This window comes from Capricornis sumatraensis, chromosome X, assembly GCF_032405125.1.
Source record: "Capricornis sumatraensis isolate serow.1 chromosome X, serow.2, whole genome shotgun sequence".
Classification (NCBI taxonomy): Eukaryota; Metazoa; Chordata; class Mammalia; order Artiodactyla; family Bovidae; genus Capricornis; species Capricornis sumatraensis.
The window spans coordinates 17037826-17109914 of record NC_091092.1 but is presented as its reverse complement, the minus strand read 5'-3'; positions in this window follow the sequence as shown (position 1 = coordinate 17109914).

Sequence of the window (72089 nt, the reverse complement as noted above, 5' to 3'; positions counted from 1 at the left end):
TTTATGCCCTGCTGCCATTCCTAACAGAAGCTTAGCTGCCCTGCCTGTCCTTGTTGCTGCTCTGTGGACACAAGGGGGCAGCCAACTACATAAATTGAATCATCCCTTGGACCCGCATGGGAGGATCTGCTGTGCCCAGGAGATGTGGGACAGCCTTCTAACAGTTCAGGTAGAATCTGTTAGCTCCCAAGGGCTCCCAGCCTCAGCTGATCTAGGCAATTCATTGCATATTGATCTTTTGAGACCTTGAAGAATTGGGTTGCCGGTTCATTCTGCTCTGACTGCAGCCCCTGTTGCTTCAGGAAGCAAAACTAACCTGGTTTCCTACAGACTTGATTATACCTTAGCAGGTGGAGCCATAGAATGTTTCTTAAAGCAGTTTGGAAATCTGGAAAATTCTAGCATAGGCCACATCATTCCAACAAAATTCCAATATATTCCTGTTTGCAAAAACATGGTCCCACTGTATGGGCTTTCTGCCAACAAGGAAACAAGAAATATGATTTATGCAGCATTCCCTCAGGACTCTTAAAGCCAGTGTTTCCAGTCATAACTGTGTCTGCCACCTCAGAGATTAACCCTTGTTAACCCACCCTTGCTGGAGTAGCAGCACCAATGGTGGTGAGGGGGCAGGTCAACTAGATTGTGAGAAGAGTGCCACAATCCCCTTGATTGACACTGAAGCACAAGGCACCACAGTAATGCTCTTGAGTGGGTAATAGGTGGTTTCTGGTATCCCCAGCCTGAGGGAGCAGGTCAACCCAGTCTAAAGGGATGGGCAGAAGGTGAGTGTGTGAGGCTGTGGGGAAACTAACAGAATTTGAAGAGAGCTTGTTGAGATCCAGATTTAAGAACTCTTGAAAATGGGGCATAGGAACAGACAGAGACTGAGGGGGAGTATCAGGAGTCAGCATGCTGAGTCAGTTAGGTTCCAGAGAACCAAGATGCTTGTAAATAAGACTGCTGAAGTGGAGCTGAAAGAGCAAATAAGAACATGGGCACCCAATGTTGCTGGGCTATTACACACCTGGATTCCTCTGGACAGACTGAGCATAGTTAATGGGGCCAGGATGGGAAAAATAGAAATGATGCACCCTGTACTTCTCCTCCAGGCTGTAACAGGACTCTCTGTCCTGTGTAGAGGGGGTAACGGACCTGCTCTGCCTTGGGGCTCTGCATGTCCTCCTCTCGGGATGAATGCGTTTCAGTTGGTAACCTGGCACTCTGAATTGTTCTTAAGAACATGTGTCATGGGCTTCAAACCATTAACCCACAAAGGTTTTCTAGAAGCCACATATGGCTGTGCAGCCTCTGAGGAGGCAGAATTTTCCGATAGAGGGCAGCATCCGCTGGTCATATTTCTCCATCCTGGAAAGTCTAGCGACAGCTTTAGAGAAATTAAGGGCGTGGAGGTTGTGGTCTGGAAAATGGGAAGGAGGGTGGATTTCCTCTTGTGTCATCTCCTCGTACAGCATCATGGTATATCTGGGGACTCAGTTATGCTTATTGAATATTTCTTCTCTCTACTGAGTATGTGCAAAGCCATAGAGGGACCCAAAAGATTGAAGGGGACTTAGGTTTTCTTTCCAAAGAAGCTTGGATAAAGAGTGATCCACTTCTGCAGGAAAAATAGCTACCAGCGTTGCTTGCGGTGTGGGTTTGTTTCCTGCAGCTTGTGAAAATACTGATTTTATCTAGTTTTACTCTCCCCCAAAACGATCTATCTCAATATGAACTCATCTTCCTTCCCCTTTCCAAGGAGGCCCTTCTCAAGTTCCCGTATCAGTAGCTGTCTCACTTCCCTATAAAAGTTCCCATCCAGTCGTGGTCACATTTCACTTTGGTGAAAGGAATAAGGAAGACTGGGTAAACTGGCTCAAACTTTAATTACCTTCCTCGTAGGGGCTCAAAGCTGACTGAATCCCCCTCTCCTCAAGGTCAGTCAGCAGCATAACAGGAGACTTGTCTGTCTATAACTGCTGGGAACCGTTGGTGAGGGGGTTGCCCAGAACTTGGTTCCCCTTTCTGCTCGAGAACCCAGACTTAGTCACTCGCTGATAACACAATGAGTAAGAAGCAGATGTGGTTTTGAACAGAGGTCTTTTAACTGAAAATCTAGTGCTTGTTCTATGACATTGGAGGGCCTTATGAACAATAGGCACTGAATTAATGTTCATCGAGAGGCAGTATATTTAACACAGTGTTTAAAAGCCTAGCTTCTGACAGCTGTTTTTTTTTTTTTTAATGTGTGGTAAAATATGCCTTGAAATTAAAAGATACTTGCTCCTTAGAAGAAAAGCTATGACAAACCTGGAAGCAAACCTATGACAAAGTTAAAAAGCAGAGACATTACTTTGCTGACAAAGGTCCATCTAGTCAAAGCTATGGTTTTTCCAGTAGTCATGTATGGATGAGAGATAAAGAAGGCTGAGTGCTGAAGAACTGATGCTTTTGAACTGTGGTGTTGAGGAAGACTCTTGAGAGTGTCTTGGACTGCACGGAGATCAAACCAGTCCATCCTAAAGGAAATAAATCCTGAATATTCATTGGAAGGACCGATGCTGAAGCTGAAACTCCAATCCTTTGGTCACCTGATGTAAAGAACTGACTCATTGGAAAAGACCCTGATGCTGGGAAAGATTGAAGGTGGGAGGAGAAGGGGATGACAGAGGATAAGATGGTTAGATGGCATCACCGACTTAATGGACATGAGTTTGAGAAACCGCCGGGAGTTGGTGATGGACAGGGAAGCCTAGCATGCTGCAGTCCATGGGGTCGCAAAGAGTCAGATACAACTGAGCAACTGAAAAAAAAAATGCACATAAAATAAAATTTACCATTTTTACCATTTGTAAGTGTAGAATTCAGTATGTTAAACATAGTCACAATGCTGCGTAACCATCACTACTATCCCTTTTCATAACTTTCTCATCACCCCAACAGAAACTCTTTACTGACAATTGGTTTTGAATTTAGGTTCTGCCACTTGGTAGCTGTGTAAACTTGCACGAATTTCTTACGGGACCTCAATTTCCTCATTAATAAGATGAAGATAATAATATGTCTTCATAGCACTATGTGTGTGAACACGAATATACATTGTGATATTAATAAATATGAATTAGTAATATAAGTGGACTGGCTAATTGATTCATATTTATTTCATATGCATTCATGTTTATTACTCTGTGTCAAGCACTGTGCTGGAGCGACAAAGTGGCAAGGCTAAGTCTTAAACTCAGGTTGGTTTGACTTCAGGGCTTGTATCTATAGTGCTTGTACTGTGAGGATTAAAAGAGATAAGGAAGGTTCAGTACTGGCCATGTAGCATTTCCTCCACAAATGCTAGCTATTTTATTGCTATCAGTACTATTACCAAATTTAAAATCTTCCCTGGTGGCTTAGAGGTTAAACCATCTGCCTCCAATGTGGGAGATCCAGGTTTGATCCCTGGGTCGGGAAGATCCCCTGGAGAAGGAAATGGTAACCCACTCCAGTATTCCTGCCTGGAGAAGGAAATGGTAACCCACTCCAGTATTCCTGCCTGGAGAATCCCATGGACGGAGAAGCCTGGTAGGCTACAGTCCACAGGGTCGCAAAGAGTCGGACACGACTGAGCGACTTCACTTACTTACTTACTTACTTACTATTACCAAATTTAGTTTGAAACTCATGCCTCCTTTGTGTCTAGGGTGATAGTAGGCTACTCTCTTTTACTGCACAGGGAATGTCCCAAACTTAGCATTCTTTACATATAAGTAGAAGAGAGAGGCAGGGAGCTTCTTTGAGGTGTGTGTATAACTAACCGCAAATGCCTGCCGCCTAGGAACTGCCACCATGGAGGAGGCCCACTTCCCCCTCTATTTGTCCCTCATGGCAGTCCCGGGGCCTAGAGCCTGGCCCCAGCAGTGACCAAGACCATCTTTCAACAGGCGAAGAAGAAGAATGAAAAACCACGTGGGTTTATTTATCAACCCCTGCCTCCTAGAGCTGCTCACCTCTCCCCTCACCTCCCAACCCCTCCCAGTAGTGGATGGCAGTGTCAAGGGGCAGAAAGGGAGGAAAAAGAACCCTATCCTACTCTGCCAGTGCTGCTACCACTGAAGTTTCCCCCTTTACCTTCTGGCTGTTGCAGTGCCAGTCCTATGGGCTGGACAAGGCTTAAGGAGAGGACAAAGGGGAAGGGAGGCAGATTGGGAGAAAGTGGGGCACCTCTGGCCTCAGTGTCCTACTTCTTGCTCATGTCCCAGCCCTCACCCAGGTTTTTAATTCTTCTTTATGGATTTGGAGGGGATGACAATGGGGGCTCTACCACTGTGTGAAATGTGCCTTTTGTTTATAGGAAAATGCACGCAAGTTATAAACAGCAGATTTCAACATGAACACTGTGTTTATAAATTGCATATGGCCTCAATTAATAGCAGGAAAAGAATGCTTTAACTTGTCAGCCAAAAGCTGAATCTTCCACCAGTTGGGGGCAGCATCCAAACTGAAACAACTGTGAATCCAAGCTCCTTTCCCTGTGTGGTTTTCCTTTTTATCAGTGGGGGAGACAGGGAATTCTCTGGCAACAGGCAATGGAACCCCCTATGTGGAAATTCAGAGTTGAGCTGGGGGGTATCTGCAGAAGGAAAAGGCCAGAATTGGGCCCCTGTACATTAAATTTCCTCTCATTGGATCTTTAGGAGAGGAGAATCTGTCACTCCCAAATATGTCTCTTTGGCATAAGGATTATTTTTAAGAAACAGCAGACATGGGAGAAGCTCTGAAAACCGAGAACTTTCCCTTTGTGAAAGATATTTACAATCATCAGGGAAATCTCTACATATCGATCTCTACAATCATCAGGGAAATTCCCTAGACATTTGTAAATGTGTATCCCTGGTATACTAGGAAGAAGGGGATGGCAAGTCTCTCGAAACCCTTATTGTTGTTGTTCAGTCACTAAGTCATGTCCGACTCTTTGTGACCCCATGAACTGCAGCACGCCAGGCTTCCCTGTCCTTCACCATCTCCCAGAATTTACCTAAACTCACACCCATTGAATCGGTGATGCCATCCAACCATCTCATCCTCTGTCGTCCCTTTCTCCTCCTGCCTTCAATCTTGCCCAGCATCAGGGTCTTTTCAAATGAGTCAGCTCTTTGCATCAGGTGGACAAAATATTGGAGCTTCAGCTTTAGCATCAGTCCTTCCAATGAATATTCAGGATTGATTTCCTTTAGGATGGACTGGTTGGATCTCCTTACAGTCCAAGGGACTCTCAAGAATCTTCTCCAACACCACAGTTCAAAAGCATCAATTCTTCGGCACTTAGCCTTCTTCATGGTCCAACTCTCACATCCATACATGACCACTGGAAAAACCATAGCTTTGACTATATGGACCTTTGTTGGCAAAATAATGTCTCTGTTTTTGTGCTGTCTAGGTTTGTCATAGCTTTTTTCCTAAGGAGCAAGTGTCTTTTAATTTCATGGCTGAGGTCACCATCTGCAGTGATTTGGGAGCCCTTAAAAATAAAGTCTCTGTTTCCACTGTTTCCCCATCTATTTGCCATGAAGTGATGGGACCAGATGCCATGATCTTAGTTTTCTGAATGTTGAGTTTTAAGCCAGCTTCTATCGTTGTATAGAAGGCAACAACTCAGATTTGCATAACAGCCTTACACTTGTTTACTGCATTGTGCTTTTCCTGGTAACTGCCCATAATCAACTCCGTATTTCTAATATCTTCTTTGATCTTTTCCTGAAGATGGGATGTAAGGCGATGGTTTCTCCCACTTCTGAGAGTTACTCAGTTTTCCTGAGTCTCCTCTGTATACATGTTCCAAAACTTTTGTTTTTCTCCTATTAGTCTGCTGCTGCTGCTAAGTCGCTTCAGTCGTGTCTGACTCTGTGTGACCCCAGAGACGGCAGCCCACCAGGCTCCCCCGTCCCTGGGATTCTCCAGGAAAGAACATTGGAGTGGGTTGCCATTTCCTTCTCCAATGCATGAAAGTGAAAAGTGAAAGTGAAGTTGCTCAGTCGTGTCCAACCCTCAGCAACCCCATGGACTGCAGCCTATCAGGCTCCTCAGTCCATGGGATTTTCCAGGCAAGAGAAATGGAGTGGGGTGCCATTGCCTTCTCCACCTACTAGTCTATCTTATGCCAATTTAATTATTAGGCCGGCCAAAGAACCTAGAAGAGGAGAAGGAAAAATTTTCCTCTGCTACAGTTGGCATAGCTGGCAGGATATTTCACTGGAAGAACTCTACCCACTCCAAAGCTGACAAAATGTTTGCAGAAGATAGGATTCCCCACCACATCAGTCTCCCAGATCTCTGCATGCAGAGTCTAATGGAAGTGAGAGTGATAAGAATCCTTTCGCCTCCCTCAAATTTAGGTAAGAGAAAAATACTTGTAGAACTAGTTTCTTAGACACAGTGACTCTGGTAAAAATTTGGTAAATGAAGGAGTCTTGGTTTTTATTGATCTTTTTCCTCTCAGAGGAGATTACTGTTTTTCTTTGTCTCGCTCTCTCTCTGTTGTACCATTTGTCTAGTTCTATGTCTTGAGGATTTGGCTTTATGACCAGTAAGAATATTGTTTCTGGTCTCTGCCAACCAGGGGATGCATGTACCACTGTGTATTTGGCAGGCACCCCAATAAGCTGTAGTTCTGATAAGCCCTGTTCCTTGTCCAAATGTGCTAGCTCTCAGGGGAATTTGTTATATGGGATCCCTGTCCATAAGAGGACTTTGTCTTCTCAATCTTTGTCTCTTTAGTTCTGGAGAAGTCCCAGTCCAGAAGCAGCTGGCTGGTGTCATAGACTAGTGGGTCGATGACTGGAGGTGTCTCATGTTCTCATGGGAAACCAGAGACGCTGTTTTGTACTACATCATTCTTACTGCCTGTGATAATGCAACGTCTTTGCTTTCAGTTATTGCCTTCTTGTTTGTGTCATTTTTTGTCCTAAGAACTTGTCTTGGCAGCCATCAGGTGGGAGCTCCTAGATTTGACCAGACAGAAACATGAGTTGCATCCCATTTGCAGCTAGATAAGTCTTTCTTTCTTTAGGTTTTCTTTGGGAGCGGAGACAAAAACACCTTTGTCTTATGAGTCTTACATATACTAATTAAAATATTAGGCATATTAATAAGAGAATGGGGAGAGACTAAGGAGAGGGTCAGAGGACTCTTGCCAGTGGGTAATCTTTCAGTTCAGTTCAGTTGCTCTGTCATGTCCAACTCTTTGAGACCCCATGGACAGCAGCACGCCAGGTCTCCCTGTCCAGCACCACCTCCTGGAGTTTGCTCAAACTCATGTCCACTGAGTCAGTGATGACATCCAACCATCTCACCCGCTCTCGTCCTTCTCCTCCTGCCTTCAATCTTTCCCAGCATCAGGGTCTTTTCAAATGAGTCCGTTCTTTGCATCAGGTGGCCAAAGGATTGGAGTTTCAGCTTCAGCATCAGTCCTTCCAATGAATATTCAGGACTGATTTCCTTTAGGATGGACTGGTTGGATCTCCTTGCAGTCCAAGGGACTCTCAAGAGTCTTCTCCAATACCACAGATCAAAAGCATCAATTCTTCGGTGCTCAATTTTTCAGGGAATCTTTAGATGGTTATTTAAAAATGGGATGAATGAGACAGACATTGATGAGGTTGGAACAAAGGTTTTAATACAGCACTATCAGTACCAAAGAGATCTTATGTTTGTCCTGCAATGTTAAAGGGCTGCAAACAAGTCTACTTTATTTATCTTTATTTGGAAAAATTTTAAAAGCCAGGAAGGGAATTTAGCAAAAAGCACCCGAAATGAGTGATAAGGTTTTGTTTTCTCTTATAACTCCTCCTACATTCCAGGACTCTGTAATCAGGCTGTCAAATTCAGGCCCTTATTATGCAATGCCCTTTGCGCATTTGTCCTGGACCTCCACCCAAAGAATTCAAGTCCTCTGGAGAGCAGCAGATTTTTTACGGGTGGGTCGGCTCTTAGATATGCAGACTGCAACCAATTCTTTGAGGAATTGGAAGCAAAGGCTCTTAGATATGCAGAGTGCAACCAATTCTTCGAGGAATTGGAAGCAAATGTCTTTGTCTTGCAAATCTCTGCAAGGCTAGAGGTAAAGCCCTAAAGACAATTAAAACCAAGCCCCAAACCTCCCCTATTCATCTCAGAATGCTTTTAGGTACTGGGATATTGGAAACAAAATTGTCTTACACTTAATTTAAAAAAAAAAAAAAAAAAAAAAACTATCCCAAATAGTAGTTATCCTAGATCTCCAATAACAGGCAAATACATCCCAAGACTTCATCTTGAAGAAAACTTAGAGACTTTCTCTGTGCCTTTGTGATGTAGATTTCCTACCTATCCATTTTTTCTAAGACTTATGAGCCATTCTGTGACCTGCAATCTTTAGAGAGATTCAGTTCATTTTAGTCGCTCAGTCATGTCCGACTCTTTGCAACCCCATGAATTGCAGCACGCCAGGCCTCCCTGTCCATCACCATCTCCCGGAGTTCACTCAAACTCACATCCATCGAGTCCGTGATGCCATCCAGCCATCTCATCCTCTGTTGTCCCTTTCTCCTCCTGCCCCCAATCCCTCCCAGCATCAGAGTCTTTTCCAATGAGTCAACTCTTCGCATGAGGTGGCCAAAGGACTGGAGTTTCAGCTTCAGCATCATTCCTTCCAAAGAAATCCCAGGGTTGATCTCCTTCAGAATGGACTGGTTGGATCGCCTTGCCGTCCAAGGGACTCTCAAGAGTCTTCTCCAACATCACAGTTCAAAAGCATCAATTCTTCGGCGCTCAGCCTTCTTCACAGTCCAACTCTCACATCCATAGGGATGACTCCTATCAAAAGAAAGAAAAAGTTCTGGGAAAATGGGCAACTGAAAAATCTTAAGTGCTTGTCTGTACATTTGTGTGTATCTATATATTGACTCTGTAGGTTTTTTATGTTTTTTTCTACCTCTGAATGGTGTTACCAAAATTAATTTGTAAGAGAACTCTAGTTAGCTTGATGGGGCAAATTCTTGTAATGATCAGGTATTCTGAAACTCCCAGAAATATAAAAATTATCCTTATCCCTTTCCATGTTCATGTGATCTAGGATACTTTGGTAAATAAAAGCTAGTTTAATTTTGTTGGTTTAATTAAAATATATATGTCTTTAGAATTACCAACACAGAATGTAATGCAGACATGCAACTTTTATTCCAACTGTGTTTATTCATCAAATAAGTTCATATTATCTATACAAACTTCGTCAGCAAGAGAATTAGTTTGAGATGACTGCTGACTTTGTCTAATATCTCGTTAAGTTTTCGTGAGTAGTCTAAACATAATTGCTGGGAGCAAATTATTTATTTAGTTGTAACCGGGATAAGAGCTTTTAGGCATATATAACATAAAAATTATGTTTTATAGTGTGTACTTAAAAATGAGCTTTAAAATCAGTAGTGTAATTATATAAAGCTAAATCTTAATTTTCTTTCATCTACTTACTAAAAAGATAACATTTTTCTGTACTATTGGTCAGCTCTTGATAATAAAATATTATGGAAGGTTTTTTTCTTTTCCTTTTAAGTAATATCTGCCTAAAAAGCAAATATTTTGTGTTTTATGAAAATAATTTCCTGTGCTTTATGAAGTCTTTGATTGATTTTGCTCACCACTATGTAACCTTATTTATTTGTCTTTGAAATCTTTTATTGTCACTTTGGTTAAATAGATAACTGAGTGTTGTTTCATAGGACTTTCCTTGTAGCTCAGCCGGTAAAGACTGCCTGAAATGCAAGAGACCTGGGTTCGATCTCTGGGTCAGGATGATCCCCTGGAGAAGGAAATGGCAACCCACTCCAGTATTCTTGCCTGGAGAATCCCATGGACAGAGGGGCCTGGCAGGCTACAGTCCATAGGGTCACGAGTCATATATGACTTAGTGACTAAACCACCACCACCATTATTTCATAATCTATGATCCCATTTAGTCAACTGTCCAAACTTTTTGATATCTTTGTCAAACTTCCTAAAATCAAATTCTAAACGAAGTGCCTTTGACCTTTCAGTTCAGTTCAGTCGCTCAGTTGTGTCCGACTCTTTGTGACCCCATGAATCGCAGCACACCAGGCCTCCCTGTCCATCACCATCTCCCGGAGTTCACTCAACTCACGTCCATTGAGTCAGTGATGCCATCCAGCCATCTCATCCTCTGTCGTCCCTTTCTCCTCCTGCCCCCAATCCCTCCCACCATCAGAGTCTTTTCCAATGAGTCAACTCTTTGAATGAGATGGCCAAAGTACTGGAGCTTCAGCTTTAGCATCATTCTTTCCAAAGACATCCCAGGGCTGATCTCCTTCAGAATGGACTGGTTGGATCGCCTTGCAGTCCAAGGGACTCTCAAGAGTCTTCTCCAACACCACAGTTCAAAAGCATCAATTCTTCGGCGCTCAGCCTTCTTCACAGTCCAACTCTCACATCCATACATGACCACAGGAAAAACCATAGCCTTGACTAGATGGACCTTAGTCGGCAAAGTAATATCTCTGCTTTTGAATACGCTATCTAGGTTGGTCATAACTTTTCTTCCAAGAAGTAAGTGTCTTTTAATTTCATGGCTGCAATCACCACCTGCAGTGATTTTGGAGCACAAAAAAATAAAGTCTGACACTGTTTCCACTGTTTCCCCATCTATTTCCCATGAAGTGATAGGACTGGATGCCATGATCTTCGTTTTCTGAATGTTGAGCTTTAAGCCAACTTTTTCACTCTCCTCTTTCACTTTCATCAAGAGGCTTTTTAGTTCCTCTTCACTTTCTGCCTTTGACCTTTGCTGCTAAGTCTGCTAAGTCACTTTAGTCATGGCCAACTCTGTGCGACGCCATGGACTGCAGCCACCCAGGTTCCTCCATCCATGGGATTTTCCAGGCAAGAGTACTGGAGTGGGTTGCCATTGCCTTCTCCTGTAACTGCATAGTGACACAGCAATTCAACTTACTGTTATGTGGGAAAAACACCATTTAATGAGACATGAAGACAAAGCACAAACCAGACTAAGGGCACACGCGCTGTGGACCACAGCATGGCTATGACCAGAGCAAGTGGGGGGACAGGGGAGGGGAGATGGATGGGTAAACTGAAGCCTCTGGGGCGGGGGGGCGGGGTCTGGATTGACAACGACTAAGCAGACAACAGGATGAGACAGGAAATCAAAACCAACGATGAAAGCAGACACACCATCAGAGAACTCCAACAACAAGGAAAACATACAGAACTGTTCTTTAACAAATATTCGGAAAACAAGCATGAAACCACAGAGAAATTGTCAAAGAATTTTAAATATCTACTAATTAGCCAATGATGCAAATTATAAAAACAGTGTCTCAAAAGACCATCAAATAGACTAGTTACCGCTTCACAGGCCGCTAAAATGATTCACGGTTAATTCAATTATAAGCTGACAAACAATGCTGCTAACATGAAATGGGTGGTAACAGAAAAAAGTGATAATACAAGTCCAGTTACAAAGCAGAGTGTTGTACACGCGATTTCATGGGGTAAATAGCAATGCACTCACAAAACCCGACTTTTAGCTAACCATGAATTTTTCAGGGGGCCCCTTAAATGTCTGAAAGAGAGATATTTAAATAATTAAGCTTAGTTGCCATGTTAAATTGCATGGGAAGCACAGTCACATAAGAGATGCTAAATGTTCCTTTATTATATTTGTGTCAGTATATGTTATTGGCTCAGGCTTCCCTAGTGGCTCAGACAATAAAGAATCTGCCTGCAATGTGGAAGACCCGGATTTGATCCCTAGGTTGGGAAGATCCACTGAAGAAGGAAATGGCAACCCACTCCAGTATTCTTGCCTGGAAAATTCCATGAGCAGAGGAGCTTGGCAGGCTATAGTCCATGGCATCACAGAGTGTTGGACATGACTGAGTGACCAACACTTTACTATGTTATTGCCTTGGTGGTAAAGAATCCTCCTGCCAATACAAGAAATGCAGGTTCAGTCCCTGGGTTGGGAAGATATCCTGGATAAGGAAATGGCAACACACTGCAGTATTCTTGCCTGGAAAATCCCATGGATGGAGGAACCTAGCGGGTTTGGTTGCATGCCTAGCATGAGATTGCAAAGAGTAGGACATGACTGAGCAACTAAGTACAGATATATGTTATTAATAGAAATGTTCTGGAAATTGTATGAAATTCCTAAAATTTAATTTTAATATGTCCTGGTATATACAATGTTACCGTTCGTAATTCTAGTTATCATCTTAATTATATATTATGGAAATAACCAAATTTTCTTTTCAATTGCTTTGTAACAAAGTCTAATCAGATCTTTAACCACTGTCATTTTTAAGTCTTTTGGCATTTATGGTTATTGTTTTACTCTGATGCTTTTATAAAAGTGCTCCATCTTGAACAAGACTCGTAGAAAAAATTCTGAACACAGATTTCTGATAAATGTTCCAAGAATTTACATAACTATAATGGAGAAATTGATGGCTTCATAAAACTTAAAGAACTATAATGGAGAAATTGATGGCTTCATAAAACTTCTAACAAAAGATCAAGATCAACAAGAATTGATTATGTGGACTGAATAAACTGAGGAGGATGAGGATAATTTTTAATGACTTTTTGTTTGAAATATTGGTGGTTCTTTAAGCTGTTGTTTTCCAGATATAAGGAAACCTTTCCTCTTAAGATAACTATGTGTGTGTGTGTGTGTGTGTGCACGCTTAGTTATGTCCAACACTTTGTGATCCCATGGACTGTAACCTTCCTGGCTCCTCTGTCCATGGAATTCTCCAGGAAAGAATACTGGAGTGGTTGCCATTTCCTACTCCAGGGGAACTTCCTGACCCAGGGATTGAACCTGCATCTCCTATGTCTCCTGCATTGCCTGCAGATTCTTTACTCACTGAGCCATCAGGGAAGCTTAAGATAACTATGATTTACAGCAATTTGGTAAATGATACCTCTGTAAGCAGAATTAAAACATTTATCTTTTTCTCCTTACCTGATCCATCCAGAATTCAGGAACTCATAGTGACTATTCTTATTTTCATGGACTATATTTATTTGTGTAAATTCAATAGGGCTTCCCTGATATCTCAGTTAGTAAAGAATCCTCCTGCAATGCAGGAGGTCCTGGTTCAAATCCTGGGTCCAGAAGATCCTCTAGAGAAGGGATAGGCTACCCAGTCCAGTATTCTTGGGCTTCCCTTGTAGCTCAGCTGGTAAAGAATCCACCTGCAATGCAGGAGACCTGGGTTCAATCCCTGGGTTAGGAAGATCCCCTGGAGAAGGGAAAGGCTGAACTCACTCCAGTATTCTGGTCTGGAGAATCTCATGGAATCTATAGTCCATGGGGTTGCAAAACTAGGACATGACTGTGACTTTCACTTTCAAATTCAATAGGCAGGAATCTGCCAGGAAGCAACCTTCTTTACTCATATGGTTAGACTATTGGGAACCCTGTAAGCAAGGTACCAGACCAATATCTCCAAGGGGCTTTATTAGCTTCATAAAGTCAATTTTTGTTTCCTTACGCTGTCTGGTCATATCTGAATCTATGTCTGTCTGTCTCAAATATGATTTTAAAGTCAAGCTTTGGTAATATAACCAGCTTCCAACTGTGTCCTGTTACAAGGAGATTAATTCTTATTGCTCTGGTTGGTCTAAGAATTAAACTGACATGGGGACTTCTCTGGTGGTACAGTGGTTAAGAGTCTACCTTGCAATGCAGGAGACTCAGGTTTGATCCCTGGTTGGGGAATTAAGATTCCTCATGCTGCAGGGCAGCTAAGCCTGAGCACCACAAATACTGAGCCCTTGCACTCTGGAGTCTACATGCTACAACTGGAGAGAGAAGCCCATGTGTCACAACTAAGACATGATGCAGCCAAAAATAAATAAATATTTTTTAAAAAAGAATTAAATTGGCATGAGACAGACTAACACAAGAAAATCAAACCAAAGTTGAGTAACATGTACAAAAAGGGAGAGACCCAGGAAAACTGAGAAATACATGAAAATGGCTGAAACTCTCACCTTAAATATGCTCTTCAGTTAAAAACAGAAGAGGATGTTGAGGGTAGGGGTTGGGGACTTCAAAGGGGAAGAAGGAATTTGACATGGAGATGGAAAAACAAATATTTGGTAAAAAAAAAAAAAAATGTTTGCTTGACCATGCAAAGACAATGGGACACAAAGTGGATCCTAATCTCTAGGACCACCATCTCTAGCCCATATTCTTTGCAGATATCTCTGGTGATAGCTCTATTCCAAGAACATGACTTTTACTTAAAGTTTTTAGGCAGCTAAGGGAGAGGTAAAAAGAAAGACGTCCTGAGTCTTCTGTTTCTTAAAAATAATCTGCCTAAATTATCCTCATGCCAAAGAGAAATATTTTGAGATGGCAAATTTTGCTCCCTACAGATACTTTGAGACTAATGCTAGAAATCTTGACTAGCAACTCTTAGGATTCAAGGACTAGGTTCATGATTTTCTCCAACCATTAATTTTGGTTTTCTTTTGTTTTCACAGAAATGCCTTATTAAATACATGATTTCTTGTACAATATAGGGCTAACTTTAGGAGCTCAGCTACAACAGCCACTTTCTGAAATGACACAACTGTTTAGTTGAATTGACCTGAAACAGGAGAGAAGGGAGCAGGGCACAACCTTTAAAAGAATGACATAACTGTTGGGTTCACAACATAAATGGTTAGAATTAAGTAGATCCAAGATGGTGGAAGATTCAACTTCTGGTGGACCTTGAACCTCATTATATGTTCATTGTAATATATTAGCATGTAAATGACACACCCACCAGTGCCATGACAGTTCTGAGACTAACCATGAAAGGCCAAAAAATGGGCAGTGGCCCAATTCCTGGAAATCCCTCCCTCCTCCCCCAAATAGTTGGAATAACCCTCCATGCATTAGCCTGTGAAATGATCCAGAGCGTAAAAAACAACATCCCCAAATTTCAGGGTATTTTGCCTTCTGAGATCAGCTCACACTGTCTGTGGAGTGTGTTTGTCTATAAATAAATCTGCTTCTTACCTATCACTATGTCTCTCACTGAATTCTTTCTGCCATGTGACATAAAGAACCTGAACATTGTTAATTCTTAAGCTAGGTGTATGATCCCAATTAAAAGACTGTGGATTCAGCTGATTCTGTCTGACAGCTCCAGGCTGTTATCCCCCTCCCTCTTTTGAGGTCTACACATCAGGGAAGTGATCCTAGAAGAAACGGAAACTCTAGCAGTTCGAATGTCTAGAGTCACCTATGTGATTCATTTGTGGAAGAAGAGGGAATAATGATCACAGAATGTAAACACTGAGAAACTGAGGTAAAGAACCACAGAGTGACTTCTTAGCAAACCACGTGTGGAATCTTCATTCCTGAACAGAGATCAAGCCTTGAGCCTTTGGAGTGGGAGCACTGACTCCAAGACTCTAAACTACCAGAGAACTAGCCCTAGAGAGTATCAAATAGTGAGAACTCACAGAAAGGAAACCACTTAAACACAAGACCCAGCATCACCCAACCATCAGTAGCACCCTGTGCAGGACACTTCATCTAAAAGAAACAAAACAAAAATACAAACCAAATCATCAGCAGACAGAATCACCACCTCACTCAGCCTTGCCCATCAGAGGAACAATAAACGAACAAAAACTCAGCACAAATATCATTCTATATGAAGCTTACACAAATCACTGGACCAACCTGAGGAGGGCAGAAGCCAAAAGGAAGAAAGAATTCAACCTTGAGGCCTGGGGAAAGGAGACCTCAAACACAATAAATTTTAAAAAAATGAACAGGCAGAGAAATACTACACAAATGAAGGAACAAACTAGAAACACAGAAGTCCAAATAAATGATGAGGAAATAGGCAAACTATCTGAAAAATAATTCATAATAATGACAGTAAAGATGATCAAAACTCTTGAAAACAAAATGGAGAAAATGCAAGAATCAATTAACAAAGACCTAGAAGAATTAAAGAACAAACATACAGGGGCAAACAACACAATTACTGAACTTAAAAATACTCTAGAAGGAATCAATAGCAGAATATCTGAAGCAGAAGAATAAATCAGTGAGCTGGAAGATAAAATGGTGGAAATAACTTCTGAAGAGCAGAATAAAATAAAAAGAATGAAAAGAACTGAGGACAGTCTCAGAGACCTCTGGGACAATATCAAATGCACCAACATTTGAATTATAGGGGTCCCCGAAGAAGAAGAGAAAAAGAAAAGGTATGAGAAAATTTTTGAAGAGATTATAGTTGAAAATTTCCCCAACATGGAAAAGGAAATAGTCAATCAAGTCCAAGAGGCAAAAAGAGTCCCATACAGGATAAAACCAAGGAGAAACACACCAAGACAGGTACTAATCAAACTAACAAAGACCAAAACAAGGAAAGAATATTAAAAGCAGCAAGGGAGAAGCAACAAGTAACATACAAGGAAACCCCATACACTTAACAGGATAAACCCAAGAACACACCAAGACACATACTAACCAAACTAAAAAGACTAAATACAAAGAAAAAATACTAAAAGCAGTAAGGGAGAAGCAATAAGTAACATACAAGGGAAACCCTATATGCTCAACAGCTGATCTTTCAGCAGAAGCTCTACAGGCCAGAAGGGAATGGCAGGATATATTTAAAATACTGAAAGGGAAAAATCTACAACGAAGATTACTGTACCTGGCAGGGATTCCATTCAAAATTAGTGGAGAAATAAAAAGCTTTTCAGACAAGCAAAAGTTAAGAGAATTCAGTACCACCAAACCAGCTTTACAACAAATGTTAAAGCGACTTACATAGTCAAGAAATACAAGAGAAGAAAAAAGATCTACAAAATCTACCCCAAACAATTTAGAAAATGGCAATAGGAATGTATATATCAATAATTACCTTAAATGTAAATGGATTAAATGCTCCAACCAAAAGATAGAGACTGGCTGAATGGATACAAAAACATGACCAATATATATATGCTGTCTACAAGAAACTCACTTCAGACCTAAAGACACATATGGACTGAAAATGAGAGGATGGAAAAATACATTCCATGCAAATGGGAAGCAAAAGAAAGCCAGAGTAGCAAACCTCAAATCAGACAAAATAGACCTTAAAATAAAGAAGATTACAAGAGATAAGGAAGGACACTACAAAATGATCAAGGGATCAATCCAAGAGGAAGACAAAACAATTGTAAATATCTATGCAACCAACATAGAAGCACCTTAATACATAAGACAAACACTAGCAGACGTAAAAGGAGAAATTAACAGTAACAGAATAATAGTAGGAGACTTTAACACCCCACTTACACCAATGGACAGATCATCAAAACAGAAAATTAATAAGGAAACACAAGTCTTAAGTGATACATTAGATGAGATGGATCTCACTGATATCTTCAGGATATTCCATCCAAATGCAGAAGAATACATCTTCTTCTCAAGTGCACATGGAACATTCTCCAGGATACAGCACATCTTGGGTCACAAAACAAACCTCAGTAAATCTAAGAAAATTGAAATTGTATCAAGCATCTTCTCTGACCACATCACTATGAGACTAGATATCAATTACAAGAAAAAACTGTAAGAAACACAAACATATGGAGATTAAACAACACATTTCTAAAATAACCAACAGGTTACTGAAGAAATGAAAAGGGAAAGAAAAAAATTTCCAGAAACAAATGACAATGAAAACACAACAACTCAAACCTATGGGAAGCAGCAAAAGCAGTTCTAAGAGGGAAATTTATAGCAATAAAATCCTACCTCAAGAAACAAGGAAAATATCAAACAGACAACGTAACTTTACACCTAAAACAGCTGAAAAAAGAACAAAAATCCCCCAAAATTAGTAGAAGGAAGAAATCATAAAGATCTGAGCAGAAATAAATGAAAAATAAATAAAAGAAACAATAGTAAAGATTAATAAAACTAAAAGCTGGTTCATTGAGAAGGTAAACAAAATGGACAAGCCTTTAGCCAGACTCAAGAAAAAAAGAAGGGTCAAATCAACAAAATTACGAATTGAAAAGGAGAGGTTACAACAGACAATGCAGAAATACAAAGGATTATAGGAGACTATGATGAACAACTATATGGCAATAAAATGGATAACCTGGGAGAAATGGACAGATTTTTCAAAAAGTTCAGTCTTCCAAGACTGAATCAGGAAGAAATAGAAATTATGAACAACCCTATTACCAGCACTGAAATTGAAGCTGTGATAAAAAAAATCTGACAAAAAACAAAAGCTCAGCACCAGATGGCTTCACAGAATTCTATCAAACATTTAGAGAAGAGCTAATGCCTATCCTTCTAAACATCTTTCAAAAAATTGCAGAGGAAGGAACACTTCCCAACTCATTCTATGAGGCCACCATCACCCTGATACTAAAACCAGACAAAGACAACACAGAAAAAGAAAACTACAGGCTGATATCACTGATGAACATAGATGCAAAAATGCTCAACAAAATTTTAGCAAACAGAATTCAGCTACACATCAAAAAACTCATACACCATGATCAAGTTGGGTTTATTCCAGGTCTGCAAAGATTCTTCAATATATGCAAATCAATCAATGTGATACACTGTATTAACAAATTGAAAGATAAAAATCATATGATCATCTCAATAGATGCAGAAAAAGCCTTTGACAAAATTCAGCTCCCATTTATGATTTAAATTCTTCACAAAATGGGCATAGAAGGAACCTAACTCAACATAGTAAAGGCCGTATATGATAAACCTACAGCAAACATTATTCTCAATGGTGAAAAACTGAAAGCATTCCTCCTAAGATCAGGAACAAGACAAGGGTGTCCACTTTCACCACTATTATTCAACATAGTTTTGGAAGTCCTAGCTACAGCAATCAGAGAAAAAAAAGAAATAAAAGAAATCCAGATCAGAAAAGAAGAAATAAAGCTCTCACTGTTTGCAGATGACATGATACTGTACATAGAAAACCCTAAGAATAGTATCAGAAAATTACTAGAGCTAATCAGTGAGTTTAGCAAAGTTGCACGATACAAAATCAATACCCAGAATTCACATGCACTTCTATATACTAACAATGAAAAATCAGAGAGAGAAATTAAGTCATCAATCCCATTCACCATTGCAACAAAAATAATCAAATATCTAGGAACAAATTTACCTAAGGAGACAAAAGGACTGTACACAGAAAATTATAAGACACTGATGAAAGAAATCAAAGACAACATAAACAGATGAAGAGATATTACAGATGGAGAGATATTCCATGTTCCTGAGTAAGAATGATCAATACTGTGAAAATGACTATACTACCAAATGCAATCTACAGATTCAATGTGATCCCTATCAAATTACCAATGGCATTTTTGACAGAACTAGAACAAAAACTTTCACAATTCATATGGAAACACAAAAGACTCTGAATAGCCAAAGCAGTCCTGAGAAAGAAGAATGGAGCTGGAGGAATCAACCTTCCTGATGTCAGATTATACTACAAAGCTACAGTCATCAAGACAGTATGGTACTGGCACAAAAACAGAAATATAGACCAATGGAAAAAGATAGAAAGTTCAGAAATAAACCCATGCACCTATGGGTACCTTATTTTTGACAAAGTAGGCAAGAATATACAATGGGGCAAATACAGCCTCTTCAGTCAATGGTGCTGGGAAAACTAGACAGCTACATGTAAAAGAATGAAATTAGAAAACTTCCTAACACCATACACCAAGATAAACTCGAAACAGATTAAAGACCTAAGTGTAAGACCAGAAACTATAAAACTCTTAGAGGAAAACATAGGCAGAACACTCGATGACATAAATCAAAGCAAGATCTTCTATGACCCACCTTCTAGAGTAATGGAAATAAAAACAAAAGTAAACAAGTGGGACCTGAGTAAACGTAAAAGCTTTTGTGCAGCAAAGAAAACTATAAGCAAGGTGAAAAGAGAACCCTGAGAATGGGAGAAAATAATAGCAAATGAAACAAATGACAAAGGATTAATTTCCAGAATATACAAGCGGGTCATACAACTCAATGCCAGAAAAACAAACAACCCAATCAAAAAGTGGGAAAAAGGCCTAAACAGACATTTCTCCAAAGAAGACATACAGATGGCTAACAAACACATGAAAAGACGCTCAACATCACTCATTATTAAAGAAATGGAAGTCAAAATTATAATGACATATCACCTCACACTGGTCAGAATGGCCATCATTAAAAAGTCTACAAACAATAAATGATGGCAAGGGTGTGGAGAAAAGGGAATGCTCTTGCACTGTTGATGCGAATGTAAATTGATACAGACACTATGGAAGACGTTATGGAGATTCCTTAAAATACTAGCAATTAAACCACCATTATTTCCGTTCAGTTCAGTCACTCAGTAATGTCTGACTCTTTGCAACCCCATGGACTGAAGCACCCCAGGTCTTCCTGTTCATCACCAACTCCCAGAGTTACTCAAACTCATGTCCATTGATTCGGTGATGCCATCCAAGCATCTCATCCTCTGTCTTCCCCTTCTCCTCCTGCCTTCAATCTTTCCCAGCATCAGGGTCTTTTCAAATGAGTCAGTTCTTCACATCAGGTGGCCAAAGTATTGGAGTTTCAGCTTCAGCATCAGTCCTGCCGATGAATATTCAGGACTGATTTCCTTTAGGATGGACCAACACCACAGTTTAAAAGCATCAATTCTTTGGTGCTCAGCTTTCTATATAGTCCAATTCTCACATCCATACATGACTACTGGAAAAACCATAACTTTGACAAGACAGACCTTTGTTGGCAAAGTAATGTCTCTGCTTTTTAATATGCTGTCTAGGTTGGTCATAGCTTTTCTTCCAAGGAGCAAGTATCTTTTAATTTCATGGCTGCAGTCACCATCTGCAGTGATTTGGGAGCCCAAAAAAATAAAGTCTCTCATTGTTTCCGTTGTTTCCCCATCTATTTGCCGTGAAGTGATGGGACCAGATGCCATGATCTTCACTTTCTGAATGTTGAGTTTTAAGCCAACTTTTTCACTCTCCTCTTTGACTTTCATCTAGAGGCTCTTTCCTTCTTCTTTGCTTTCTGCCATGATGGTGGTGTCATCTTCATATCTGAGGTTATTGATATTTCTCCTGGCAATCTTGATTTCAGCCTTGTGCTTCATCTAGCCCAGTGTTTCTCATGATATAATCTGCATATATGTTAAATATGCAGCATGACAATATACAGACTTGATGTACTGCTTTCTCAATTTGGAACCAGTCTGTTGTTCCATGTTCAGTTGTAACTGTTGCTTCTTGACCCCTATACAGACCTCAGGAGCCAGGTCAGGTGGTCTGGTATTCCCATTTCTTTCAGAATTTTCCACAGCTTGTTGTGATCCGCACAGTCAAAGGCTTTAGCATAGTCAATAAAGCAGAAGTAGATATTTTTCTGGAACTTACTTGCTTTTTCTATGATCCAACAGATGTTGGCAATTTGATCTCTGGTTCCTCTGCCTTTTCTAAATCCAGCTTGAGCATCTGGAACTTCCCTGTTCATGTACTGTTGAAGCCTGCCTTTGAGAATTTTGAGCATTACTTTGCTAGCATGTGAGATGGGTGCAATTGTGTGGTAGTTTGAGCATTCTGTGGCATTGCCTTTCTTATGGATTGGAATGAAAACTGACCTTTACCAGTCCTGTGGCCACTGCTGAGTTTTCCAAATTTGCTGGCATATTGAGTGCAGCACTTTAACAGCATCTTTTAGGATTTGAAATAGCTCAACTGGAATTCCATCACCTCCACTAGCTTTGTTCGTTGCGATGCTTCCTAAGGCTCACTTGACTTCATATTCCAAGATGTCTGGCTCTAGGTGAGTGATCACACCATCGTGATTATCCGGGTCATGAAGATCCTTTTTGTACAGTTCTTCTATGTATTCTTGCCACCTCTTAATATCTTCTGCTTCTGTTATGTCCGTACCATTTCTGTCCTTTATCGAGCCCATCTTTGCATGAAATATTCCCTTGGTATCTCTAATTTTTTTGAAGAGATCTCTAGTCTTTCCCATTCTATTGTTTTCCTCTATTTCTTTGCATTGATCACTGAGGAAGGCGTCTTATCTCTCCCTGCTATTCTTTGGAACTCTGCATTCAAATGGGTATACATTTCCTTTTCTCCTTTTCCTTTAGCTTCTCTTCTTTTCACAGCTATTTGTAAGGCCTCCTCAGACAATCATTTTGCCTTTTTGCATTTCTTTTCCTTGGGGATGGTCTTGATCCCTGCCACCATATGACCCAGCAATCCCACTCCTAGGCCTATACCCTGAGGAAACCAAAATTGAAAAAGACATATGTATCCCATTATTTATATCAGTACTATTTACAATAGCTAGAACTTGGAAGCAACCTAGATGTCCATTGACAGATGAATGGATAAAGAAGTTGTGGTAAATATGCACAGTGGAATAAAAAGGAACACATTTGAGTCAGTTCTGATGAGGTGGATGAACCTAGAACGTATTACACAGAGTGAAGTGAGTCAGAAAGAGAAAGATAAATATTGTATTCTAACACACACATATATATATATATATAGAATCTAGAAGAATGGTACTGAAGAACTTATATACAGGACAGAAATGGAGAAACAGACATAGAGAATAGACTTATGGACATAGGGAGAGGGGAGGAGAGGGTGAAATGTTTGTAAAGAGTAACATGGAAACTTACATTACTATATGTAAAATAGATAGCCAGGGAATTTGCTCAGGAAACCCAAACAAGGGCTCTGTATCAACCTAGAGGTGTAGGATGGGAAGGGAGATGGGAGGGAGGTTCAGAAAGGAGGGGATATATGTACACCTATGGCTGATTCGTGTTGAGGTTTGACAGAAAATACCAAAATTCTGTAAAGCAATTATCTTTCAATAAAAAAGTAAATTAAAAAGGAAAAAAAGAAAGACTGTGGGTTCAAGTTCCATCTGAGTTTTGCAGTTTCAGACCTGAATTCTGAATTCTCAGATGTAAGAGATTGGTTCAGTGAGATGGAGCAATTTAACTTCTGGACTGTGAAATTTCTTGGGGATGTTTCAAATTGGGGATTCCAGGGTAGCAGAATTTGTCACTCGAAAATGTCCCTTGGCATAAGGATTATTTTAGTCTGATTATTTTTAAGAAACAGCAGACATGGAAGAATCTCTGAAAATCAACTAAAGTTACCCCTTGTAAAAGGCATTTACACTTGTAAGGAAATCTCCACTTGTAAGGGTATCATCCTGCTGTACCAGGAAGAGAAGGGTGACACAGTCTCAAGAAATTCTTATCAATGCAGAAGGTAAGAACTTAAATTTGCTTAATAACCTTACACTAGTTTATAGTGCCCTGGTCACTGCCCATAACTGACTCCCTATTTCCAATATTTTTTGTCTTTAGCTGAAATGGTATTTAAGCTAATGTTTTCCACTATTTCAGAAAGTTACTCGGTCTTCCTAGATCTCTCCCATGTATACATGTTATATAACTTTTGTTTGTGTTTTTCTCCTGTTAATCTGTCTTCAGTTCAGTTCAGTTGCTCAGTTCAGTTCAGTTGCTCAGTCGTGTCTGACTCTTTGCGACCCTATGAATCGCAGCACGCCAGGCCTCCCTGTCCATCACCAACTCCCGGAGTTCACTCAGACTCATGTCCATCGAGTCAGTGATGCCATCCAGCCACCTCACCCTCTGTCGTCCCTTTCTCCTCCTGCCCCCAATCCCTCCCAGCATCAGAGTCTTTTCCAATGAGTCAACTCTTCACATGAGGTGGCTAAAGTACTGGAGTTTCAGCTTTAGCATCATTCCTTCCAAAGACATCCCAGGGCTGATCTCCTTCAGAATGGACTGGTTGGATCTCCTTGCAGTCCAAGGGACTCTCCTCAGTTGTGTCCAACTCTTTGCGACCCCATGGACTGCAGCATGCCAGGCTTTCCTGTCCATCACTAACTCCTGGAGCTTTCTCAAACTCATGTCCATTGAGTCAGTGATACCATCCAACCATCTCATCCTCTGTCATCCCCTTCTCCTCCCACCTTCAATCTTTCCCAGCATCAGGGTCCTTTCCAATGAGTCAGCTCTTCGCATGAGGTGGCTAAAGTATTGGAGTTTCAGCTTCAGCATCAGTCCTTCCAGTGAATATTCAGGACTGATTTCCTTTAGGATGGACTGGTTGGATCTCCTTGCAGTCCAAGGGACTCTCAAGAGTGTTCTTCAACACTGTAGTTCAAAAGCATCAATTCTTTGGCACTCAGCCTTCTTTATGGTCCAACTCTCAGCCAAATTTATGGTCCATACATGACTATTGGAAAAAACCATAGCTTTGACTAGACAGACCTTTGTTGGCAAAGTAATGTCTCTGCTTTTCAATATGCTATCTAGGTTGGTCATAACTTTTCTTCCAAGGAGCAAGCATCTTTTAATTTCATGGCTGTAGTCACCATCTACAGTGATTTTGGAGCCCAAGAAAATAAACGTCAGCTTAATTATTAGGCCAACCAAAGAATCTAAAATGGGAGAAGGAAAATTTTTCCCTCCTTGCAGATCCAATTGTTAAAGAGAAAAACCACAGGTGTAAAATTGTATCACTTATGCTAAAGCCCATGATACCAATCTGAAGATTTAATATGCAATCTAATTGCAGTTTGGATCTTTACTAGAATTGTAATCTTTATAAACTGGCCTGGAATTTTCTCTTTAGCACCAATGAGGTCATCTGCCACATGGGTTCTCTACACCCTCCTTTCCCCAGGGGGAAAAGATGTAATTTGCATGATAAAACCCTTACAGTTTCCTTTCCTCCCAAAAGATATCCTGACCTAAAAATAATCATTTCTTTTATTTGCTAATAGCTCCCTTGCCCCATCCTTCTTCTGATAAGAACTTTCCAGTTTGGACAACTACTCAAAGCCTTCTTCTAATTGTTATGTCAGATGCTACCCAATTTGTGAATTTTCTAATAAGGCCAAACAGATCTTCAGATTTACTCAGTTGAATTTTTTAACACATGTGACTATAATTTTGTACACTTTGATATTATCATACACATTAAAATGGCATAAAATGACAAATGACATAACTTATGTCAGTTATGGTTTTTTAATTCATTTTGCCCTGAGATCCTATTTTGATTGGATTTCCATACGTTTTAAAACTGGAAGGATATTTAAAGGATTAGTTGTCTAAACACTTGAGGCCCTTGTGGAGTTAAAAGAAAAACCTTTAAATCAAATATTTCGGGCATATAAAAAGTAGAAACAATAGAATCAACACTCATGTACCCACCACCCAGCTTAAGAATCAGAACTACAGATACACAGCTGGTTACACAGGTATGCTCACTTTGTGAACGTGTACTGGGCTGTACTGAGATAGGAGGGAGGGGGCAGGGCACAATCATTAAAAGAATGTCATAACCTTTGAGGATACGACATAAACTTCCTAGAATCAACTAGGCCCAAGATGGCAGAAGACTTGACTTCCAATAGAACTTGGGCCTTATTATATACTCATTGTAATATGTTAGAATGCTAAATGACACATCCACCAGTGCCATGATGGTTTTGAGGCTGACTATAAATAGCCAAAAAGTGAGTGGTGGCCCAAATCCCAGAGATCCCTGCCTCTTCTCTCAAATAGTTGGAATAGTCCTCCTCATTAGCCTATGAAATTACCCAGCCCATAAAAACTAACCACCCCTGCACCCAAGGCCACTTTCACCTTTTGAGAAGGACTGCACCATTCTGCCTTTGGAATGTGTATCTCTGCTATCACTTTACTATGACTTGTTTCTGAATTGTTTCCTGTGTGAAGTCAAGGACCTTTACTTGGTAACCTGTCCCAGAGACTCACCTGAGACCTGGGGCGTGATCATTCTCTTGTGCCCCATTTCCCTACAACTTCTTTACAAAGGATATTAATAACTCTACTTCTTACCTATTACTCTGCCTCTCACTGAATTTCTTCTGCCCCAAGACATAAAGAACCTGATCTTCATTAAGTCCTGAGACCAGGTGTGTGGTTTCAGCTAGAAACCAGCTCATACTTCCCCTGCTAGGCCCCAAGTCTCCGCCCAAGGTTGTACCTAAAACTTGCTTGTTCAAGGCTTAAAAATATTCAACTAGAAATTTCAAACAACAAACATTTCCTAAAAGGCATCTTTTAACATTTCTGAAATGCAAAGTTGTGCGGGAAGGAATTAGCATGCATATGAAAATGTTACACAGGTAACTCTGATTCCTTCTGAAATGTTAATGATTTATCATCTTGAAATTTACACCTGTTCAGTTCTGCATCTCAATTTCTAAAAAGTTTCCACCCTCAAACAGGGGCACATTGAATCGAGTGAGGCAAATATTTTGTGTATAAATCTTGATCTCATTTTCCTATTAAGACCCAAGAGAAAATAAAACCCCTCGGATAATATCCCCTCTCTCCTCAACACTTGTACCATTTATTTTATGCAAATGACTGATTAAGGTCAAACCAGGCTATCACACAAGTTCTCTGTCATTCCCCAGACAAAGATATAACAGACTAATACTGCTCTTTTAGAAAGATCTCCAGTTTAGAAACATGGGAATAGTGCAAAACATGTTTTAATATGTATCTAAGGATGGGAAGTCCAGGTTAGTTTGCAAAGTGCTTCATTTTCAAAGAAGAAACCCTCAGTTTACAGTTCTACTACTTTGGGCATCTCACTCATTTTACTCCCCGGTTTTCTTCCCTGCAACATCCTATTTATCGCAGTCTTAGGCAGTTGCCACTAAAGGCATATGGCTCTGGTTCCACAACTTTGGGGGCAAAGGTGAAGGGTCAGATAGAAGGTACAAATCTAGGTCAAATTAGCCACATGTTCTTTGCTTTTGCCACTTCTTTCTATAATTTAAATGGGTGTTTTGACTTTACCTGAAGAAGAGTTAAGGGAATAGAAAAGCACTAAAATAGACATATTTTTGTGGATAGGCCCTGTGGTAGGGAAAAAGTCCCAAACATTCCTGCCACGGATGCATTCAAGTAGTCAAGAAATATTTTTGGAGTTCCGAATATATGCTGATCATTGTCTTAAGTGCTGAGGGAACAGCAGTGAGAAAGATTGAGAAGGTCTCTGTCCCTGCGGAGTTGATGTTCTTGTGGGGAGACACAGTTGGCAAATAAGTACACTAACAAATAATATTTCTTTAGACAGTGGTAAGGGCATGTAGAAAACAAAGTGTGATAAAGCAATGGAGAGCTATGATGGTGGTGGGGTGATTATTTTCGATGGACTGGTCAGGGAAGGTCGACAAAACATGGAGTTGCCACATGACTAGGCAATGTAACTCCTCTATGTATAGAAATGAGAACTTATGTCCTCAAAAAAACTCATCACAGATATTCACAGCAGCATTATTCATGACAACCAAAAGGTAGAAAGTGCCCAATGTCCTTCAACTGATGAATGAATAAACAAAAGGTGGTTCTTTCCCACAATGGAATAATATTTTAACATTAAAAAGATCAAAGCACTCTTATAACATGAATAAATTCTGAAACTTTTATGCTAATGGAAAAGAGCCAGTTAGAAAAGACCACATATCATATGATTCTGTTTATATGAAATGTCCAGAATAAGCAAATTTATGGAGACAGCAAATTAATGATGGCTTAGGGCTGGGGAGGAGATGGCAGGTGGGGTTTAATAGTGAAAGAGTTTCTTTATAGGGTGATGAAAATAGTATAAAATTAGGTAGTGGTGATGGTTGCAAAACTCTGTGAATATACTACAAACCATGGAATTGCACACTTTAAAATGGGTGAATTTTATGGTATGTGAACTATAGCTCAATTTTTTAAAAAAGAACTATATCAAGAATGCTTGAGAAACAAGTTTTGAAGTGAGAGTAAAACATTGAAAAAGAAGAAAAAAAAGAGTGACTAAGTCATTCACATGACTTGCGAGGAAAACGGGTATGGCAGGTGCAGAGGTTTTAAGAGTGGGGAGAGCTTGGTTTATTTGAGGAACAGAAAGAAGACCACACGTGGCTGTCATTTAGCAGAGGAGGAAGAGAGTGATGAGAGATAAAGTGGTAGAGACTAGGTAGCATAGCTTTTTTTTTTTTTCTGGCCATTTTAATGAATTTGGATTTTTTTCCTAAACACAATGAGAAAGCATTGGAGGATTTTAGGCAAGGAAAACACGATCTGGTTGGAATTTTGCAAAGATGCTGTTGGCTGCCAGATGAAGACTAATGTGTGAACTGGACTATGAGGAGAGGCAGGGAGACAACTGCAGTAGTTGAAAGACAACTGCAGGAGTCCAAGCAAGATGTGATGGTGGCCTGGACTAAGAGAGCATGGAGAGGAGTGGATAGATTCAGAACATGACTCTCTGCAATCCCGTGGACTATACAGTCCACGGAATTCTCCAAGCCAGAATACTGGAGTGGGTAGCTTTTCCCTTCTCCAGGGAATCTTTCCAACCCAAGGATCAAACCCAGGTCTCCCACATTGCAGGTGGATTCTTTACCAGCTGAGCCACAAGGGAAGTCCCAAGTATAACTATCAGGATATGCTAATTCAGTGAGTGTAGTGTGTAAGGGAAAATGAGAAATCAGATACAACTTCTATATTTTTTTGGTTCTTTTTTTAAAAAATTATTTTTAAAACTTTTTATTTTGTATTGAGGTGTAGCCAGTTAACAAACAATGTTGTGATAGTCTCAGGTGAACAGTGAAGGGACTCAGCCATACATATACATGTATCCATTCTCCCGCAAAGTGCCCTCCTATCCAGGCTGCCGCATAACATTGAGCAGAGTTCCCTGTACTATACAGTAGGTCCTTGTTGGCTATCTATTTTATTTATTTTTTAATTTTTTGGCTATCTATTTTAAATATAGCAGTGTGTACATGCCCATCCCAAACTCTGCAACTTTATCCCTTCCCCCCATCCTTCCCTGCTCCCCCAGCAACCATACGTTCATTGTCTAAGTCTGTGAATCTCTTTCTGTCTTGTATAACTTCTAGATTTTTGGTTTGAAATACAAATAAATAATTGTCCTTGTTTCCAATTTCTCTACAGATCTTTGGACTATGGGAAAAACTCAGACTGCATCTAGTTTTAACTCAAAAAAAAAAACAGCATGCAGATCTATCCTTTTTTCCTTAGTCACTCAGTTACTATTATATTTCAGTTTTCACCCTTCGCTCTTTCAAATAATCCAACTCCCATAAACAGCTGTTTGATAATAACGATGAACAGTCTTTTTATCTTAATTTTGCACTTTATTGTTATTATGTTATTACTTCCTCCCACTGTTTTTTCTTACCTCCTACTTATAAACTTAGACTTTCTAGAACATAAACTTGCCGTAAAGGTCGCTGCCTGACCATTTATATCTGCCAGTGAGGCCAACTCCGGGTTCCAAAGAACTACAGGAGGCCACATTTTTCTTAGAAGTTGTCCATGGAGCTTTGAATTGTCTGAGGTTTTCAATTACTTGTGCTATTCTTCTTTCCATCAGCATAGCTAATTGAGTTGGCTCTAAGTCTTTGGAAAAAAAGGCTCTATAATGAAGAGTGAAGGGCTGGCAAACTTATTTCATGCAACTCAGCTAAAAAGCTCTACAGGAGAAACTTAATAAGGTGACAATAATGTATTTTTTTCTTCTTGTATGCATTCCAGCTTTAGAAAAGCTTTGGTGTCTAAAATTGCTTTTTAAATTAATGAAGATCTCTAAATACAATAGACTTCTCACTGAGAAATCAAGTAATTGGTATTAACTTAATCTTCAATTTTGTTACCCATTTGGGAACCCAAACAAAATGCAATTTCTCATTATACTACTTGGAAGGTGGTCACCTTTTCTTCAGGTGGTGTTTATCTAACAGAATTTGAAAGCGAACTGATACATGCAAAATGTGTTTCATTATTTTCCCTCAGGCCTTGACTTCTCCTGTATCCTCTGTTATAAATAGCATTGCCATTCAGCTGACCAACAGAGTCAGAAACCTTCCTCATCTCTCTCATTTAATCAGTTCCTAAGTCTCACCCACCTCCTAAACATCCCACTCATGTGCCTAGTCATTCATCACTACTCATCCCCATTGCTACTGCTTTGGCTCAGGCCTCCTTTTCTTTCTCCTAGAATATTGCAATAACGTTCTGATGAATCCTCTTATCAGTTGGTTTCCTTGCCAAGGAATGAATTATTTCTTATTTAATCATACTGCCATGAATTTTTCTAAATGTAAATCTGATTTTTAGTCTCCTACCTAAAAACTTTCAATGGCTCCCTATAGCCTGTTTGATAAAATCCAAACCCTTAGCATGGTGGGTTACAGTCCATGGAGTTGCAAGAGTTGGACACAACTGAGCAACTAACACTGCCACTTCCCTATGCCATAGGCATCCCAAGTTATAGGGCTCCTATATTTGTTATGAGTTTTATGCCCCATTGACTTTGTACATATTGTTCCTCTGCCCAGAATAATGCTTCCTTATTCAACCCCCACCCCATTCTAGCAAACTCCTATTCTCCTTCAAGATCCAACTCAAATGCCTTCTCTAAGAAACTTTCTGAGATCCATTCCTTAGCTCTGGACCCAGATAAAAAGCAGGTTCTGGGACTTCCCTGGGTGGTCCAGTGGTTAAGAATCTGCCTGTCCATGCAGGGGACATGGATCCAATCCCTGGTCTGAGAAGATTCCACATGCCATGGGGCAACTAAGCCCATGTGCCACAACTGCTGAGCCTGCCCTCTACAGCTTGTGAGCCACAACTACTGCAGTCCATGAGCCCTAGAGTCCATGATCCGCAACAAGAGAAGCCACCACAATGAGAAGCCCGTGTCACAACCAAAGAGTAGCCCCTGCTCGCCACAGCTAGAGAAAGCCCACATGCAGCAACAAAGACCCACCCAGCACAACCAGCAATAAATAAATAAACACAAGCTTTAAAAAAAACAAAAGCAGATACTTAATGAACACTGCTAAATGGGTAAATACATTGAATGGATGAAAGTTGGTTCATGAGCCAAGGGTGAAAGAGTCAGGAATGAAGACTCTGGGGCATTGAAAAGTGTGAGAAGCTGAACTAGAGGGCACGGATTACAGATGAGAAAGGAAAGAAAGTTGCAGAGAACAGAGGGAGGAGCAAAGGCAGATTTGTGGCTTTTCAGGGTCAGGATGACTTTTCTATACTTAGGTAATTCTTTCATAAGAAGGGAAACATGGTGACAACTGAACTAAAAACGCCTACAGAGGAAGGGCACTGACAGGTTTTTGTATTACAGAAAGCGGAAGGCAAATAAGGCCATATGGAGACACACATTGCTTTTGTTGTTATCATTGTTACAAACAGAGTCATATGTTTTCATATACCTCAAAAAAAATGCACACCACAAGCAATACATGTTTATTGTTCTAGTATCTCTTCTTCCTGCTAATGTCCTCTGGAAAGATGACTCCTCTCTGCCCACCCCAACCCTCCCTGCCTGGAGGAACTTTGGAAAGAAAGTTAAAGTCCCTTTCACTACAACTTGTTAACCCACATTCAATGTAGGGAAGAGATGTTTAGTCATAGCTCAACCCCCAGATATCCCATGACACTAAATGAAGAAATATTTTAGAATAATAGGGCTAGAAATGTTCTTGAGGTTCATTTGGTTCAACCCTCAGGTATCACAGATGAGGAAGCTAAAGCCAAGAAGGCTTTCGGGAGTAGCAGGGCTGTGACCAGAACCCAAGTTTTATGGTCCTTTTTCCAGCAAACTTTTCATGGAAGCAAGTTCTTATTCATTCAACAGAGTTGACCATCGGTTGTGTGCCAGACATTGTGCAATGTCCTAGGGATATAGAGGTGAATAAGCCATGACTTTGGCTCTCAAACATTCATGGTCTCATGGGGGAGGCAGAGAAATAGACCATTTACAATAAGTAGTTCAGAGCATGAATGAAAGGATAATGCCTAGGATATTACGGGAGAACAGAGGAGAAAGATAGAGAAGAGCTTAGGGGTTGGAGGGAGAGAGATGTCAAAGAAGGAAGTCTTCCTAGAAAAGGTGACACCTGGTGCATCTTAGACAAGAAGAAAATTTAGCTAGCAGTCATGACTTCTGAGGAGAATGCAATGGCACCCCGCTCCAGGACTCTTGCCTGGAAAATCCCATGGAAGGAAGGGCCTGGTGGGCTGCAGTCCATGGGGTCTCTAGGAGTCGGACATGACTGAGCGACTTCACTTTCACTTTTCACTTTCATGCATTGGAGAAGGAAATGGCAACCCACTCCAGTACTCCTGCCTGGAGAATCCCAGGGATGGGGGAGTCTGGTGGGCTGCCGTCTATGGGGTCGCACAGAGTCAGACACGACTGAAGCAACTTAGCAGCAGCAGCAGCAGCAGCAGCAGCATGACTTCTGCGGATGATACCACCCTTATGGCAGAAAATGAAAAGGAACTAAAGAGACTCGATGAAAGTGAAAGAGGAAAGTGAAAAGGCTGGCTTAAAATTAAACATTCAGAAAATGAAGATCATGGATTCCAGTCCCATCACTTCATGGCAAACAGATGGGGAAACAATGGAAACAGTGACAGGCTATTTTCTTGGCCTCCAAAATTGCTGCAGACCGTGACTGGAGCCACGAAATTAAAAGACGCTTGCTCCTTGGAAGAAAAGCTTTGACAAACCTAAACAACATATTAAAAAGCAGAGACATTACTTTGCCAACAAAGGTCCTTCTAGTCAAAGTTATGGTTTTTCCAGTAGTTATGTATGTATAGGAGATTTGGACCATAAAGAAGGCTGAGTGCCAAAGAATCGATGCTTTTGAATTGTGGTACTGGATAAGACTCTTGAGAGTCTCTTGGTCAGCAAGGAGATCAAACCAGTCCATCCTAAAGGAAATCAGTCCTGAATATGCATTGGAAGGACTGATGCTGAAGCTGATGCTGGAGCCAAAGCTCCAATACTTTGGCTACCTGATTCGAGGAGCTGAATCATTGGGAAAGACCCTGATGTTGGGAAAGATTGAGGGCAGGAGGAGAATGGAGTGACAGAGGAAGAGATGGTTGATGGCATCATCGACACGGTGGACATGAGTCTGAGATAACTCTGGGAGATAGTGAAAGACAGAGAAGCCTGGCGGGCTATAGTCCATGAGATCACAAAGAGTCTGACACGACCAAGTGACTGAAGAACAATATAACTTCTGATTGCCTATAGTCTATATCGTTTTTTTTTTCACTTAATGCAGATTGTGTCACAGATTCATGAAGTATGTCTTGTGTTCCCCAGAAGTTTGTAAGTTTTTTGAAGGCAGGAGCCTGTCTTTGTTATACTGTCTCATAGGGCTTACCTCCTTCTTGTGTATGGACATGGTAGGTAGTAAACAAATAGTTGTTAAGTGAATGGATAAATGAGTGAATAAATAATTACATTTATTGAGTGCTTACATGTTTAACTCCTTGAAGCCTCACATAAATTCTATGAAGAAGTAACTATCATTATCTCACTTAACAGATGAAGAAATTAAGGCAGAATGAGGTTACTCATTATATAATAGAAAGAATGAAGAATCAGGAAATCTAAATTCTTGACTCCAATAGGAACTAGACTAACAACCACTTGTGGTAAATGGCATAAACGTCTGTTTTCCCCTGATAATGCATTATAATCAGACTGGACTAAAACAGTACTACACTGGCAATGGTGGAAACAACTGGTCTGAGAAACAGCTTGGCATTTGAATTGTAGGATAGCAAGACTGTTTGAACATATCTTTAAGTTGTTACTGTCTAATTTTCATCTTTCAATGAAATCTGGGAATCTGCCTTCTTCCTCATCTACATTCAGTGTTGCACAAATCTCACCTGTCATCCTTCAGGTTGATTGGGGCCTACCTCATGGCCTGGCTCCAGAGGAGCTGTCCCGGTGGATCTGATTTCTAAGCAATTGGTCCAGGTTTGATTTCAACAGCTGCATTTTCTTTGATGTTAATACCACAGTGCGGCAAAACACTGAAATCTTAGAAATGTTTCAGGGAGATAGCTGTCTAAAGAAAAGATACAGAAACCCAAGGCCTAGTAGGACTTTATTTTACATTTCTATTTGATCAAGGATTGGCTTGGTAATTTGTTGATTTACTTGTTTGCTTGTCTAGAGTTAGCATAAAAATTCAAATTCCTCTGCCAGACATAGCTGGCACTCTAGTCTCTGTCCACTCATAATCTCACAGATTCTCTAACATGGATCCTGGGCTCTAGCTATACCGATCTTTACACAGAACTCATGCAAGGGCATGTTCAGTCCTGCTTTTCTTGGACCATTCCCTTGACCATTCCACCTGCCCACTCGCCAGCAATCCTTAATAGGCAGCTGCTATTGGAGCTTTAGCTGATAATCCTCTCTGCATCTTTGCGGCACATTGGGTCTATTTCTTGCAATTTTCCCCTTGTTTGCCTGTGCCAGGGTGTGCCACTGATTCAAGAAATGCTAGAATCCTCAGCAAGTATTAGCAAAGTCCCCAAATATCCAAATGTTGAAGCAATGCGCTCAGAAGAGGAGGAAACACGAACAGAGACACTGGAATGTCATTGGCTTTGACGCATGAATGGGAGGGTGCCAAAGTCATCTAAGCTAATTAATAATCAGGGCTGGCATTGATTTGCTGCCAAATCTTCATGCAGCCATGATTTCTAACATCATGGTCCTTTTTCTTATTGTTGCTTTTTTCACTCACAAATAGAAATTGGTGACTGTCTCGTCAGATGGAAAGGGAAAGCAGTGGTAAGCGGAGAGTAAAAAGTGGGGAAAAGAAAAAAACACAGAGAAGGTAAAAAGAGTGCTGGCCAGTGGATCAAGAGACATAAATTCTTCTAGTCATCACTCTTTTATTAACCGACTGTATGACCCAGGACAAAGCATGCCACATCTCAGAGCCTCCAACCCTTCATTTCAAATGTCTCTTCTGGAATACAGCTTTAGAGCTTGCAAATCAGGGAAAATTGAAACTGGACTAGGTATTAACTGGTTTTAGGAAATTACTGTTAATTATATTAGGTGTGATATTGTGATTATGTTTTCTTTTCCAATATTATTGAGATACAATTGACATATAACACTGTATAAGTTTAAGATGTACAACAATCATTTGATATACGTGTATATTTCAAAATGATCACCATAATAAGTCTACTTAACATCCGTTATATCACATAGTTAACAATTTTTTTCTTGTGATGAGAATTTTTAAGATCTGACTTCTTAGCAACTTTCAAATATACAATAAAGTTCAGTTGTCCCTTGGAATCCATGGGGGATTGGTTCCAGGACCCCCTCAGATATTAAAATACATGGGTACTCAAGTCTTTACAGCTGGCCCTCCATATCCATGGGTTCCACACGCATGGATACAGAGACTGTATTGTTAATTATTAGTCACCATACTGAACATTGCATCCCCAGAACTAAACTGTTTAAGATACATACTGATATTTTTTGAGTGAAAGTATATAATATCTGAGATTTACTTTAAAATACTTTTTCCTTCCTATATATATATATATTTTTAATTTAGGGAGAGGATTAGCTAGATGAAAGAAGAAGGGTAAAATGGTAATGATGGTTAAAAATGGGTGATGAGTACATAGGAGTTTATAATAATAGTTTCTTTTTCATATGTTTGAAATTTTCAATAATAAAATGTTAAAAGAGATAAGAACTTGTTTCAGAAGAAGAGGAGATAGAACATAAAAAATGCATGAGGAAGAAAATTAGTTAAATGTTTTCTACCTGTGTTTATTTTCATCTATCAAATTAGCCTATCACCACTATTATAGGAAGACAACGTGAGTAAAATATGATTTTTGCATATTTTATTTGGGTACCAGGACTCACCAGTACTGACACCTTTTACATGTCCTCGAGGAACAACTTCCTCTTACCAGACAACAGCATTGCTTTATATTCTGGCCAAGCAAGCACCTGGAAACAGCTGTTTTCCACTTACTGAATGACAGCATCCATTCTGGCAATGTGATCTCATTGGAATGAAGAGTGCTAAACCCCAAAGCTGGTTGAAAGTACCCACAGGGACTGAATGGTGGAGTCATTATTGAATCAGGCATAGAATTTGAGCAATTAAAGGACAAAATCTGTCCATGAGATTATTGACTTCAAAGTAAACTCTTGACTCACACTCCCCCTCAAGTTTATTCAAACAAAATGTTGCAAGTTTGGAAGATCCACTCCTACAATGTAAACTTGCAGAATTTGTGGTGAGCAAATCTTACATCTTTCCAAGGGCACATCTGAGAATTGATTTTGCTTCAGAGAGGTGTGCTGGTCTGTTGATCACTCTGGCTAAAAGTTACTTGTTACCACCTGCTGCCTCCAGGCCAGTCTTGCTTGAGAGTGGGCCTTGCCAAAGTCAGATGAGGAGTGGTGGAGAGGAGGAGATAGGTGAAACCCGGCCAGCAAGCTGACTCAGTCACATGCTTTTTTCGTGTCCTGCAGCTATTCTAGAAGGCCTCTTAAAGTTTGGTAATTGTAAGGGTGGGGATATTTTAAGCAATCTGGTCCTCTCGATCACTCACTATTTCTTCTCTTGGCCTATGGCAAATCAGTGTCCAAAGTTTTATTCTGTGAGGCCCCAGCTTCCCCAGGCCTGATTTCTTCCAGAATTCCGTCTCTTCAGTTCAGTTCAGTTCAGTTCAGTTCAGTTCAGTCGCTCAGTCATGTCCGGCTCTTTGCGACCCCACGAACTGCAGCACGCCAGACCTCCCTGTCCATCACCAACTCCTGGAGTTCACTCAGACTCATGTCCATTGAGTCGGTGATGCCATCCAACCATCTCATCCTCTGTCATCCCCTTCTCCTCCCACCTTCAATCTTTTCCAGTATCAGGGTCTTTTCCAGTGAGTCAGTTCTTCACATCAGGTGGCCAAAGTTTTGGAGTTTCAGCTTCAACATCAGTCCTTCCAATGAACACCCAGGACTGATCTCCTTTAGGATGGACTGGTCAGATCTCCTTGCAGTCCAAGGGACTCTCAAGAGTCTTCTCCAACACCACAGTTCAAAAGCATCAGTTCTTTGGTGCTCAGCTTTCTTTATCCAACTCTCACATCCATACATGACTACTGGAAAAACCATAGTTTTGACTAGACAGATCTTTTTTGGCAAAATAATGTCTCTGCTTTTGAATATACTGTCTAGGTTGGTCATAGCTTTTCTTCCAAGGAGCAAGAGTCTTTTAATTTCATGGCTGCAATCACCATCTGCAGTGATTTTGGAGCCCCTCCAAAATAAAGCCTGTCACTGTTTACATTGTTTCCCCATCTATTTGCTGTGACGTGATGGGACCGGATGCCATGATCTTAGTTTTCTGAATGTTGAGATTTAAGCCAACTTTTTCACTCTTTTCTTTCAAGAGGCTCTTAAGTTCCTATTCACTTTCTGCCATAAGGGTGGTGTCATCTGCATATCTGAGGTTATTGATATTTCTCCCAGCAATCTTGATTCCAACTTGTGCTTCCTCCAGCCCAGCATTTCCCATGATGTACTCTGCATATAAGTTAAATAAGCAGAGTGACAATATACAGCCTTGATGTACTCCTTTCCCAATTTGGAACCAGCCTGTTGTTCCATGTCCAGTTCTAATTGTTGCTTTGTGACCTGCATACAGGTTTCTCAAGAGGCAGGTCAGGTGGTCTGGTGTTCCCATCTTTTTAAGAATTTTCCACAGTTTGTTATGATCCACACAGTCAAAGGCTTTGGCATAGTCAATAAAGCAGAAGTAAATGTGTTTCTGGAACTCTCTTGCTTTTTCTATGATCCAGTGGATGTTGGCAATTTGATCTCTGGTTCCTCTGCCTTTTCTAAATCCAGCTTGAACATCTGGAAGTTCACGGTTCACATATTCCCTGTGTCTTAGCACAATAGAAGACAGATACTGCTCTTATAAGTCGGAGAGAATGAAGGAAAAAAAATCACTAACATTTATAAAACACTGACTGCCAAGATTTACTCGTGATCTTCACAACCACCTTCTGTAATAAAAATTATTATTATGCCCATTCTAGAGATGAGCAAATGGAGTGACGTGGTTGATATTACATGGATCATAAGCTTCAGAGCCAGAATGTCTATTTCATACTCAAGTCCATTAAACCACCTCATTCTATACTCCCCCCTGAACTGTCATTTGTTGAAATATACCATAACTGCACCTGGTGATGAAGTCACACCAACTTGGATGTCAAGACCACAGTTTATTCTTTTTTTAAAAAAAATTGAAGTATAGTGGATTTACAGTGTTGCATTAGTCTCAGGTATATAGCAAAGTTATTCATGTATATATATTAATATATATATATATTCTTTTCTGATTCTTTTCCATTATAGTTTAATACAAGATATTGAATATAGTTTCCTGTGCTATAAGTAGGTCCTTGTTGTTTATCTATTTTACTAATATACACAGAAGTGTGTATCCATTAATTTCAGACTCGGAATTCATCCATCTTCCCATTCCTTTTTGGTAACCATACGTTTGTTTTCTATGTTTGTGAGAATTTTTCTGTTTTGCAAATCTTTTTGTAGGTTGCCACCACCCTTAACCCAGTTCCTTGTGTAATACATGTCTTAGTTCATTAGAAGGAGTAAAAAGAACAGATTTTCCTCTAAGGTACAACTGGGTAACTCTTCTTTACTACAACTAAACATTTATGTGGTTTAGGAGCAGTGTAGAGGATGAAGATGTACTTTACACTGTGAGATCTTAAATCATGAGTCAATGAGTTAAAGACTACTCATCTGGGGGAAATGTTTACAAACCGGAAAGAGCAATGTTGATGGAAGCTGAAATAGGCCTAGGGATGGAATTTCTCTCCTAAAGACTCACCATTTGCATGGGAGGGGGATTTTGGAAGGGAATATTTCCCCAGAGCTCTGCTAGACAGAATCACTGTTGTGGGGACTGCTGTAGAAATTGCAACTGTATATGGGTTCTTTGGTGGGGGCATGTCTTCTGATGAAATCCAATAAATTAACCACCAGGGTTACACCAGGATTAACTACAGGAGTTACGTAACCATGGAAGTACATCAAGGCTATATATATTGTCACCCTGCTTATTTAACTTATATGCAGAGAATATCATTCAAAATGCCAGGCTGGATGAAGTACAACTTACAATCAATATTGCCGGGAGAAATATCAATAACCTCGGACATGCAGATGACACCATCCTTATGGCAGAAAGCAAAGAGGAACTAGAGAGCCTATTCATGGGGGTGAAAGAGGAGAGTGAAAAAGCTGGCTTAAAACTCAACATTCATAAAACTAAGATCATGGCATCTGGTCCCATCACTTCATGGGAAATAGATGGAGAAACAGTGGAAACAGTGAGAGACTTTATTTTCTTGGGCTCCAAAATCACTGCAGATGGTGGCTGTAGCCATGAAACTTGCTCCTTGGAAGAAAAGCTATGACCAACCTAGACAGCATATTCAAAAGCAGAGACATTACTTTGCCAACAAAGGTCTGTCCAGTGAAGGCTATGGTTTTTCCAGTGGTCATGTATGGATGTGAGAGTTGGACCATAAAGAAAGCTGAGTGCTGAAGAACTGATGCTTTTGAACTGTGGTGTTGGAGAATACTCTTGAGAGTCCCTTATACTACAAGGAGATCCAATCAGTCCATCCTAAAGGAAATCAGTCCTGAATATTCATTGGAAGGACTGATGCTGAAGCTGAAGATCTGATACTTGGGCCACCTGATGTGAAGAACTGACTCACTGGAAAAGACCCTAATGCTGGGCAAGATTGAAGGCAGAAGGAGAAGGGGACGACAGAGGATGAGATGGTTGGATGGCATCACCAACTCGATGGACATGAGTTTGAGCAAGCTCCGGGAGTTGGTGAAGGACAGTGAAGACTGGCTTGCTGCAATCCATGGGGTCGCAAAGAGATTGGACCCGACTGAGTGACTGAACTGAACTGTCTGAACCACTTGAAATTTGGGACAGAAAGGACAAGTACAAGGGCTACATGTTCACCACTGGAGCATTCAGTGCAAACAATCGAGTCTTCAGTGCTACGGAACCAGAAGCACATTCATGAGGGCATTTCTAAAGATCTAGTCTGTGCAAACCACTGTGTGTCTCCTAGGAGCCCCGAACCTTCAATTAGACCTAAGAGGACCCCTAACCAGATCCCATAAATCTAGAGCAACAAGTTAGCCATCAGAGTTTTAGTTACAACTCTGCATGCAGGTAACATTTATCTAAAAGAGGGTAGAAAATGGTTCTTACATCCACTCAAAGGTGTTGCTTTAACTGAGATTTGCCATAGTCACCACCACCTGAGTTGGGGACATGGAAACTAGTAATGTGCTTAGATGAGCATACAGTGCAGACACACACACACGCGCGTGCATGAATTCTTGCTTACTTCAATGTGTGTGATATTTACTCTCAAACAAGTCCTGCACTGGGCCCACTGGGACCAGGTTACTTAGGGTTTAGCACAAGATCTAGCTACCTCACAACCTCTTCCCCATGGCCTCCTTGGGGGCCTCTCCCCAGATGCAATCTGAAGGCAACCCAGAAAGGCTGGCAGTGCTGTCACTGGGAATAGTAGCTGTTCAGTTCTCCCACCTGCATCCCCCAGGCTGTAGATATCCCCTGAGTTGCTACTGCCAGTCTGTCCTAGGCTGTTCCCTCAGAAATGCTGTCCTGTAAATAAGCTGAGATTCTCACCATTACTTCTGACAGCAGCTTGGGGGCATCAAGTGTGAGGAATGTGAGGGGGCTGAGGGTCAGTGTCCGGGCCCCAAAGCACTGAAAGCTAGCCTCCTCTGAAGCTGCAGATAACCATCAGGAAGTGAGCTATATCCTCTCTGAGATGCCTCAAAGCTTGCAAAGAACCCCTAGGACACTCCAAGTTAGTTTTAGCCTCTGATACTTGACCCTGACCTAGGACACTTGACCTAATCTTATTTTCAGAGTGCTCTTCCCAGGATGCCCTTAGTCTCCCCATGATTTCTTTGTAAAGTCCCTGAGGTCCCAAAGCCAATTACTAAGAACTTTGTCAGGGAGAGGACAGACCCTGGTTAACTCCAAGTCTCAAGAACCCCTTGCCTTGCATTGGCTTTTATACATAAAAGTCAGCCAGTCCCCTAGACCCATGGGACTAATTCAGATAGTAAAGAATCCACCTGCTATGTGGGAACCTGGGTTCGATCCTTGGGTTGGGAAGGTCCCCTGGTGGAGGGCATGGCAACCCACTCCAATATTCTTGTCTGGAGAATCCCCATGGGCAGAGGAGCCTGGCGGGCTGTAGTCCATGGGGTCACAAAGAGTGGGAGACAACTGAGCAACTAAGCACACACATACTTCTGAATCTAGGGAGAAGGTGGTCGTGGGTAGATGCAGTCTCAGACAGCTCCCAGGTCAGGGCAGCCTACTGCTTCCCGTAAGTCTGAGGGGCTTCTCCTCCAGCCCCTGTTAAAGCTATCTTCTGTACCTTCTCTCTTCCAGAGCCCAGGAAGTGAACTATTGCAGACACTTTATTCACTTTTTTATTGTGGACACTGTTGCTCCCCAAGCGTAAGGGTCTCTGAACTCCTGAAATATTCTCCAACAGGTTCTTGATTCTCCTGAGCCTGTAGGAGAGGCTTTTCAAAAGGTCACAGAAGAGGTTTTCCAAAGAGCTTTCCAGGGCTGTCTAGCAGGACAGGGTCTTTGCATCTAGGACACCCAGTACTAGTTTTGTGACCCCGACCAACAGAGAAGATCCCACGGGCAGGTCAGAGATGGGGTAGGATCCCCAAGCGCTGCAGGGTGATTCCTTTCCCTGCCCAGGATGGAGCCACCAGAGTCAGCTTTTTAGTGGATGAGTTACGTGCCCACTAACACTGTAGAGTAAAGATCTTCTCCTCCACCCTGCTCTTTAAGGCCCCTATGCAGTGGCCAGCCATGGCCCCCGGGTTGTTATCAGAGCTTATTATGAGTCTCAGCTTGTTCCTGGAGCAAATAGTTAACCAAGATGGAGAACCCAAATTCTTGGTTATCTCAGAGCCAGCTGCTACTGTACTTGAATGGCCTGGGGTCTCAACAATGCCAACCTACCAGGGAGCAGGTCTTGTGATGGGGGCCTTTGAGCCCCCAGGCTCAAAAACAGTTGAGACGCTCCTCTGGAGCTTTTCATCCTGTCCTAACAGGCAAGATTTATGAGAATGAGTCACTCCTATCTAAAGGAGCTTATAGGAGGCTGAGAGCCAGCTGGGAAACCTTGAAGCTGGACTATGCAAAACGCTTCCCACCAAGTTTTAGCTGCTGTTAGCATCAGTGGTAAAGGCTTTAGCCAAAGGGGACAAGTAGTATCATCTTGTAAATACAAATAATCTAGTCTCAGCTAAAGTTTTAGCTTCTGGAACCAGAAAGATGTGGGTTCTGTCACTTTTTAGCTTCATGACCTGGGGGAAGCTACTCAACCTCTCTGAATCTTAGTGTATAAAATGGAGACTATCAGTTCAGTTCAGTTTAGTTGCTCATTTGGGTCTGACTCTTTGCAACCCCATGAATTGCAGCATGCCAGGCCTCCCTGTCCATCACCATCTCCCGGAGTTTACCCAAACTCATGTCCATTGAGTCAGTGATGTCATCCAGCCATCTCATCCTCTGTCATCCCCTTCTCCTCCTGACCCCAATCCCTCCCAGAATCAGGGTCTTTTCCAATGAGTCAACTCTTCGCATGAGGTGGCCAAAGTATTGGAGTTTCAGCTTTAGCATCAGTCCTTCCAAAGAAATCCCAGGGTTGATCTTCAGAATGGACTGGTTGGATCTCCTTGCAGTCCAAGGGACTCTCAAGAGTCCTCTCCAACACCACAGTTCAAAAGCATCAATTCTTTGGTGCTCAGCTTCACAGTCCAACTCTCATATCCATACATGACCACTGGAAAAACCATAGCCTTAACTAGATGGACCTTTGTTGGCAAAGTAATGTCTCTGCTTTTTAATATGCTATCTAGGTTAGTCATAATTTTCCTTCCAAGGAGTAAGTGTCTTTTCATTTCATGGCTGCAGTCACCATCTGCAGTGATTTTGGAGCCCCCCAAAATAAAGTCTGTCACTATTACTACTGTTTCCCCATATATTTCCCATGAAGTGATGGGACCAGATGCCATTGTCTTAGTTTTCTGAATGTATGGAGACTATAGATGGACTCAACTCACAGGGTTATCATGAGTACTGAATGAGCAGCTTCATGATAAGTCTTTAACATAAGACTTGACTGGAGCAAGAGTCCAGAAATGGTGCTTGAGTTTATTGCTATCACAGATCTCATCAGCCTGCTCACTGAAATATAGTTGAGAAAGGAAAGACCGGTAGCCAACTACTACACAGGCCATATCATCTGGTTCCAGAGCCTCATCAGGCCATGTTTGAGAAGACTGATTTCCAGATACTGTTTATAACAAGGTCCTTGTTTTCTCCCATGCTCCATGAGACCTGTTGTGAGTGCTTCAGAAGTGTGATGGGATTTGTAGAATATTCAGTTATGTGCTTTACTCCCACCAGCCATCATGGAGTTTTGTCACTTGTAACCCAAGGACCTTTCCCCAAAAGCCAGGCTCTTGTTCTCTCTCCTAGTGCATGTGGCCGAGGTGTGGGTGGGTTCCTCTGGGACCGATAAGATCTGGGATACTTAGTATAAGCAGTTTTCCAAACGAGTGTATTAGGACAGGTCAGGTGGATAGCATGAGCCAAAGAAGTGACATTTACTAGCCTAGTGACAAATATTAGCCTAACCAGGATGGTCCTTGGGAAAGTCCTTCAAAACTAACCAGACAGATTTTGTAGTCTGTCTGGTTACTTTTGACCCATCCTCAGACCCTCTTGAGAACACAGGGTTGAATAAACTCCCAAGATGAGTCTGATGCACAGAGCTAGGCTTAACAAGCCAAGCCTGTCTGGAAAACAATAATTCTCACAGTTCAATACACATTGGATTCACTTGGTGGGGTGGGACTTGATAAAAATGCAAATTTATACACCCCAGCCCACTAAGATCTTTTGATCTAGTAGTTTCTGATAGGCATCAGAAATCTGCATTTTAAATCAGCACCCCCAAGAGCTCTGGTCCAGGGGAAATTACTCCCATCATAACCATTCCTGGCCAGTAAAACCCTAAGATTCTCCAGATAAGGAAGGCATTGCTTAATCCATTGCAAGTTTCTATACCTCTTTCATGTTAATATCAATATGTGTGTGTGATAAGTCACTTCAGTCATGTCCAACTCTTCGCAACCTATGGAGCCTGCCAGGCTCCTCTGTCCTTGGGATTCTCCAGGCAAGAATACTGGAGTGGGTTGCCATGACCTCCTCCACAGGGTCTTCTTGACCCAGGACCCAGGGATGGAACCTGTGTCTCTTATGTCTCCTGCACTGGCAGGTGGGTTCTTTACTGCTAGCCCCACAGGGGAAGCCCTAATATCAATATACAATCCCCTAAATCCCTTTTTCAAATTGTTGAAGTATTTTCTCATTCTTGTGATAATGTATAGCAAAGAGTGATTCTCAGGAACAAATATTTTTATTTTTGATCATTATAATATTGAAGACTGTATTAGTTACCTATTGCTTCAAAATCAATTACTCCCAAATTAGCAGCTAAAACAACATTGTCATCCATCACAGTGTCTCTGGGTTAGGAATCTGGGCCTGGCTTTGTTGGTTCCCTCTGGCTCAAGGTCTCTCACAAGGCTGCCATCAAGACCCTGGCCACGGCCCATGGTCTCCTTTGAAGGTTCAACAAGGGGAGTGTCTGCTTCCAAAGTCACTCATGTGATTGTTAGAAGGGGTCGGTTCCTTTTGACTGTTGACCAAAAACCACCAGTTCCTTGCCATGTGGACCTCTGCTTTCTATTTTTTAAAACAATTTTATTTCTTTTAAATTTCTTTTTGGCTGTGCTGGCTCTTCACCGCTGTATGGGCTTTGCTCTAGTTGCAGTGCTCAGGCCTCTCATTGCAGTGACTTTTCTTGCGGCTCCTGGGCTCTACAGCACAGGCTCAATAGTTGCAGCACACGGGCTTAGTTGCTCCACAGCATGTGGAATCTTCCCGGATCGGGGTCAAACCCATGTCTTCTGCATTGGCATGCGGATCCTTTACCACTGAACCACCAGGGAAGCCTGGACCTCTTCTTAAGGCAAGTCAGAGTGAGCAAGTGAGAGGGAGAGATTCAGTGAGAGTAGAATAAGCAGGGTGCAAGTCAGATTCTTTCTGTGGCCTGATCTTGGGCTTCCCAGGTGGCACAGAGGTAAAGAATCTTCCTGCCAAGCAGGAGATGTAGATTTGATCCCTGAGTGGGGAAGATCCCCTGGAACAGGTGATGGCAACTCCCTCCAGTATTCTTGCCTGCTAAATCCCATGGGCAGAGGAGCCTGGTGGGAAAAGCAAAAAGTCAGACACGGTTGAGCAAGCACACCCTTGGAAGTGAAATACCACCATATTTGCCATACTTTGTTAGAAGCAAGTTGCTAGGTATAGACCATATTTGAGGGAAGTGGATTACACAAGGGCCTGAATCCCAGGAGGCAGGGTCACTGCGGGCCATCTCAGAGGTTTCCTACCACAAAGATCATAGTTTAAAGCACATTTCAATACAGTATTTAATATTATCCAAAATACAGGAAAATGATTTATCAAGAGTGATGCATGCTGTTTAAACTATGCAAAATGAAACATGATTTGTTGACAAATGCATTTAAACAAGACATTACGGTGTTTTGTTTGGAGACTGAATGTATATTAAAATGTTGAAAGCAATTTAACTGTGCAATGCATCAAAAAATACAAACTGCTTTCATGTGATGTTTGGAATTCTTACATTTTGTACTATAAAAATAAATTTACTTATTTACATAATTTTAGTATTTTGTTACTAAATGATGACGTTAGAAAATGGTGTTGCTATTTCTCTACATCTTCTACATAAATAATATAGCAAACATTTTAAGTTTTTCCCCAATAAATGTAGAACCTAATTGCATATATTTGTCACTGTACATTCAATTTTGTGATTGACTTTTGAAGTCTGACAGCTTAATTTACCATGTACATTTTTTTACCACTATACATTTTTTGATCAGAGGTTGTCACTTAAGAACCTGGTAAAAAGCAGCTTCAGACAGAGCATTAGTCTGCTAGGGTTGTCATAACAAAGTAACAGGTGGCTTAAACAAAAGAAATATGTCACAATGCTGACGGCTAGAAATGCAAGGTCTAATTGTGACAAGGTTGATTTCTTCTGAGTCCTGTCTCTTTGACTTGTAGACGGTTGTTTTCTACTGGTGTTTTCTGATGCTCTTTGCTCTGTGTCCTAATCTCTTCTTTTTATAAGGACATCAGTCATACTGGATTAGGGCTCACCCAAAGGGCCTCATTTTAACTGAATTACCACTTGAAAAGAACCTGTCTCCAAATATAGTTACTTTCTGAAGTACTGAGTGTTAGGACTTCAATATACGAATTTGGAGGGAACATAATTCAGTCCATAAAGGACAAATGTTCAAAACTGCTGTCATTCTTTTCATCCCTCAGCTCAGGGGTGTCCAGCTCTTCATGGTCTCATGGACCACAGCACGCCAGGCCCCCTTGTCCATCACGAATTCCTGGAGTTTACTCAAACTCATGTCCATTGAGTCAGTGATGCCATCCAACCATCTCATCCTCTGTCGTCCCCTTCTCCTCCTCCCTTCAATCTTTCCCAGCATCAGGGTCTTTTCAAATGAGTCAGCTCTTTGCATCAGGTGGCCAAAGTATTAGAGTTTCAGCTTTAACATCAGTACTTGCAATGAATGCCCAGGACAGATCTCCTTTAGTATGGACTGGTTGGATCTCCTTGTAGTCCAAGGGACTCTAAAGAGTCTTCTCCAACACCACAGTTCAAAAGCATCAACTCTTCAGTGATCAGCTTTCATCACAGTCCAACTCTCACATCCATACATGACTGCTGGGAAAACCATAACCTTGACTAGACGGACCTTTGTTGGCAAAGTAATGTCTTTGCTTTTGAATATGCTGTCTAGGTTGGTCATAACTTTCCTTGCAAGGAGTAAGTCTTTTAATTTCATGGCTGCAGTCACCATCTGCAGTGATTTTGGAGCCCTCCAAAATAAAGTCAGCCACTGTTTCTACTGTTTCCCCATCTATTTGCCATGAAGTGATGGGACCAGATGCCATGATCTTCATTTTCTGAATGTTGAGCTTTAAGCCAACTTTTTCACTCTCTTCTTTCACTTTCATCAAGAAACTCCTTAGTTCTTCTTCACTTTCTGCCATAAGGGTGGTGTCATCTGCATATCTGAGGTTATTGATATTTCTCCTGGCAATCTTGATTCCAGCTTGTGCTTCATCCAGTCCAGCATTTCTCATGGTATACTCTGCATGTAAGTTAAATAAGCAGGGTGACAATATATAGCCTTGATGCACTCCTTTTCCTATTTGGAGCCAGTCTGTTGTTCCATGTCCAGTTCTAACTGTTGCTTCCTGACCTGCATATAGGTTTCTCAAGAGGCAGGTCAGGTGGTCTGGTATTCCCATCTCTTTCAGAATTTTCCACAGTTTATTGTGATCCACACAGTCAAAGGCTTTGGCATAGTCAAAAAAGCAGGAATAGATGTTTTTCTGGAACTCTCTTGCTTTTTCGATGATCCAACAGATGTTGGCAATTTGATCTCTGGTTCCTCTGCCTTCTCTAAATCCACCTGGAACATCTGGAATTTCTTGTTTCATGTATTGCTGAAGCCTGGCTTGGAGAATTTTAAGCATTACTTTACTAGTGTGTGAGATGAGTGCAATTGTGTAGTAGTTTGAGCATTCTTTGGCATTGCCTTTCTTTGGGATTGGAATGAAAACTGACCTTTTATAGTCCTGATGCCTCTGTTGAGTTTTCCAAATTTGCAATTCTGTGAAGGCCTATAAGACCTTTTAGAACTAACACCCAAATAAGATGTCTTTTTCATTATAGAGGACTGGAATGCAAAAGTAGGAAGTCAAGAAACACCTGGAGTAACATGCAAATTTGGCCTTGGAGTACAGAATGAAGGTATTAGCAAAGGCTAATAGAGTTTTGCCAAGAGAATGCACTGGTCATAGCAAACATCCTCTTCCAACAACACAAGAGACAACTCTGCACATGGACATCACCAGATGGTCATCAGTGAAATCAGATAGATTATATTCTTTTCAGCTAAAGATGGAGAAGCTCTATACAGTCAGCAAAAACAAGACCAGTAGTTGGAGCTGACTGTGGCTTGGATAATGAACTCCTTATCGCCAAATTCAGACTCTAGTGGGAAAACCACTAGACCATTCAGGTATGACCTAAATCAAATCCCTTACCATTATACAGTGGAAGTGAGAAATAGATTTATTGGACTAGGTCTGACAGACAGAGTGCCTGAAGAGCTATGGATGGAGGTTTGTGACATTGTACAGGAAACAGTGATCAAGACCATCCCCAAGAAAAAGAAATGAAAAAAAGCAAAATGGCTGTCTGAGGTGTTCTTACAAATAGCTGTGAAAAGAAGATGTAGTGAAAAGCAAAGGAAAAAAGGAAAGATATACCTGTTTGAATTCAGAGTTCCAAAGAATAGGAAGGAGAGATAAGGAAGCCTTCCTCAGTGATCATTGCAAAGAAATAGAAGAAAACAACAGAATGGGAAAGACTAGAGATCTCTTCAAGAAAATTAGAGATACCAAGGGAATATTTCATGCAAAGATGGGCTCAATAAAGGACAGAAATGATATGGATCTAAAAGAAGCAGAAGATATTAAGAAGAGGTGGCAAGAATACACAGTAAAACTGTACAAAAAAGATCTTCATGACCCAGATAATCAGGATGGTGTGATCACCCACCTTTTTATTCTTATTCACTTATATTTCAATAGCAGTCTTTCTTAAGCTTTGCATCTGTTAGCGAGCCATCTGCTGTAGGCAGAAATGGAACAAGGCATGACTGTCAGCAAAACCAATTTAAAACCGTATAATGATCAAACCAACAGACTAGCCTATGGTAAGTAGCTAAGTGGTGAACTAGCTGAGTGATGAGTTTGATCCATCATCATCCAAGATTCACTGATTGCCATGTGAGCTCACCACCTCTGCCCTCGAAGTTACTCTACTGTTCTCTTTTTAAATAAATTTTAAGCACTTAAAAATATTGATTTTATAAATAGAAACTGAAAAAAAGATGCCATTACTGCCTTTAGTGACCTGAAACTGTAGGTTTGTGAACCACCCGTTGGGAAATGCTGCCCAAATCCAGACTTCACACCTGTTCCATAGCTCAGAGTCACCCAGTGTTGATTAAATTGTTTTCCACCTGTGCAGGCTCTGGGCTCCATGCTGTACAAGAGACCTTCACTTATGTCATTTCATTCAGCTGTTCAAACAAGGAATTGCAACAATTCTTGGATACTATGAAGTTCACTCTGAAATCCCAGAGGAAGGGTTTTGTTGTTGTGCCTTTTTTTTTTTTTTTTAAGCTGTACCATGAGGCTTGCAGGATCTTCGTTCCCTGACCTGGGATTGGACTGGGGCTACTGCAGTGGAAGCACGGAGTCCTAACTACTTTACTACCAGGGGGAGTCCCTGAGATAAACAGTAAAACATAGTAAGGGCTTCCATGGTTGCTAAGTGGTTAAGAATCTGCCTGCCAAGCAGGAGACGCAGGTTCGATTCCTGGGTTGGGAAGATCCCCTGGAGAAGGAAATGGCAACCCACTCCAGTATTCTTGCCTGGGAAATCCCATGGACAGAGGAGCCTCGTGGGCTATAGTCCATGGGGTCACATAGAATCAGACACAACTTAGCAACTAAACAACAGCAACAAAACACAATAAGACACCAGGGCCAGCAAGTACCACAGCCCCTTTAAAAGCCCAGAAGCTTCCCCACATAAGTTTCCACAAAAATCTCCACCTATTTCCTCATCCTCCTGTAACTAGACTTCAAGCATTACCATTTGAGAAAAAAAAAAAAAAGAAACAAAATAATTATTCAACTTTCTTTCTGCTTCATGTAATTATTGGTTTTGCTACAACCACTTTTTGTTTCTTTTTTGGTTAAGATCCAGCATTTCACCAACATTGAAGGTTGAATAAGCTCTTGTGGGCTGAACTTGAAACAAAACCTTCATTTGTGTCATTGATTCCTGGGAAAATGGGATCCAAATTCCAAATTACTGTTTACTAAGAACTCTTTGGAACTGGCTGTATTTGTAAGCTTGGAAGTGCTTGTGTCCTGTGTTACAATTACCAATTTAAGCACCTTAAGAAGAATAGGAAAACAATAAAATATATTTAACATTAAAATTCTACTAAGCATGGCTGATTCTTTGAGAGTTCAGAAAGCCCTTTAGGGTCTTTCCCTTGTTATAAACAGCAGTTGAAGTGCTGCAGGAATTCTAGGAAAGTGGGCTGACCTCAGCAATTCCCTAGAAGTGGGCAACCTCTCAGCCTGAAATGGGTTGAACCTGGTCCCCAAATTTCACAATCATTTCAGAAGCTATTACTTTTCCTTAAACTGAGAGGGTCAATCAAGATATCCTGTCCACTCTCTCTTGAGTTGGTTTTGAGCACTTTTCTGGCCGTGGGTGAAGATACCAAAGGCTCAAAAGGTATATTGAAGACGCAATTACTGCCCACAATGTTATCCTTTATGAGTAAGCTTCGATTTTTACAACAGGCAAGTTTTATGCCTTTGTATCCTCTAGCTTTTTTTCCAGTTGTATTTTGGGAGACCTAGGATCTGTCTCTGGAGAAGGCAATGGCACCCCACTCCAGTACTCTTGCCTGGAAAATCCCATGGACGGGGGAGGCTGGTGGGCTGCAGTCCATGGGATCGCTAAGAGTCAGACACAACTGAGAGACTTCACTTTCACTTTCACTTTCATGCATTGGAGAAGGAAATGGCAACCCACTTCAGTATTCTTGCCTGGAGAATCCCAGGGACAGGGGAGCCTGGTGAGCTGCCATCTCTGGGGTCGCACAGAGTTGGACACAACTGAAGCAACTTAGCAGCAGGATCTGTCTCTGTTGGTTTTTCCTTTTTCAGTTGTGTCTGTCATCATTAGGATCCATGGCAGGCAGAGTAGTAGGACATTTTGGTAGGGCTTTGGTGGGCTCATATTTCAAATGGTAAAATCAGTTCTAAAAACTGCCATCACAGAACCTTCTCAGCTCACTAGCTGTTTTCTCAGGTGAACTACCACTGCTAAAATGTTTCTTTTTGCCTGATTAAAACTCCCCTCTGCGTTCTGTGCTCAGCAAGTGATGAGTACAAGGACACTATTTACTGGGTACATTATATTCAGTTGACAAATAGGCAGAACTGTAGACGATATCACAATGATTGAGGTCTTAGGCAGCGTGGCAGCTGTAGTGAGTATATTGTAGGCTGCATTGTCCAACAGACAAAGAGAAAGTAAAATTGGGCATGTTTGGTGGCATATTTCATGAGCCAAGCCAAGAAAGGCAGCTCCCTTCCTAGAAGCTCTGAAACCATGGCAACTTTGGTTATTTAGTCACATTTTCTGGAATATACTATTTAGTGATGACGTCAATTAAATGGTGTGTGGGGATGGTGTCTCAGGAAACTTGGAATCTAACTCCTAAACCAAAATCTTGTAAAATAAAGCTGAATTGATTTGAGGGAGGTATAGGAAAAGGAGTGGCAACAGAAATAGCAAGAGACACAAAGAAGGAAAATACTAGAAGGAAGACAGAGAAATACATGAGGCAACGTTAGAGTTGCTCTTTTTGATTAAACATTTAATAGAACTTTGACACAAGAAATTACTTAAGCCTTGGGAGTCAGAAATGTCCTTTCCCTTTTCCTCAGACTGGATGTTGCCTGATGATCCAAATTAGGTTTTGTGATTGTCTTTTTGTGTGTGTGTGCTTTTCATTGGAATACAATTGCTTTACAATGCTGTGTTAGTTTCTTCTGTACATCATGAATCAGCCATATGTATACACATATTCCTCTCCCTCTTGAGCCACCTTCCCATCCCCTCTATTCCACCCTCTAGGTCATGTGATTGTCCTTTTTTCCTCTTCATTTTTTTAAATTATAGAGTTATGATAACACATTTACAGGAGACTTGGAAAATATAGAACAAAGTCACATATAGTTCCACTATACATTAGTTATTTTTAAAGTAGATTAATTAAGATTTTTAGTTGGAATTTCAATATCAAACTCTCAAAAATTAATAGAATGAATATACAGAAAAGTAGAAGGATACAATAGACCTGAAAAACACCATGAACCAGTTCAACATAATAAAGACTTATACAATGTTCACACAACAGTAGGATACAAATTTTATTCAAGTTCCCATAGACTATAAACTAGGAAACACTGGAATATATCCAGGGACATAAAACAAGGTGCAAAAATGTCATGGTCTAAAGGTATTGAAATCATACAAAGTCTGTTCTTCTATCACTGCAGCATTATATTATGGAGAAGGCAATGGCACCCCACTCCAGCACTCTTGCCTGGAAAATCCCATGGACAGAGGAGTCTGGTGGGCTGCAGTCCATGGGATCGCTAAGAGTCGGACACGGCTGAGCAACTTCACTTTCACTTTTCACTTTCATGCATTGGAGAAGGAAATGGCAACCCACTCCAGTGTTCTTGCCTGGAGAATCCCAGGGATGGTGGAGCCTGGTGGGCTGCCGTCTATGGGGTCGCACAGAGTCAGACATAACTGAAGCAAGGCAGCAGCAGGAGTAGCATTATATTAGATAGCAATATCAAAAGATTTTCGAAAATAACCCACATATTTTCAAGTGCAATGTGACATTTACCAAGAGAGGTCCTTGACTTAGCCATTGAAAGCCTCAATAAAGTTAGAAGTCTGAAAAATCACAGAGGATGATTGCAGAGAAGAAAACATTTAAATGAGAAATTAATATCAAAATGATAATTTAATATCAAAGATACTTAAAAAAAAACCCATGTATTTGGAAATTAAATGTCCACCTTCAAATGATGGGTATATCTTAGAAGCCATAACAAGGAAAATTAGAAAATACTTGTAACAAAATAAAAATGAAAAGAGAATTTACCAGAATTTGTTGCATGCAGCTGAAGCTGCCCAATGCAACTAAGTAAAGTCGCTTAGTCATGTCCGACTCTTTGCGACCCGTGGACTGTAGCCCACCAAGCTTCTCTGTCCATGGGATTCTCCAGGCAAGAACACTGGAGTGGGTTGCCATTTCCTGGAGTGGGTTGCAACTAAAGGCAATCTTAAATAAGGTATGAAAACAAATAATGTACACAAGCATAACATTTTGTGAAATTTGAATAAAATCTATACATCAGTTAATAATACTGTACATGTGATTGTGTTTTAATTGATACTGCCTTGATTTCTTTGAAATCTTTCGCAAGCATTCAGTTAGAAAGAGCCAATCTAAGTGACTTAGTTTTAAAATAAAATATAAAAATAATTTGCTTATAGTTAATATCACTTCGAATGACTTATCTCAGAAGTCCCTAATTGCAGGTTATAAAATGCTATTTTCTTGCTTCAGTCATTCATGATCTTTGGGAGCCAACCTGCAGTCTGAGTTTCACAGTCCTCGTGTGGATCCTATTGATGAAGCTTGGCATTTTCTAAAGTTGTAACTACTGACAGCTAGTCAGTTCTTTATTAGGTTATCCTGTATTTTCATCTCTGACTATAGCGAGAATCCCAATTTAAAGTGCATCCACAGACAAGAGTTTTACCGACAAACGCACCTAAAATATGTGACACCCTGATTTGAGTCGGAATTTAAAAAACAAACACCACAACGGCAGTTTAAAGACGTATCTTCCACTTCAAATTCAAAGTTCACAGATTGCATTGTTACTTTCAAAATGCACGGGAGAGACAATTGGGGACATTTTGTGCATTTTGCCACTAGTGGGCGCCAGAGATACAGTGACAAACCATCCATGAAATTATGAAAGCGCTTTTCCTTTGATTAGGAGAAATGAAAAGTATTTTTGATCATTTTTGGGCTTCCTTCAGATTTTGTCTTTCCAGTTGGATGATTAAAGTGGAAACTCTAGGTTGATTAAGTACCTTTCGATTTCCATATCTCAAGTGGAAAGGAACTTGCGTCACTTCCCAAGGAGACATGATGAATAGACAGCTGCTTAGCATTTTTCCAGGGCTTATTATGCCCCAGGCACGAGGTGAAGTGATTCACGTGTTGTTTCTTACTTAGTCCTCGTGAGACTCTTAAGAGAGTGGATGTTATTATTATTCCAATTTACCAGTTGAAAAAACTGAGGCATAGAGAGGTTAAATTACTTGCTTAAGGTGACAGTGAACGGATAAACTGAAATAAACCCAGGTTCATCTGACTCCAGAGTCAGGGCTTTTATCAGATATCACACCACCCATATGTTCTCTTTATTCTAGAAACTTTCTACTCGGTGTGGTGTAAGAAAGGTTATCCTGACTGTGAAGTGACTAGATCTTTGATCAAAATCAGACTGTCTCAGGCCACAGTTCTAGTGTGCCATTAAAAGGAAGGAAGAAAAAATAAAACCCAACCAAACAACAAATAAAACAGGGTTAAACGCTTTCAAGTTGAGAGGAGTCTCAGGGAAAAAAAACTTCCCCAGCTACACTTCCAGCCGTTCATTCAGATTCCATTCTCTTAGCCTGAGAGTCCAAGGGTCTGATGGCTCAGCTACCAGGGAGAGCCTGTGTCTTCGGCCACCAGCACATTTGCAATGCTTGAGAAAACTCCATCCGGTCTGAGATGTTTACTTTAAAGAATCAAGGTCTCATGTGCTCTACGGAACAAAGTCACATTATTTATTTTACTGTAGTGTATTTCACTTCTGAGGCTAAATGTCAGAGGGACAAAAACAGAGGTATCTTTTTTTGTCTCCTAACAATGGAGGAAATGGACTTACAAGGAAGGAGAATAACAGATGTAAAGCTCTCCGTTTTGTGTGTGAATAGAAGATAGGAAGTCGTTTTAAAATTCCCAAGTGCCTGCAAGACCAAGAGTCACATGACTTCAAACACAATATATGGCTGATTGACCTTCCTGATTACAGCTTTCTGTGGCTAATATTATAACAACTTTGTACTTAACAGGGACTTTCAATTAACATGTACACTGCAAGTAGTATGCTGAGAGCTTTATCTGCGTTATATTACTTAAACCCTAGAAAAACCCCTCTCAGCAGTTATTATTATTATCAAAGCAATACATACACACAGTTGAACAGTTAGTAGTTCTAATATTGAGAAAAAACAGCAACACTTACTCTTTCCAATTCCTGTATCCATCCTCTAAGAGGAAACCACTCTCATGTCTTGTGGCTGGTTTGGGCCTTTGTTTTTCAACTCTAAATTCCTGAATTACAGCTTTTACTGCTATTTCTTGATTTTTCAATTTGAAGCATTATCAATTCATTTCCTCTATAGAATATAATGATTTAATTCTCTCTTGCAACCTTTCCCCTTCATTATATATACACAACTGTCCTATTTTTCTTGGAGTTGATAATGGTTTCCTTTTTCACTAGCTTAGTATTTATGTGGTGTCATTACTAATCCAACCTCAGACTTCCTCAAAGGATCTAAAACTCTTCTCAATAAGATCAACACATCAAAAAATCTGATGGTTATTTTTTTCTGGAGATGTCCTTTCAGAACCTTCCATCTATCTGTCTATAGCCTACAACATGGCTGTTTTCCTTCCACCTTCATCCTGGAATTTAAATTTTTTATGTATTTATGTATTTCTGGCTGTGCTGGGTCTTCATTGCTGTATGGGCTTTTCTCTAGGTGCAGAGGCTTCTCATTATGGTAACTTCTTATGGTATGCTCTTGTTGGGGAGCACGGGCTCTAGGCAGTTGCTGGAATAAGTGCATCACCAAGACAAGGAAACAAAGGATCCAACACAAAAGACTAAGGAAGAAAAGTCTTCACGTGCCCAGCACATACTAGCCCCTGCCTAGCATGGGCACAGGCTTTGTTACTCCGAGGCATGTAGACTCTTCCCAGACCTGGGATTGAACCCATATCCTCTGCATTGGCAGGCGGATTCTTTACCACTAGACTACCAGGAAAGTCCCCTGGGACTTTTCTTCATTAGTCTTTTGTGTTGGGTCCTTTGCTTCCTTGTCTTAGTGATACACTTATTCCAATAGCTTCCTGAAAAGGGTTCATGGGAGGTACTTTTTTTTGAGAGGTTATTCCCTCATAGTCCAAAATTTTATGACAATATGTCTCAGCATGTGTGTTACAGTCTTATTCTAGATATTTAGCCTTTAAAGTTGGTAACTCATTTCCTTTGATTGGGGAAAAGCTTTCTTTTACTCTATTTGATTATTTCCTCTCTGTTTTTTCTGTTCTCTCTCTGGGACCTCCTGGATAATGGCTCTTTAACTCTTCTATCTTTTCTTTGTTACCTACCTCTCAGTCATTTTTTTCTGCATTCTAGAGATTTTTTAAATGTATATTCTTTCTGCTGAATTAGAAAGAATTCTCTTCTAAGAGTTTGAATTTTCAAGAGATCATTCTCATGCTCAGAATGTTCCTTTTTGTTTCTACCAATGTTTTCTGTATACAGTGCATTCATGCATTTCTCTGAGAATATTAAGTATATAGCTTCTTCTTTTCCCTGCATTGTTTTTATTTCTTCCCAGATTCTTTTTTCAGTGTCTGTTTTAGTTTCTTTTTTTTCTATTAAAGATTTTTCTTCAGTGTTTGATTATCTTTAACTATTCATTTGTATTTAGGAGTGAGGCAACTGAAAAGCTGTGTGTCGTGTGTGTGTGTGTGTGTGTGTGTGTGTGTTTGTATTAGGACAACTGACTGGTGGGTCTTACATTCTTATGTGGAACTGGCCATTTCATTTGAATATCCGTATCTGTGAGTCTTTTCTCCTAGGCCAAATTTCTCAGAAAGGAACCGTTTGATTTCCTGCCTGGGAGCAGGAGCAGAGTGGGGTAAGAAGCCTGACTGCCAGCATTGATGGTGTTGATGGGAAAGAGGAAGGGGGAGGGGCTGTTTAGTATCACCCTGCTCTGTGCTGAGCCTGATAACCCCAGTTAAAAGTCATCATCATCATCATCTTCATAATAGCCAACATTTATTGAAGGCTTACTTCATCAAACACAAAGATTTATGATTACAAAAATTATGGTGCAATGATACAATGAAATGGCAAGTAGCCATTAAAAACAATCTAATAGCCCTAGTTCTTGAGGCCAGCCACCTCCACCCATTTAGAGTTGGACTGAAAGGAAAACAGACGTTGCCTTTTGGGGACTGCAGTGATGGTGAGAGACTGTCTCCATTTCCACCTCCCCTTCCCTTGGTGGAAAACAAGCAATGGTATGCTGGTAAATGTTTAACAGCCCACTGGAGGCATCTCTGGAGTGTAAACACTCCAGCCAGGGCCAATTTCAAACTACCAATATGATGTCAAATGGCTAAAGTGTTTTCTGAAAATTTACCAATCAATATGTGTGAGCTCGGTTGAGTTGGCTCAGCATACACTGGAGGGAGGCTTCAGAGAACCGCAGTGCTTAAATATTTGCTTAGTCTTGCTCTGTAGACCAGGCCTGATATCACTGGAAAGGAGTCAAGACTTTTAGAATCCAAGGAATGATGGGACTGCCAGGTGAAAAGGGAGCACATAACTTCTCTTTCAATTTCTTCCCAAGAGGTCAGAGCCTTGGAAGAGATTGGGAGCTACAGGTCCCCCAACACACACACACGCATGCACATGCACATTGTGGAGTCAAGAGGCATGTGCTTCAGAGGAATGCAGAGAAGGATTACCAGTTGGAAGATGCCAGGAGTATCAGTGTCTAGGGGGTGGGTGTGAGCAACACCTAGCTCCTCAGAAGGGAAGCAACTACAGAATTGCTCAGGGGAGGTATCAAGTGGTATCATCCAAAGTGCTCAATTATAATAGTTTTGAAGCAGAAGGTAGATGGGCTCCAGGCTAGGCATTTACAACTGGCCTCTGCTTCATACCTCCTGGGGTGAGAAGACAATGAGTTTCAGGCTGTTCATTCATCACCAGCCCCTGTTTACATTTCTTGAAGCAAGAAACAAATGGGCTCCAGGACTATTAATGTATATTTATGACTGGACTCCCATCTATATTTTGAGATCTATACCTTGATATAAAAACTAACAAAATAATAGGGTATAAATAATCAGACATTGGGTGGGCATTTTAATGTCATGGACAGAGTGGGAATAAGCCCTGTTAAAAGGTTAGGAGTTCAGGGGCTTCCTTGGTGGTCCAGTGATTAAGAATCCAGCTTACAATACAGGGGACACAGGTTCAATCCCTGATCCAGGAAGATCCCACATGCCTCGAGGCAACTAATCCCATACACCACAACTACTGAGCCTGTGCTCTAGAGTCCGTGCACCTAGAGCTCTTGCTCTGCAGCAAGAGAAGCCACCACAGTGAGAGGCCCAAGCACCAAAACTAGAGTGTAGCCCCCTGCTCTCTGCAACTGGAGAAAGCCCATGTGCAGCAACAAAGACCCAGTGCAGGCAAAATAAAATAAATAAATAATTTTTTTTTTTTTTTAATGATTAAGAGTTCATATACTTCCTATCCCTGGGACAAGGGAGGCATTTCACATGTACAGAAAGGCTCCTTGGTGGTCAAAAGGATGGGGCACCACCCTACAATATATGATGCCAATATGTGATCCCTTAGGCCTCTGGGCTGGAATCCATCTTGGAAAAAAGTTGCGCAGGCATGTTGGGGAAGGTCCCAGGGTAAGTCAAGTGTGGAAAAAGAAACCAGATAATTGACTAAAGGGAAACAAAGACCCAGAAGAACTGTCCTATACAAATGACCTAACTACCTCTTACTGCACTCCTCCTCACTAGGGCGTCTTCCTTTGTTGGCTCAGCTGGTTAAAGAATCCACCTGCAATGCAGGAGACCTGGGTTCGATCTCTGGGTTGGGAAGATCCCCTGGAGAAGGGAAAGGCTACCCACTCCAGTATTCTTGGCCTAGAGAATTCCATGGAGTGTATAGTCCATGGGGTTGCAAAGAGTCAGACAGGACTGAGCGGCTTTCACTTTCACTTTCATTACGTGGGACACCCACACCCTTTCTCTCCACGTGTGCATCTCTTCCTTACTTCTGTCTTAACCAAACCAACCATTTCTCTGTGTGCTCTCCCACTTGCTGTGCTATGTCTTCAGTAATAAACTTTGTATAGATTTTTGCCTCAGTGAGAAATGCATTTTCTCACTGGGGGCAATGATCCAGAGCAAAATAGCTTCTATCCTCTAGCTTTTGTTGGGCTAGGATTCCTGGTTTTCACCCAGGCTACCCAGGTTCAATTCCTGAGCAGAGAAGATCTCACTTCACACCGCCGCTCACTGCTCCCTCACTGAGATCAGTTTCTCTTTCTTCTTTTAACCCCAATACCAGAAGGGTAAGCACCAGAAAGAAGGCAGGACAGGGAGCACTGAGGGGAAGTGAGAGCTTAAAATCAAATAGAATATTAAAGTTGCAAAACAAATGGAACTAAGTCTTAAGAAACCGAGTGGGTCCATTTTCATGAGAAGTTTCTACAATATAGATCCGATTGAGATGGCACTAGGGTGCTTTCCACCCCATGGGGGAAAGGAAATGTGAAGGGCATAGCTTGTAATTTTGGAAAAATGAAAACTGCTGCATGGTACCTGGTAGTGATCATGGAGGGGTGAGGGTATAGTTACTTGGAATTTTCTTCTTTATGGCCATATGCATGTACCTTTTGTGTGTATGTGTACCTAATTTTGTACAGCTACTATATATAACATAATTTAACTTAAGTATCCATGTTACTGATGAGCTACTATATATAACATAATTTATTTTTTAACTTAAGTATCCATGTTACTGATGATGATAAGGATAATATCTATAGTAGATGTGAAGACATGAAGTCAACAGAACTGCATTTTCTGGTGTATAGAGCTTTATTGGTAACGCAACATGCCCTTGTTACCGAACCAAACTTTACACATGTGGTAAAGCCAATCTATTGACACCAAGTTTTGGTGAAGGAAAATGCAGCATATTGTGAAGGTACTAATAGAAGGAAAACGGGTGGCTCAAACTCCTCGAAGGGTTTCAGCAAACTATTTTTTAAAATAAATGTTATATTATTTTAATATCTTTATTTATTTGGCTGTGTTGGGTCTTGGTTGTGACATGCATGATCTTCATTTTGTTATGCGGGATCTTTCTTTGTGGTGCATGGACTCTCTAGTTGTATTGCATGGCATGTGGGATCTTAGTTCCCTAACCAGGGATTAAACTGGTGTCCCCTGAATTGCAAGGCAGATTGTTAACTACTGGACCACCAGGGAATATATGTATATGTGTATGGTAGCCTAGTCACTCAGTTGTGTCCAACTCTTTCTGACCCCATGGACTGTAGCCCACCAGGCTCCTCTGCCCATGGGATTCTCCAGGCAAGAATACTGGAGTAGATAGCCATCCCCTTCTTCAGGAGATCTTCCCAACCCAGGGACTGAACCCAGGCCTCCTGTATTGCAGGCAGGTTCTTTACTGTCCGAGTCACCATGGAAGCCCACATGGTCCCTCAGCAAAGCTTTTTTAAAGGTCAGGTCAGGTCAGAGTTTATCATGAGCTTGTGCACAATTCTCTGATTGGTTGATGGTGATCAGTCCTTAGGCACCAGATCTGAGGGTTCTGTTCTTGTGTACTAGTTAATCGTTCCCATTTGGTGAAGGTGTTAGCATCTGAAATAGTCAGGAAATAAGCATCAGATACTATTGTCTAGGTATTTCAGAGAGGAGCTGAAGCAGAGCATATGGCTGGGGGTTGGAGGGGTGGGAGTGGTATCTATCCCAGTAAGGCCACATAGGGTCCTGCTCAGTTATACTAGGAAGAAGGCTGGCTTGCAGAAGTCTGGGGACATTCATGAAGAGTCAGGATTCTGTCCTGGAGAAAGTATCTAGGGTGCAGCTACTTAATAGTGTTGATCCAAGGGTGGAGGGCCCTTACTCCTACTCGTTCCTTGAGGGTGACAGAGAGGATATTTCTGATAAATACAGTATTATGAAAATATGGACAATTTAAAGTAGCATGAGAAAAACAAAGGCTTCATGGCCTATTGATCTTATTGCATCACTGGAGAGGCAACATTTGTCCTGAAAAAAGTAGACTTTTCTTCTATGATTTATGCATTACTCAGAAATCTCTTGGCTTCCTGGAATTCTTCTTAAAAAATCTAATTTTTCAGTGTAAGAGAGCAGAATTTTGTCACCCTAAAATATGTCTCTTTGGCATATTGTTTAAAACAATATGGTTAAAGCAGGTTACATTCGAGAAACAGCAGACTTGGGAAGTGCTCTGAAAACCATGGAAGAGTTGCCCTTAAGAAAGAAATATTTATATTTGTAAGAGAAATTTCCGTTTGTAAGGATGACTGCTCTCTGTGTTTGGGGAAAGACTGAGAGCAGGGAGAAGGCGGCAACAGACGATGAGAAAGTTGGCTGGCATCATCAACTCAATGGACATAAGTTTGAGCAAACTTGGGGAGATAGTGAGGGCCAGGGAAGCCTGCTGTGCTGCAGGCCATGGGCTTGCAAAGAGTTGGACATGACTTAGCAACTGAGAAACAACAACAACCGTGTTTGGGGGAGGGGTGAGTAATACCAACTCTCTAGAAACTCTCATCAACGGAGAAGGCACTTACTTAAATCTGCTTTTCTTGGTAACTTCCTGTAACTGATTTTTCCCATCTTCAACTTCCTCTTTAGCTTTAAGGTGAAGGCTTCTGCCATTTGTGTGAGTTACTCAGCTCTTCTGGGTCTCTCCCATATATACATGTCACACAGGCGGCTGCGACCTGTGCACATAGCATGGCCGAGAGGAGCTACCCACGTCTGAGGTCAGGGGCAGAAGCCGGGAGGACCCCATGCCCAAGGGGTGGCGGCTGAGAGGAGTTACCCCACAGCTGAGGTTAGGGGCAGCGGCTGAGAGTGCCAGGCTGCAATGGCGCAGGAATGGCCGAGAGGAGCTACACCACGTCTGAGGTTGGGGTGGCGGGCAGGAGGAGCTACCCCAAGCTCAAGGTAAGGAGCAGCAGCTGCACTTTGCTGGAGCAGTCGTAAAGAGATACCCCACATCGAAGGTAAGAGAAACCCAAGTAAGACGGTAGGTGTTGCAAGAGGGCATCAGAGGGCAGACACACTGAAACCATACTCACAGAAAACTAGTCAATCTAATCACACTAGGACCACATCCTTGTCTAACTCAATGAAACTAAGCCACGCCTGTGGGGCCACCCAAAACGGGTGGGTCATTGTGGAGAGGTCTGACAGAATGTGGTCCACTGGAGAAGGGAATGGCAAACCACTTCAGTATTCTTGCCTTGAGAACCCCATGAACAGTATGAAAAGGAAAAATGATAGGATACTGAAAGAGGAACTCCCCAGGTCGGTAGGTGCCCAATATGCTACTGGAGATCAGTGAAGGAATAACTCCAGAAAGAATGAAGGTATGGAGCCAAAGCAAAACCAATACCCAGCTGTGGATGTGACTGGTGATAGACGCAAGGTCCAATGCTGTAAAGAGCAATGTTGCATAGGAATCTGAAATGTTAGGTCCATGAATCAAGGCAAATTGGAAGTGGTCAAACAGGAAATGGCAAGAGTGAACGTCGACATTCTAGGAATCGGGGAACTAAAATGGACTGGAATGGGTGAACTTAACTCAGATGATTCCTGCCTACTACTGTGGGCGGGAATCCCTTAGAAGATACAGAGTAGCCATCATGGTCAACAAAAGAGTCCGAAATGCAGTACTTGGATGCAGTCTCAAAAATGACAGAATGATCTCTGTTCCTTTCCAAGGCAAACCATTTAATATCACAGTAATCCAAGCCTATGCCCCAACCAGTAACGCTGGAGAAGCTGAAGTTGAATGGTTCTGTGAAGACCTACAAGACCTTCTAGAACTAACACTCAAAAAAGATGTCCTTTTCATTATAGGGGACTGGAATGCAAAAGTAGGAAGTCAAGAAACACCTGGAATAACAGGCAAATTTGGCCTTGGAATATGGAATGAAGCAGGGCAAAGACTAATAGAGTTTTGTCAAGAAAATGCACTGGTCAGAGCAAACACCCTCTTCCAACAACACAAGAGAAGACTCTACACATGGACATCACCAGATGGTCAACACCGAAATCAGATTGATTATATTCTTTGCAGCCAAAGATGGAGAAGCTCTATACAGTCAACAAAAACAAGACCAGGAGATGACTGTGGCTCAGATCATCAACTCCTTATTGCCAAATTCAGACTGAAATTGAAGAAAGTAGGGAAAACCACTAGACCATTCAGGTATGACCTAAATCACACCCCTTATGATTATACAGTGTAAGTGAGAAATAGATATAAGGGACTAGATCTGATAGATAGAGTGCTTGATGAACTATGGATGGAGGTTTGTGACGTTGTACAGGAGACAGGGATCAAGACCATCCCCATGGAAAAGAAATGCAAAAAAGCAAAATGGCTGTCTGGGGAGGCCCTACAAACAGCTGTGAAAAGAAGAGAAGGAAAAGCAAAGGAGAAAAGGAAAGATATAAGCATCTGAATGCAGAGTTTCAAAGAATAGCAAGAAGAGATAAGAAAACCTTCCTCGGTGATCAACGTAAAGAAATAGAGGAAAAGAACAGAATGGGGAAAGACTAGAGATCTCTTCAAGAAAATTAGAGATACCAAGGGAATATTTCATGCAAAGATGGGCTCAATAAACGACAGAAATGGTATGGACCTAACAGAAACAGAAGATATTAAGAAGAGGTGGCAAGAATACACAGAAGAACTGTACAAAAAAGATCTTCATGACCCAGATAATCACGATGGTGTGATCACTCACCTAGAGCCAGACATCCTGGAATGTGAAGTCAAGTGGGCCTTAGGAAGCATCACTATGAACAAAGCTAGTGGGGGTGATGGAATTCCAGCTGAGCTATTTCAAATCCTGAAAGATAATGCTGTTAAAGTCTTGCACTCAATATGCCAGCAAATTTGGAAAACTCAGCAGTGGCCAGTGGCCACAGGACTGGAAAAGGTCAGTTTTCATTCCAATCCCAAAGAAAGGCAATGCCAAAGAATGCTCAAACTACCACACAATTGCACTCATCTCACACACTAGTAAAGTAATGCTCAAAATTCTCCAAGCCAGGCTTCAACAATATGTGAACCGTGAACTTCCAGATGTTCAAGCTGGCTTTAGAAAAGGCAGAGGAACCAGAGATCAAATTGCCAACATCCGCTGGATCATGGAAAAAGCAAGAGAGTTCCAGAAAATCATGTATTTCTGCTTTATTGACTATGTCAAAGCCTTTGACTGTGTGGATCACAATAAACTGTGGAAAACTCTTCAAGAGATGGGAATACCAGACCACCTGACCTGCCTCTTGAGAAATCTGTATGCAGGTCAGGAAGCAACAGTTAGAACTGGACATGGAACAACAGACTGGTTCCAAATAGGAAAAAGAGTACGTCAAGGCTGTATATTGTCACCCTACTTATTTAACTTATACGCAGAGTACGTCATGAGAAATGCTGGACTGGAAGAAGCACAAGCTGGAATGAAGATTGCTGGGAGAAAGATCAATAACCTCAGATATGCAGATGACACCACCCTTATGGCAGAAAGTGAAGAGGAACTAAAAAGCCTCTTGATGAAAGTGAAAGAGGAGAGTGAAAAAGTTGGCCTAAAGCTCAACATTCAGAAAACGAAGATCATGGCATCTGGTCCCATCACTTCATGGGAAATAGATGGGGAAACAGTAGAAACAGTGTCAGACTTTATTTTTGGGGGCTCCAAAATCACTGTAGGTGGTGATTGCACCCATGAAATTAAAAGACACTTACTCCTTGGAAGGAAAGTTATGACCAACCTAGATAGTATATTTAAAAGCAGAGACATTACTTTGCCAACAAAGGTCCATCTAGTTAAGGCTATGGTTTTTCCAGTAGTCATGTATGGATGTGAGAGTTGGACTGTGAAGAAAGCTGAACGCTGAAGAATTGATGCTTTTGATGTGTGGTGTTGGAGAAGACTCTTGAGAGTCCCTTGGACTACAAGGAGATCCAACCAGTCCATCCTAAAGATCAGTCCTGGGTGTTCATTGGTAGGACTGATGCTGAAGCTGAAACTCGTATACTTTGGCCACCTCATGCGAAGAGTTCACTCATTGGAAAAGACTCTGATGCTGGGAGGGATAGGGGGCAGGAGGAGAAAGGGACGACAGAGGATGAGATGGCTGGATGGCATCACTGACTTGATGGACATGAGTTTGAGTGAACTCTGGGTGTTGGTGATGGGCAGGGAGGCCTGGTGTGCTGCAATTCATGGAGTTGCAAGGAGTCGGACATGACTGAGCGACTGAAATGAACTGAACTGAACTGAGACTATAAAATTTTATTTGGAAAATCTTTAGAAGACATATAGAAGGTATCATTTTCAGTAGGTTGATTCTTCTGCAGATGAAAGATCTAGAAACCAAAGGTGTTGGGAATGCAATCCCATCTTCACTATGTTGCCTAAGAACAAAAGAATAGAAAAGACTAGGCCAGCCCCCTTCTTCAGCCCAGGGCTCTTATCTTTTGCAGGGGCTCCCACAGATGGGTTGAGGTTGACCTCTTTAATGTTACTGCCTTTCCTTTAATAATTCACTGCGGGTTTGTTAAGAGTGCATCTTTCTTTGCGTTTTGCGGGATTGCCAGCTTGTGCCATTTCTCATGGTAATGGATTCTCTAAATTTTCTCCTCACTGTGTAAAATCAGACTTCCCTCAATTTGACTTAAACTCACGTCATAAACTTGAAGGGATTTCTTCCTTTTTTTTCTTTTAGAATTCATTGCTCACTCTATGAGGCTTTTTGTGATTTTATAGCTTTCTAATACATCTCTCCCACCCAGCCTTTCTGATTGAAGGGCAGCTAATCTTTTTAATCAGGACTCCTTTCTGCCATATGGTAACACCTCCCCCTCCTGTGCCCTTAATCTCTTTCTACAGTCCTCTGTAGCTCTTTTCCAACCCATCCCCGTCTGTTAGGTAGGGCTTTCTGAAAGAGCAGTGATCCAAACCATCCCTAGGGCATGGCTAATAGAGTGATTGCTCTGACCTCTGCACTCTGGGAGTTCCTAATAGGTAGCAGAGACCAGGTGGTTGATGGGATGGGAGTAGGGGGTGGGGTGAGAGTGGAGTAAGGGGTGGGCAAATAAGCTGGAGGCTTCACCAACTGGAGTTAAAAAGAAAGATCCATCTGCTCATAAATAAATACATTACAGTTAATAGCTAAGTTGAGGTTAACTGCTAGGTTATGGCATCCTCCCCATTCTTTGGGTCCTCCCTACCCTTGCTCTATAAGACCCCTTTGAGACAGGAAGGGGGCAGGACACAACCTTAAAAGGATGACATAGCGTGAGGACACAACATAAACTACTTAGAACCAACTAGGTACAACATGGTGGACCAGTCGACTTCCACTTGACCCTGAGCCTTAGTATTCGCTCATTGTAACACATCAGAAGGCTAAATGACATACCCACAGGTGCCTTGACAGTTCCAAGGTCAACCACAAAGGTCAAAAAGTGTAGGCAGCCCAATTCCTGGAAATCCCCAGCCCTTCCCAAAATAGCTGGAATGCTCCTCTCACTCAGTACCCTATGAAATTACTCAGCCCATAAAAACTGACAACCCCATCCCCTGGCACCTCTCTTGCCTTCTGAGATGGTCCATTCTCTGTCTGTGGAGTGTGTATCTCACTGAACAAACCTTATTTCTCTTCACTATGGCTCACTCTTGAATTCTTCCCTGCACAAAGCCAAGAATCCACCCTTGGCGGCCACCCCAGGGACTCATCTGAGACCTGAGACATGACCAGCCTGTCATACAGCACTCTCTTTCCTGCAACATTTTCCATGAGAGCCCCTCATTTTCTTTGGCTTCTTCGTCTTTATTTGCCACATTCACTTTGAATAAACATACTTCCTTCTGAGGAGGGGTATGTGGGCCCACAGTGATGTGGGGGTGATATGGCAATGAAGAAATATCCTGGCATAGATGCTAATTGTTCTGGACAAAGAGGAGAGAGTGGTTTGTGGATACCAAGGGAACATTTCATGCAAAGATGGGTTCAATAAAGGACAGAAATGGTATGGACCTAACAGAAGCAGAAGATATTAAGAAGAGGTCTCAAGAATACACAGAAGAACTGTACAAAAAAGATCTTCACAACTCAGATAATCACAATGGTGTGATCACTCACCTAGAGCCAGACATCCTGGAATGTGAAGTCAAGTGGGCCTTAGGAAGCATCACTATGAACAAAGCTAGTGGAGGTGATGGAATTCCAGCTGAGCTATTTCAAATCCTGAAAGATGATGCTGTGAAAGTGCTGCACTCAATATGCCAGCAAATTTGGAAAACTCAGCAGTGGCCACAGGATTGGAAAAGGTCAGTTTTCATTCCAATCCCAAAGAAAGGCAATGCCAAAGAATGCTCAAACTACCACAAAATTTCACTCATCTCGTATGCTAGTAAAGTAATGCTCAAAATTCTCCAAGCCAGGCTTCAGCAATACGTGAACTGTGAACTCCCTGATGTTCAAGCTGGCTTTAGAAAAGGCAGAGGAACCAGAGATCAAATTGCCAACATCCGCTGGATCATGGAAAAAGCAAGAGAGTTCCAGAAAAACATCTATTTCTGCTTTATTGACTATGTCAAAGCCTTTGACTGTGTGGATCACAATAAACTGTGGAAAACTCTTCAAGAGATGGGAATACCAGACCACCTGACCTGCCTCTTGAGAAACCTGTGTGCAGGTCAGGAAGCAACAGTTAGAACTGGACATGGAACAACAGACTGGTTCCAAATAGGAAAAAGAGTACGTCAAGGCTGTATATTGTCACCCTACTTATTTAACTTATACGCAGAGTACGTCATGAGAAATGCTGGACTGGAAGAAGCACAAGCTGGAATGAAGATTGCTGGGAGAAAGATCAATAACCTCAGATATGCAGATGACACCACCCTTATGGCAGAAAGTGAAGAGGAACTAAAAAGCCTCTTGATGAAAGTGAAAGAGGAGAGTGAAAAAGTTGGCCTAAAGCTCAACATTCAGAAAACGAAGATCATGGCATCTGGTTCCATCACTTCATGGGAAATAGATGGGGAAACAGTAGAAACAGTGTCAGACTTTATTTTTTGGGGCTCCAAAATCACTGCAGATGGTGATTGCACCCATGAAACTAAAAGACGCTTATTCCTTGGAAGGAAAGTTATGACCAACCTAGATAGCATATACAAAAGTGTAGACATTACTTTGCCAACAAAGGTCCATCTAGTTAAGGCTATGGTTTTTCCAGTAGTCATGTATGGATGTGAGAGTTGGACTGTGAAGAAAGCTGAACGCTGAAGAATTGATGCTTTTGAACTGTGGTGTTGGAGAAGACTCTTGAGAGTCCCCTGGACTACAAGGAGATCCAACCAGTCCATCCTAAAGGAGATCAGTCCTGGGTGTTCATTGGAAGGACTGATGCTAAAGCTGAAACTCCAGTACTTTGGCCACGTCATGTGAAGTGTTGACTCATTGGAAAAGACTCTGATGCTGGGAGGGATTGGGGGCAGGAGAAGAAGGGGATGACCGACGATGAGATGGCTGGATGGCATCACCGACTTGATGGAGGTGAGTATGAGTGAACTCTGGGAGTTGGTGATGGACAGGGAGGCCTGGTGTGCTGCAATTCATGGGGTCACAAACAGTCGGACACGACTGAGCAACTGAACACTGAATGGGTAATGAACAGGAGGAATTCTTTGCCTTCTTTTGTACCTAGACACCCCCATGAACTTGAGCTTCTGTGTTTCAGGCCATAAGTATTATCTGCTCAAGAGCTATCAAGAAAGATATGAGTCACAAGATCTAACAAAGTTTTCTAAATTAGTCATGGTTCTGAAGATAATGACCTAACTGGTTTGAGCCACAGATATCATTAAGGACCCTCTAAAGGACTGCTTTTCAAGGTGACTCATGGTTTTATTCCATAACTGTCTGGGTTAGGCTTAGAACTGAGGATGGGGTAAGTGCGAAGGGAGAAAGAGGGAAGGTGAAGTATTTCATGTGTACACACTGAGTATATCTTTAAGGACATCTCTTTCTGACTGCTCCCTAGTCCTTACACCAAGGAGTCATCAGAAAAATTAAAAAGTGAGAAAAAACTGGCAGTGTTGGGAGGCTGCAGAAGCATCTAGTGCTCATTATTATATGATTCAGTTTTCCTTCTGAACTTGAAGTCATATTAATGGAATTTCATTGAGTGATGACATCTTTCCGTCCTATCTTTCCTTCCTGGAACTTGAGCTGGATACACCAAGTAGAACTCCCACACATAAACAGTCAAGTAAGGCCCTACAACATTTCTCCAACAACCACCTCTCCTGAATTACAGGATTGCACAATGAGCTTGCAAAATATAGAGCATGGCCAAAAATGAACTTCTAAAGGAGCTTTACCCAGAAGGCATTTGATCTTTCCCCGGGCTTTCCAAAGAAGTCTTTTTTTGGCAAAACAGTAGGACGAGGTAAACTGGGTACCTTTCTATTCTATGAAGTTTTTCTACTTCAAAGACACTTACGGTCTCTGGTGTTAAAAAACAAAATTCAGGGCTTCCCTAGTAGCTCTGTGGTAAAGAATCTGCCTGTCAATGCAGGAGACTCAGGTTCGATCCTGGCTCAGGAAGATCCCCTGGAGAAGGAAATGGCAACCCACTCCAGTATTCTTGTCTGGAAAATCCCATGGACAGCAGTGGTTTCTAAAAATAGATCATTTTGGACTTTTCAAGGTTGTCATGTACCAAAAGGTGGACTTGGGTCATTCAAACTTCCAATGAAGTATACCTAGTGGTTCCATAAATATAATGATGATTCTGAGAAATCTTAGAGTTAAAAAGAATATGCTACAGTACATAGGGTATTCTTATCTTGATGGTAATGATACTGTAATTGGTCAATACTTGCATTCCAAAGTATGCCTATAATGTCCTTAGCCCTGAAAATGCCTAATTCTTGACTTTTTCATTATTTGCTTTGTGATTCTGAAAGCAGCTCAAGTTCAGTTTTTTGGAAATACAGGGCCCTGGGCAAACTAACTGTAGGTGTTGCTAAATAACCCCCAGTATTTTTGTTTCATATTATGGAGTGGAAAAGCATGTGGGATCTTAGTTCCCCGATCAGGGATGGAACCCATACCACCACCCCACACTGCAATGGACCACCAGAAAGTCCTGAATTCCTTTCTAGATTTTCCTGGAATCTTGTTTGGAAAACCAAGGCAGGAGACTCCAGGGAACTGCACAAACAGAGGACTAGCACCGGGCAATCTGGGACTGCTATCATATGTAAGAGAGAGGAGAGCCTTTGTGCCTTCACTGTTGCCATGGAAACATTAGAAGTGTAGGTGTGAGTTTGGGCATGGGACTCTGACCCTAATGTATGTGATTGCTATGTCAAGCATTTCACCATTAGCTTCCAGAAGTTGGGTCTAACAGATCTGTGTGATTGCTGAAGCAGTGTATTTGTGTCTGTGTGTGTGTGTGTGTGTGTGTGTGTGTGAGCACGCATGCTCAGTCGCTTCAGTCTTAACAGACTCTTTGCGACCCAGGGGACTGTAGCCTGCCAGGCCTCTCTGTCCACAGGATTTCCCAGGCAAGAATACTGGAGTGAGTAGCCATTTCCTACTCCAGAGGATTTTCCTGACCCAAGGATGGAACCTATGTCTCTTGTGTCCCCTGCACTGCCAGGCAGATTCTTTACCACTGCGCCACCTAGGAAGCCCCAAAGCAGTATATAGCTCCTATATTCTCAGGGATCCCCTGAAGCACTGTCTTCTATTTCCTCATCATGAGTGCTCCTGAGTCCTAAAAAAAAACTCATGGAAGCTTTGATCTTCAAGGACAATATCCTTTAACAGATCTGGTGTGAGGAGGAGTGACTTGGACAAAAAGCAGCCCTAATTTAAGAAACAGATGTCAAATACTGTCTAAGGTTTCTGAAGGGAGTTAAAGGGGAGAGACTGATCAATTACAAATCAGAAATGGCTAGCCAAAAGGTAGTCTCTGTCACTGCAAGCTGGTGGTAGGCCAAAATGTGAAGTCGAACAATAGCGTCACCAATAGCTGACTCTTTAGAGTTTGCCTTGTGAGGAGAGTCTGCCTCTGGGGATTCAGTCAGGCAGCTGGCAGGTTGGAAAAGCCATTTGTCACTTGACCCAGGGAAGTCTGTAATCTAATAGCATCAGTTCTGCTGGAAACAAGAGCATAGGGGCAAGGCTGCTTTGGAGAAGGCAACCTGAGCAGTGCCAGGTCACTTGGCGGAGTCCCAGAGGCAGGTCATAGGTATTGGCTCCTCAGATGGTCTTACCCAGAGAGCAGAAGCCTAAGGCAGCCCTGAGTTCTTCCCATCACTTTGCTACTTGTTACAGCCTGTCAAGCATTTTGACTCTCTAGGTCCCAATATTTTTGTTTGTCACTTGGGATTAAGGGTAGCAACTCAGGTTTTGAATCCAAGAAGGCCAGGGTTCAAATCCCCACTCTAACATTTCCTCTTTGATCTTGAGCAATTAATTAACCTCTCTGAACTTTTGGTTCCTCATCCATAAAGTGTGGGAAATGATGCTTACAGTGTGGGGCTTAGGAAAGAAAATATATATCTAAATATAGGAGTGAAAGTGAAAGTCACTCAGTCGTGTCTGACTCTTCGCGACGCCATGGACTATAGGGTCCATGGAATTCTCCAGGCCAGAATACTGGAGTGGGTAACCTTTCCCTTCTGCAGGGGATCTTCTCAAGGCATGGATCGAACCCAGGTCTCCAGCATTAAAGGTGGATTCTTCACCATCTGAGCCAGTAAGCACTCAATAAATATTTGTTG